Source organism: Hordeum vulgare, chromosome 1H, assembly GCF_904849725.1.
Source record: "Hordeum vulgare subsp. vulgare chromosome 1H, MorexV3_pseudomolecules_assembly, whole genome shotgun sequence".
Classification (NCBI taxonomy): Eukaryota; Viridiplantae; Streptophyta; class Magnoliopsida; order Poales; family Poaceae; genus Hordeum; species Hordeum vulgare.
The window spans coordinates 301,343,243-301,415,331 of record NC_058518.1 but is presented as its reverse complement, the minus strand read 5'-3'; positions in this window follow the sequence as shown (position 1 = coordinate 301,415,331).

The window sequence follows — 72,089 nt, the reverse complement described above, 5'->3', positions numbered from 1 at the left end:
ACCACTTCTCCTTGGGGAGATCTACATGAGTAGCAAAAGATTCACAAAATGAAGCTACTACCTCACAGTCAAGTCCATATTTAGTGCTAAAATCACGAAAAGCATCAGTGTCTATAAAGGTTTTAACACAATCAAACTTAAGGCTTATACCTGACGCATTACCTTCATCGAGTTCTCAATCTTCAGAGTTGCGTTTAATTCTCTCCAATAAGTCCCATTTGAATTCAATATCCTTCTTCATAAAGGAACCAACAAAAGAAGTGTCGAGCATGGATTGATCATTACGAGAGAGCCGAGCATAAAATTTTTGAATAATATTTTCTCTTGGGAACTCATGATTGGGTAATGAATATAACAATGAGTTAAGCCTCCCCCAAGCTTGAGAAATTCTTTCTCCTTCACGAGGCCAAAAATTATAAATATAATTCTGATGACGATGAACTACATGCATAGGATAAAACTTCTGATGAAATTCCAATTTCATTTGGTTGTAGTTCCATGATCCAATATCATCACATAGCCTATACCATGTCAATGCCTTTTCCTTCAAAGATAAAGGAAAGACCTTCTCCTTGACATCATTCTCGGGCAGACCTGCAAACATAAATCATCCACAAACTTCATCCACATAGATTAGGTGCAAATCGGGATGTAGTGTACCATCTCATGCATAAGGATTAGCTAGTAGTTTTTCTATCATACCCAAATGAATTTCATAATAAATATTTTCTGTAGGTGCAGCAGGTTCAGGAGCATCTATTTTTTCTTTTGGTCGGGGTGAAGATACCCTGAACAAGCCCCTCAAAGGGTTATTTTCCATAGTGACAAGTCACAGTAAATTTCAGCACATTATATAAAATTTTCCTTGCCAAGTTCCACTTACCAAAGGCGCTTCACTCCCCGACAACAGCGCCAGAAAAGATTCTTGATGACCCACAAGTATAGGGGGTCTATCGTAGTCCTTTTGATAAGTAAGTGTGTCGAACCCAACGAGGAGCATAAGGAAGTGACAAGCTGTTTTCAGTAAGGTATTCTCTGCAAGCACTGAAATTATCGGTAACAGATAATTTTGTGATAAGGTAATTTACTACGGGTAACAAGTAAGAATTGTAACAAAGGTACAGCAAGGTGGTCCAATCCTTTTTGTAGCAAATGACAATCCTGGACAAACTCTTATATAAAGAAAAGCGCTCCCGAGGACACATGGGAATTTATGTCAAGCTAGTTTTCATCATACTCATATGATTCGCGTTCGTTACTTTCATAATTTGATATGTGGGTGGACCGGTGCTTGGACGCTGCCCTTACTTGGACAAACATCCCACTTATGATTAACCTCTCTTGCAAGCGTCCACAACTACTAAAGAAGAATTAAGGTAAATCTAACCATAGGAAGAAACCTATGAATCCAAATCAGCCCCTTACAAAGCAACACATAAACTAGGGTTTAAGGTTCTGTCACTCTAGCAACCCATCATCTACTTATTACTTCCCAATGCCTTCCTCTAAGCCCAAATAATGGTGAAGTGTCATGTAGTCGACGTTCACATGACACCACTAGAGGAGAGACAAATATATCTTATCAAAATATCGAACGAATACCAAATTCACATGATTACGTATAACAAGACTTATCCCTTGTCCCCAGGAACAGACGTAACTACTCACAAAGCATATTCATGTTGATAATCAGAGGAGTATAAATAATCATTAAGTATCCGAACATATGATCTTCCACCAAATAAACCAACTAGAATCAACTATAAAGAGTAATCAACACTACTAGCAACCCACATGTACCAATCTGAGGTTTTGAGACAAAGATCGGATACAAGAGATGAATTAGGGTTTGGAAAGGAGATGGTGTTGATGAAGATGTTGATGGAGATTGACCCCCTCTCGATCAGAGGATCGTTGGTGATGATGATGGCTTCGATTTCACCCTCGGGGGGGGGGGGAGTTTCCTGGCGGAATAACTCCGCTGGAGCTCTAGATTCGTTCTGTCGAAGTTCCGCCTCGAGATGGCAACGCCGCATCCCAAAAACTCTGGTATGATTTTTTTATCCAGGTTAAAACCCTTAGTATAGCAGAAGATGGGCACCGGAAGACTGCGAAGGTGCCCACAAGCCTGCAGGGCGCGGCGAGGGGGTTAGGTCGCGCCCCCTAGCTTGTGAACTCCTCGTGGGTCCCCTCCGGTAGTGTAACATCCCAAATTTTCGAATGTTATAATAAATAGTTGACTAATTGTGTGATTGATTGAGTGATTTAATTTGAGTGAAAATTTGAAGCTTTTAAAACTTTTGAATCAGAGGGAATAAAACGAATTTCCCCTTTTCCTATGAATTCAAATTCATCCATTTAAAAGCAGTGAGAGAAGATAACATGACTTCTTCAACTATAAAGAATTTGAAAGGTGGATTTTAAAACTACTAAAAAATTCCTATTTGGGTTTTCATTTTTGTATTTGATCCTATTGCTATTTCAAAATTTGAAATACTTCAAAATTTTCTTGCAAAAAAAATAAATCAAAAAGTATGAGAGGAGGTAATATGACACCCCAAAGGTCAGAGGAAATCAATGCCATTTTATTTAAAAGTCAAACTTGGTTTTGGTTGATTTTGTTTTAAAAAATTAATAAAAAGTTTCCGTTTTGCATCTAGAAAAATGTTCACATTGTAGGAATTATGTTTCCGGTCGTTTTGATATATAATACCCTTTATTTATTTTGTTGTTCCGTTTATGTTTTTTCCCGTTTATGTTTGTGTGAAACAAAATGTATTAAAAAACTCTGGGCCAGGCCAGTGCACCGGCCGGCCCAGCCAGCGCACGCAGCAGCCAGCGCTCCCAGCCCAACCAGCGCATGAGGGCATCGGCCCTAGCACGCACGGGAGAAAGGCGGCTGCTACAAATCTGTCGCCTGATTTGTACAGGTTGTAATCCCCCTAGATACCCGTCCGATTGAACGAGCCCTCACCGTCAGATTAAATTTCCAACATGGACCAGAGGCCGCTGGTGCTCCAATGCAGCACCGACAGCGTCCGACGAGATTCATTGCAACTTCAGAAACTCCATTGCAGCCGTTGGAGCTCCAACAGAACACCGATGCTCCGGCGAAGCTTCATTACAACTCCGGCGGAGCTTCAACGCAGCACAGGCACGTCCGTCAAAAGCTTCATTGCAATTCCAGTGTAGCTTTAATGCAACAAGGCGTATCCGACAAAACTCCATTACAACTCCATGAGTCTTCATTGCAGCCTGGCGTTGCTCCATTGCAGCTAAGGCGATGCTCCCAATAGCTTGAAGGCAACATCACCGGAGTTGCAGCCCCCCACGTCGGCCCTCGTCGCGGTCGTCGTTGCAAAAGCCTGTCACCGGAGTGTGAGCTTGGCACCGGGTGCTGCAAAAGCCGCCCCGCGGGCTGGTCCGACGAGGGCCGGGATGATGAGGAGAGGCGAAGCATGGGGATGGAGGTAGAAGATGAAGTACAAATGAATCTGGCTGTAGGAGGGGAAGAGATAAGGTTGGGAGTAAAAAAAAGAAATAAGAGAGGCAGCATATGGGTGTCTCGCGTGGTGTGTGGACCAGGATGCGTGGCGTGCGGAAGACCCGGCTGAATTGCACAAAAATCAGCCGGTTGATTCTAAACGTTTTCCCAGGAGAAATCACTCCCACGAGCCGCCGCCTGGAGCCATGCTAACACGTGCGATCCCTCCGTCGCGTGCTTATTTCTATCTCCCTCTTTTTTTCTTTTCTCTTTTGTTTCTCTAGCACTGGGACCCATAGGATTTTCTTCTTCCCCACGTACAGAACAGAGAAACCTTCACGTACAGGCGCACGAACACGTACAGGAACCGACGTTCGTTCAAATCCTTTCCAAATCTTATCTCCGGTCAACCCCTACTCCAAGCATCATGTCCTATAAATACCTGGGGTTTTCCTCGACCGATTCCCTAAAAATCCTACGCCAAAATCATGTATACGTCTCACGCTCGTCGTTTGGATCGCGCCGCAGAAGATGCGGTTCATCGCTAGGTTCCGACGCTCGTGAGCCATCCCAGGCCTCCATCTTCTACAGATCGACTTCTTGCAATCCCTAGTTTCTGTTTGACAAGGTCTAATCTCGTATCTCCATCTACGCAGACCACCTCGAGCTCGCAACACCGCCGTAGTTCACGGAGTTCAACTCGATGCCCTGCTCGCTGTCGTCACCACCAACTTGCACCTTCAACAAAAATCGGTCGCCCTCGACGTCCCGCATATGTTGGACAACCTCCCCGACGTCGTTGATCGCCGGAGCCACCGCACCACTATGATCTTCTTCCCTGCCACCTCGAGTTTCCTCTGTGTAAGCAACGGGAGGCCCTTTGTTCGTTGTGTTTTTTTTGGTGGATCGTTTTTTTATCACAGTCTGTTAGATCGGTTTTTCTCCGGTTGGACCGAACCGACTAGCGGTTTTTTATTAGTTAGCCATCTATATCCGAAATAGTTAAGGATCGGTCGGCCAGTTTTTAGCATTGCAGCAAACACCCAACAGCCATTCACATTGCGCCCCTTGACATCTGTGTGAAACCTAACGTTTTCAAAAAAATCCCGTTTTAGATTAGATCTTAGTTTTTTTGTATCTTTAGTTTAATAACTCCGATTCAGTTGATTCTTTTTGCTACTGATTCATAAAAATCCCCTTTAACACGTGGAACCATCAAAAGATATTTTTGAACATTTAAATTTCGAGTTCAAACCGATTTGTATTAAACACTAACTTAGGTATGCATTTTATTTAAACTTTTGTTTTTGTGTAATTCTTTTTGTTGCTGATTTCTATTAATTATGTCGAAAACTATTACAAATAATTTGTGTTTTTACAAAATTTCGATCTCGACAGATTCAATATCTATTTTAATTAGCCCATAACTTTTATTTTATAAACCTTTTATTTGATTCTTTTTGTGTAGAAAACTTTAGGTAGAATACTTTCTGTTATTTATTTGTTTTATATTATTTATTTGTTTTCTATATTTTACTATTTTAGTGTTTTATTTGTTGTTAAGTTTAATTAGGACAAAACAAATATTTTTGTGTTCTTGTAGTAGAAGACTCCATAGTCTTTCTTTGAAGTTTCTTTTGGATTCTTATTTGATTTTTCCTATCAATTTATTATATCAATTTTAAGTGTTGTTTGTTATACTGATTGTTAGGATGATTGCTAGCATGATTGCTTATGTGAATACTATGTTTGATTATACAGATTTCATCGGAGAGTGATGAATAGTTCTATCAAGTTATTTTCTGTGAGCGATATTTATCTTCATCAACCTCACCGGGCAAGTTCACATTGATCATAATTTACCTATGATTTTATTGCATTACATCAACCTTCTCCATGCAAAGTAGATACTTCGAAATTGTGGGTCTTGAGTAGTATATTGTGATAGGCACCCCTAAACCCTTGTTACTTTGGCCAGGACGTTATTTTGCTATGCTTCTAGTTGACGGGGTTTGGTTGAGTGTTTACCATGAGTGTTGTGAGAACTTAATAATCAAGACCTGAAGACTTCAAGACTTTCAAGAGTTCATGATGCAATATACCTCTGGGTGAAGGACGGTTCAGATGGGTACCCTGGGGAAGCCAGTGAATGACCCGGGATGCATGGGGAAGCGCCATGACATCTTGCGGAAAGCTTCACCCAGGCATGAAGATATGGATGGATACTTCAAGACCCGAGGCTTACCTGCACAACCACAAGTCATTATGGGCTCTGGCTTTGTTGGACATTGTGGCGACTCTGGACAGGCAGTGCTAGGAGATGTAGAAGAACGGTAGGATTTGATGGGCACAAACAGTGTCTCAGAGGAACCCTTTGAAAGACCATCTTTTGATCATCCAGTTCTCAAACACCCTGAAGTGCGAGGACTTCAACAGAGGCAATCAAATCTTGTGGGGAACGTGTGCAAAACTCTGCAGAGTACTCAAACCTAATCGATTAGCCGTGTCCACGGTCATGGACAACTTGAGCCAAAGGAATTGAAACTATCAGGAATTCTCAACACAAATAATATTAATGATGCGGTTATTATTGATAATTTGGGTATGAGTAATGGTTGGTGGAACCTTCTCATTAACAACCAACAATGTAGTAATTTTTGCTTTTACCCTCTCTCTTGTTGTAGGAAAAATTTTCTTTACGCAAAACTTAAAACTACATCCCCACCTGCCATATATGCATATAGTATAGATGGTATTTTTTCACCCCTCTCTTTTGTGACTTGCCGGCATATTCAATATGATGACCTACACGGCTGCAATGTCTTATGTTGCAGATATTTTCTAAGATGAGTAAGAGTATGATTCAGGGTTACGATCTGCACTCAACCTGTCATTGGTGTTTATTGGGACTCCACTCCCTTCACTATTTGCACTGAGATTTTGAGGTATATATCAATTTTACGTTATTTACATGTGATTGCACTTTGATATATACACTGATGTACTGTGTGTGCCATCATACTGATCCAGGGATGGCACAGATACACAAAGGCTTGACTCGTTTTGAGTCGGGTCGCTACAGATATGGTATTAGAGCAGACTGTAGGACGTGACCCTAGGAAATGGCTTAGAAATAGGAATACCTTGATAGGAACAACTTTTGTTTTTCACTACTCTCATACCTCCTAATTCTTTCACTGAACATTCCCTATTTCAAAACTATAGATGGAGAGCTACACTCTGAACGAAAGAGAGCACTACGAAGATGTTCTCGGAGGCCCGTTTCTCATGGAGCTGATACATATGATGAAGTTGCCGATACCTGAGATCAAGGTGACTAAGAGGAAGTCTGGATTTTGGGGTGTCAGAACTAAAAAAATTGGACGTAAAGAAGACCCCAAGACTGAAGACATCAACTATTGCACATTGACCCATGACTGTGATATGGGCATGAACACTGCTGTTCATGATGCTATCGCACGTTTGAGCTATCGTCATCGTGTTGAGTTAGGTACCCACTACTTTGGAAGACTTGGATGGTAGAAGCCTTAGGGAGCACACATCATCCTGACAGACGAGCAGAAGGTGAAGTTTTCACTTGTAGTGGTCTATAATCAGGAACTGGAACATTATATCAAGAACCTTCAAATGGACCTTCTCTTAGAATTATTTGAGAATGACGCACTCCGTGAGAGTCTCAAGACCGAGAAATTGAAGGTAGAGAATGTGAAGAAACACGATCCCGAGATTCAGAAGCTTCGGCAAGACTTGAAGAATAGTCAAGCCATGGCACATGTTGGTGATGTTGAAATACAGAAGCTCAAGAGCCAACTCCTGGAACTACAAGGACGACATTGGAAACTCCGCGTCAATAGGGAATATCTGGTAGAAGAACTCGAGAAGATCAAGCCTAACCAGAAGAAGCCCACTGATGATGAAGATATGATATGAGCTAGCTTAGTAGTAGTAGCCCCACCATGAGAGAAACAAAGATGAACGTTATTGCATATTGTGTGATCGACCATACCAACCTTATGTGGGTGGCGATACTATATTATTGATTGAAATTTATGAATGTGTGGACTTGAGCTTTGATAGTCTTTGAGTTGTTTGTATTTTTCCTCTCTCTCTTATCCATCTCATCCCCAAAACCTTGACCAAATAGATGGTGTATGAAGCTGGACTAGTACTCTCCGGACCAATGACCCAGCTGGAGGCTGAAATATGGATTCAGAACATGGAGAACCACTTCGGGAGCAATTTGATTTCAAGGAAATATGAAGTGGCACACGCTCTTCAGTACTTTATACCCAAAGTGCTGCTATCTTGTGGAAAATGCATCATGCCATACAAGGATTTAGTGGAGCATAAACTTGGGACAAATTCAAGAAGACTTTGTTAAGATCCCATCTCATTCGAAAGTGCTGATAACCCGATGAAGAAGCCTTGTGCATGCAAGATCTGTGGAGAAATAGGACACACCCAGGAAGAACACAAGGATGGATGCCCTCATTGTGAAGAAAATCACCCAGCTGAGGAGTGCCCACGTAGTCAGGTGACTTGTTTCTTGTGTGAAGGAACCACCCACTAGCCAGCTCAGCAATACATTTACCCCAAGCTGCAACAAGTCGTCAAGCAGCAAAAAGAAGCAATGAAGGAAACCCTTGATGACCCACAAGTATAGGGGATCAATCGTAGTACTTTCGATAAGTAAGAGTGTCGAACCCAACGAGGAGCAGAAGGATCTGACAAGTGGTTTTCAGCAAGCTAAAATCTGCAGGCACTGAAATTGTCGGTAACAAGTGATTATGTGGTGAGATGATTCGTAGCAAGTAACAAAAGTAGCAATGGTGCAAGAAAGTGGCCCAATCCCTTTTGTAGAAAGGGATAAGCCTGGGCAAAGTCTTATAGGAGGACAAACGCTCCCGAGGACACACAGGAATTTCTGTCATGCTAGTTTTCATCATGTTCATATGATTCACGTTCGTTACTTTGATAGTTTGATATGTGGGTGGACCTGCGCTTCGGTACTGCCCTTACTTGGACAAGCATCCCACTTATGATTAACCCCTCTCGCAAGCATCCGCAACTATGAAAGAAGAATTAAGACAAAGTCTAACCATAGCATTAAACTAGTGGATCCAAATCAGCCCCTTACGAAGCAACGCATAAACTAGGGTTTAAGCTTGTGTCACTCTAGCAACCCATCATCTACTTACTACTTCCCAATGCCTTCCTCTAGGCCCAAATAATGGTGAAGTGTTATGTAGTAGACATTCACATAACACCACTAGAGGAAAAACAACATACAACATATGAAAATACCGAACGAATACCAAATTCACATGACTACTATTAGCATGACTTATCCCATGTCCTCAGGAACAAAAGTAACTACTCACAAAGCATAATCATATTCATGACAAGAGAGGTAATGAGTAGAATCAAGGATCTGAACATAAACTCTTCCACTAAGTAATCCAACTAGCATCAACTACAAAGAGTAATCAACACTACTAGCAACCTTACAAGTACCAATCGGAGTCGCGAGACGGAGATTGGTTACAAGTGATGAACTAGGGTTTGGAGATGAGATGGTGCTGATGAAGATGTTGAAGGTGATGAGTCCCCTCCAATGAGAGGAGTGTTGGTGATGACTATGGCGACGATTTCCCCCTCTGGGAGGGAAGTTTCCTTGGCAGGATTGTCCTGCGGGAGCTCTAGATTGGTTCTGCTCAAGTTCCGCCTCGTGGCGGTGGCGAAACCACGAAAAAGCTCCTCCCTCATTTTTTCCTGGACGAAACCCTTCATATAGCAAAACAGGGGGCAAGTGGGCCTACAGGGTGCCCACAAGCCCTCATGGCGCGGCCTGGGGGGTGGCCGCGCCGTGCAGGCTTGTGGCCACCTGCACGCCCCCTCTAGCACTTCTTCGGCCCGGTATTTTAGATAAATTAGGAAAAAATCCTCGTTCATTTTTACGGCGTTTGGAGTTGCGCATAATAGGTATCTCAAACTTGCTCCACTTTTAGGCCAAAATTCCAGTTGCCGGTATTCTACCTCTTCATGTAAACCTTGCAAAATAAGAGAGAAAAGGCATACAAATTGTACCGTGAAGTGAAATAACAGCCCAAGAAGCGATAAATATCAACATGAAAACATGATGCAAAATGGACGTATCAACCCTCAAAAAGAAGATTCAAGAAGAACCTGTGATGGCGGAAGATATAGAAGACCCTGATGGACAAGGTCTAACGAGATTTTTCTTCAATGCCTGCTACTCATGTGGAGAAGAAGGACACCTTTCACAAGATTGCACGAAGAAAAGCCAAGAGTGTATGGGAGACTTCCCGACGGAAAAAGTAGAGTTTGAAAGAAGAGAAAGTACACCAGGAAGAACTGGTCAGAATGAAGAAGTCCAGAAAGAAGAGAAAGTACACCAGGAAGAGCCAAATCCCCGCAGATAAGGACCTGAGTCATATCCCATGTTTTAAATGCAAGACTTCAGGCCACTATGCCAATATATGCCTAGCAAGAAAGCAGGAACCCCAAGGAGCAAAAACAAATACCAAGAAGCCTCGAGATAGGTCGGAAGTCATTTGTTTTCGTTGCAAGGAAGCGGGACATTATGCTACTAAATGTCCACACAGGAAGAAAGCTAAAATGAAGTAGTTAAGTGTTGACAATGGGAATAAGTGTAACATGAAGCACTCTTGTTTTCATGAGATTATGGAGTTAAATTTTGTAACGGAAGTCTCTGAGATTGTAATAACTTCATGGATCAATGGAAATTTATTATGTCCTGATTTCCTATGTTGAATTGTATGAGTTGTTTCTCTATGAACAAAGATCTCAGACCATTTTCTAGGAAATGAGAAAATATAGTCTATGTAGGCATGAGCATATTTTATTCTAAGTGTGGTAGTAATCGGTAAACCCACAGGATCCAAGGAATAGGAATGACCATGCTTACCAAGGAGCCAAATCCATTGAATACAGTTGAAGGAAATTTTGGATCATATCAAACTATGGGAGTTACAACAGTTGAATAATGTACCTTGGAATTGGAAATTTGAGGAGAGATTTAATATGAGGAACAAACACTTTGTGACAGCCCGATGCCTACGTTCCAGAAGATTCCCCCCTTCTTTCCATTTTCGTCGTGTGTCTATTTTTCTTTTGTCGCATCATCATTGCATCATGCGCATCATCTGCATTGCATCGGCATCTCCGTGCTGCCAGTTTTTCAAAAGTTGCATCCATTGTTAGTTGTCGGTTCTCGTCGTTGTTCGTTCTGAGCCCGTTCACACACGTACGCGCCCGCGGCATCGTCAAACCGTGTTTTAAAAGTGCGTTTGAAACTTTCTCCGATCGGGGTGAAACTTGGCATGCGGTCATAATTAGTTATAGCCAGGCCGCCTGTCGAATTTCGTCGCGATCGGAGACCGTCTGGTACCCGAACGGTCGACCGTAGCGGCACGTATTCGGTCTACCGTCGGACGTATGTCGATGTTTTTTAAATACGTTGTCGGGTCGCCCATTTTCCCTCTCATCTTCTCCAAGCCCCTATACACAGTGCATCGACCCTACGTGTGGCCCAGTCCGAAAACCTCCCGGAACCCGAACCGGGCGGTCGTGACCGTTGGATCCGGATCAACCCCGTTTTACCGCAAACATTCATCGGTTTGTCCATTGGACTCCCTAGCCTATTCATTCTCGACTGTCCGATTTATATCGGAGGGTCCAGTCAGCCCTATCCAAACCCACCTAATTATTTAAGCAGGCAAACCCTAGTCCAATCAGTCCCATCTGCCGCCGCCGCACACCACCTCGGCTCCATCCTCGTTTTCCTTCTCCTCCCATTCACGCACAGATCTTGTCCCTAGAACCGCCTAGTTTTCCCCGCTAGGAGCCAGCACGAGAGAGACTGCGCCGACCAGGAGTTCTGCTCCTGCCCACAGCCGCCAGGTATGGCTCGCCTTGGGGGAAGGGTGCGAGATCAGCGAGCCTCCGCGTTGACCGAGGCTGACAACCTCCCCGCGCCTGTGGATCGCGCCAGCGCCGCCCCTTCTCGTGATCTGGGGATCCAGATCGGGTCCCGCGTCCCTCCACTGCCCTGGCACCGCGTCCCTGCTGCCTCATTGAGTGCCTGCCGCTTGGTTTCTCCATCGCGTTGACCCGGCGGTCTTTCCCACGTGAGCCGCCGCCAGCCCCCGTGGACTGCAGCCGACGCCGCCGCCAGATCGAGCGGGAGCGCTCGATCCCGTCGCCCCGCTGCAGCGCTCGCCCGCGCGTGGCCAGCAGCTCCCTGGCCCAGGCGCACCGCAGCCGGCCTCACCACGCGCCCGCCTCGGCCCACCAGCAGCGCCTTCGGCCCAGCTCACGCCCTCCAGTGCCTCCTCTCCACCAACCTGGCCCATGGCCTCAGGTGAGTCCCGCAGCCCAATCTCCCGCCCTAGGCGGCGTATATTATCCTGCGCCACCCCCTGTAGCCCATTAGTAATTAGATCTCGCCCGGTAGAATATTATTCTTTAGGGATTTTCGGAATTATTTAAATTCCAGAGATATACGTATATTAAAACGCCCGTAGATTATTATCTGTAAATCGGATCGAGACGTGTAATATATGGTTTTCGGGTAGTTTTGCACGTAGAATCCGTTTATAAAACTTGCATAATTATTTCACGTAGTTTAATGTGCCAAATGTGTAGATTAGCGTGCTGTCCCAATAGGATATAGTCCGTATTTAATTTTCGCGCAAGTCCGGATTGATCGTATGCCGTAGATAAAATGCTCTTGTTTTAGGTACCATTTTCCCATGTATTTTAGTGCGGTCATTTGTATTTTTGCGTGTAGGGATTGCCGGTGGTTTATTTTCCCGTGTATAGGTTATTATCTCGCCTTTATGTGCGGCATTATTTTGTGTTGCAACCCCACATATTTTATATGTTTCCGGGGTAGAAAAATCCCATGGATTTTTCTGTGCAATTAGTTTTAGCATTAGAGCAAGTTAGTTCGCGTGATATTTTGCTATGTTGCCCTCTTGTCTTTTTCGTAGGATTTTTTCCGTGCTTCGTTTGACGGAATTGTCAACTAGAGAGTTGTTCTTGGGTGTTTAGTCTAGCCCCTGGTATTTTTGGTTGCAATAAAAATGCATGTTTAGGTGTGGTTTACTTGCTCTCAAGTTGCTAGAAATAGTGCTGATTTGGAGGTGCTGAAATATTTCTAAGTCTGGAATCTGTTATATTTTGTTGCTGTCTTGTCTTGCTTGTGTCTTTTGATTTGTACCTCTTTTGAGGTTGGTGCAATGGAGTTAGTTGTAGCCCTTGTGTTTCTCTAGCATTCTGTGAATTTTAATGTCATTTGGAGTCCTGTAGCTATAGGTTTTTCTGCTGTCAATATGGCATCAGATCGAAAACTGCACTTCCATGAAGTGTTATTTTCTCTAAGTCAGAAATAGTGTGTGGGAAGCCATTTTGTGACTTCTTTTCCTAGTGTTCCTTGCTGACATGCTAGTTGTTGTTAGTTGTTTGTAGTAGTGCTTCTTGCCCTCTTTCGTGTCATGTCATGCTTGAGTTTATCGGAGTTGTGTAGCCCGTAGTTGCGGGGTGTAGAAAATGCTATGTGGCTGATTTTGGCAGATTGTAGTGATTTCTCGTTTTGCTCGTAGATGTTGAACCGTAGCTCCATTTGGTCGTGTCCTACATGAAACTTGCTTAGAATCTCGTGTGGTTTCATTTTATCTTGCTGGTTGTGTATTTTGAAGTGCTCGTGACCGTCGGTGCACACATATTGCATTCATGCCATCATATCTTGCGGTGCTTGTATCTTTTGAACCGTAGCTCCGTTGGAGATGATCTCTATGTGTAAATTGCTTGTTTCGATGCGTAGAATCACGTGAACCTGTTTGTTTTGCTGTTTAACAGCCAATTAATTGTGTTAGTTCAGATCTGGACAGAATTGTAAATTAACATGTGAGGTCGTTTCGGAGGTGCTATATGACATTTCCGACCTCATTTAAAATGCCTAGATAGTTAGTTTAACTACGCTTCACCTCTTGCCATGTTTAACCACATTTAATATTGCCATGTACCTAATCGGGATAGAACTAAATAATTAACGTGGAGCTTCGTCAATATGCAACTCGTTGCATATTGAACTTCACTTAATGTGTAGTGTTTGATTGTGTGGATTGCCATGCCTTGACTTGCATGTTTTCAGCTGCTCATGCATCATTTGTGTTGTGCATCGTGTGGTGAATTCCGTGTGCTGATTTGTGTTTCCGGTTTGCTTCGTCTCGATAGATTCCGCAGCGTGCCAGATTGTGAGGACCCGTTCGACTACGTCGGTTCGTCTGCTTCATGGAGTCATTCTTCTTCCAAGCGGGATCTCAGGCAAGATGACCATTTCCCCAGATACCATTACTATCATTGCCATGCTAGTTTTACCGCTTCTATCGTTTATGTCTCGTAGCCTACCACATGTTAAATATCAGTCTCTCTACAATGCCATGTTAACCTTCAACCTGTTCGAGCTAGCAAACCACTGATTGGCTATGTTACTGCTTGCTTTACCCTGTTGTTAGAGTTGCTAGTTGCAGGTCCAGATGCTTCCATGTGATAACATGGATTCCTTATCATATCACCATATTAATGATATTTAATTTAATGCACCTATACACTTGGTAAAAGGTGGAAGGCTCAGCCTTTCTAGCCTGGTGTTTTGTTCCACCTTTGCCCCCTTAGTTTCGGCTACCGGTGTTATGTTCCATAATTGAGCGCTCCTAACACGATCGGGGTTGTTATGGGGACCCCCTTGATAATTCGTTTTAGATTAAAGCTGGTCTGGCAAGGCCCAACATTGGTTTTACATTTGCCCAACATAATAATTTTGTTAATACTGAAATGCATAGGGAGTTAGCGCTACCCGAGAAGTAATTCTACATAATACAGGGGGGCCAGTGCTGATGGTGTTGGTCCCAAACGGTCTGCCTACGGGGCCACTGCGAGGAAACTCGAGGTTTGGTACCTGTAGGCTTTTCCATCCGTCGGGTCCTGAGAACGAGATACGTGGCTCCTATCGGGTTCGTCGACACGTCGAGCGGCCTTGCCGGATTAGTTTTACCTTTGACGAGATATCTTGTGCATCGGGATTCCGGTGATGCTTTGGGTAATCTCAGAGTTGAGGTTTTCCACTAGGGAATCCGACGAGATCGCGAGCTTCTGATTGAGGATTTCTATGCGGCTTGTGGTAATTTGTGATGGACTAGTTGGAGCACCCCTGCAGGGTTAAATCTTTCGGAAAGCCGTGCCCGCGGTTATGTGGCAACGTGGAAACTTTGTTTAACACTGGTTCTAGATAACTTGAAGTTAACTTAACTAAAACTTGACAACTGTGTGCGTAACCGTGATTGTCTCTTTCGTGAGCCCCTGCTCCGATCAAGGACACGGTGGGGTTATGTCTGACGTAGGTAGGTGTTCAGGATCATTCATTTGATCATCAGTAGCCACGACCGATATGCGTAGATCTTCCCCCTCTTATTCTTGTACTCGTAAGTTTAGCCACCAAGTATATGCTTAGCCGCTGCTGCAACCTCACCACTTAACCTTGCCTCACCTATTAAGCTTTGCTAGTCCTGATACCTTTGGAAATGAGATTGCTGAGTCCCCTGTGGCTCACAGATTACTATAACACCAGTTGCAGGTACAGGTAAAGGTTACTTGACGCGAGCGTGTTGATTGTTCATTTGGAGTTGCTTCTTCTTCTTCTTCTTCATCGATCTAGGATGGGTTCCAGGCCGGCAGCCTGGGATAGCAAGGATGGACGTCGTTCTTCTTTTCTCGTTTGTTTTCGTCCGTAGTCGGACCCTGCTCTTCTTCATGGTGATTATGTATTGTACTGCTGCGAATCTGATGTAGCTTGTGGCGAGTGTAAGCCAATATATATATATATATATATATATATATATATATATATATCTTCTTTTCAGTACATGTACTTGTAACGATATCCATTCTTGCGACACGACGAGATGTGCTTCTATCCCTGACGAGGCCTTCATGCCAAATTAAGGATAGGGTCGCATCTTGGGCGTGACACACTTTTATTGGTAAGCAGACCAATGCAAAGGAAAAATCAGTTCAAAGATTAGAACCTATACCAAGGATGCATCTCAAAATTTTCATGAAGGTTGCCCCAAGAGCATGAAGGAATAAGCTATCACGAGTCAGCAAACATTTTCTTAGGAGCATACCAAAACCTGAGAGTTGTGAAGAAACGATAGATTGTTTGTTGAGCTTGCAGAATCAATGGATTTATCCGAACTTCGTTCGTGGACAAGAGAAATTTCTGCAACGCTTGTGAGGATGCCCAAATGTTAGGATATGAGATTCACTGAACCTTATACAAGGTAATGAATTTAGTGCGGCATGGCTTGGCCACCATGACGACTTACTCTTATCATTCTCTTGTTATTCAGAAGGGTAAATCTGAGTGACTTACCCATAGTAAAGAGGCGACGCCCTTTCAAGATTTTGTTTAAACCTTAGAATGGTATGACGGAGACCCCTTATACTTGGCAGTTGTTGCCAAACGTAGGAATTTTTCGGTGAGGATGAAACAAAGACCCTTTTCACTGTAGGATAACCACAAATGGTAGACCACCATGAGATCATCGATAAGTTAATTAGAATGGCCACGAGACTTGTCAGCTAAGAAGACCCAGTATCGGAATAAAATCTACTTGTTATGAGAACACAAGACTTTGAATGAAAACGGAAGAGCTTCACCGAAGGAGTTACTTTGAAGAATGTGAAGAGACGCATATTGCAAAAAAACAGAGGATTGTTAAATTTTTTGAGGGACTCGTAACTCTCATTTTAAGTGTGGTAGCACCCACACTTTGCAAGACAGTGGATTTGTTAGAAGACCCACAAACCCTAACCTTTTCTTCCTAGCCTCTTCGAATCTCGAGGACGAGATTCATTTTAAGTGTGATAGGTTTGTAACATCCCAAATTTTGGAATGTTATAATAAATAGTTGACTGATTGTTTGATTGATTGAGTGATTTAATTTGAGTGAAAATTTGAAACTTTCAAAACTTTTGAATGAGAAGGAATAAAATGACTTTTCCCTTTTCCTATGAATTCAAATTCCTTCATTTAAAATCAATGAGAGAAGATACTGTGACTTCTTCAAATATAAAGAATTTGAAAGGTGGATTTGAAAACTACTAAAGATTCCCTATTTGTGTTTCATTTTCGTATTTGATCCTATTGCTATTTCAAAGTTTGAAAGACTTCAAATAAAAATTGCAAAAAAAAATAAATCAAAAAGTATGAGAGGAGGTAATATGACACCCCAAAAATCACAGGAAATCAGTGCCATTTTATTTAAAAGTCAAACTTGTTTTTAGTTGATTTTATTTTTAAAAATTTAATAAAAAGTTTCTGTTTTGCTTCTAGAAAAATGTTCACATTGTGGGAATTATTTTTCCGATCTTTTTGATATATAATACCCGATATTTATTTTGTTCTTCAGTTTATGTTTTTCCCGTTTATGTTTGTGTAAAATAAAAGGTATTAAAAAACTGTGGGCCAGGCCAGTGCACCGGCCGGCCCAGCCAGCGCACGCAGCAGCCAGCCCTCCCAGCCCAGCCAGCTCACGCAGCAGCCAGCCCTCCCAGCCCAGCCAGCGCATGAGGGCAGCCGCCCTAGCACGCACGGGAGAAATCACTCCCACGAGCCGCCGCGTGGAGCCATGCTAACACATGCAATCCCTCCCTCGCGTGCCGATCTCTCTCTCTCTCTCAGTTTTTCTTCTTTTCTCTTTTACTCCGTATTTCTCTAGCACTGGGACCCACAGGATTTTCTTCTTCCGCACGTACAGAACAGAGAAACCTTCACGTACAGGCGCACGAAAACGTACAGGAACCGACATTCGTTCAAATCCTTTCCAAATCTTATCTCCGGTCAACCCCTACTCCAAGCATCATGTCCTATGAATACCTGGGGTTTTTCTCGACCGATTCCCCTAAAAATCCTACACCAAAACCATCTATACGTATCGCGCTGTCGTTTGGATCTCGCCGCAGAAGTTGCGGTTCATCGCCAGATTCCGACGCCCGTGAGCCATCCCGGGCATCCATCTTTCGCAGATCGACTTCTTTCAATCTCTAGTTTCTGTTTGACAAGGTCTAATCTCGTATCTCCATCTACACAGACCACCTCGAGCTCGCAATGCCGTCATAGTTCACGAAGTTCACCTCGACGCCCTGCTCGCTCTTGTCACCACCAACTTGCACCTTCAGCAAAAATCGGTCGCCCTCGACGTCCCGCATCTGTTGGACAACCTCCCCGACGCCGTTGATCGTCGGAGCCGCCGCACCACCATTGTCTTCTTCACTCCCACCTCGAGTTTCCTCTTTGTAAGCAACTAGAGCCCCTCTATTCGTTGTGTTTTTTTTATGGATCATTTTTTTATCAGAGTTTGTTAGATCGGTCTTCTCCGATTAGACCGAACCGACTAGCGGTTTTCTATTAGTTAGCCGTCTATATCCGAAATAGTTAAGGATTGGTTGTCTATTTTTTAGCATTGCAGCAAACACCCAATGGCCATTCACATCGCGCCACCTACATTTGTGTGAAACCTAATGTTTTCAAAAAATCCCGTTTTAGATTAGATCTCTGTTTTTTTTTGTTTATAACTCCGATTTAGTTAGTTCTTTTTGCTACTAATTCATAAAAATCATTTTTATCATGTGGAACCATCAAAAAATATTTTTGAACATTTAAATTTCGAGTTCAAACAGATTTGTATTAAACACTAACTTAGGTATAACTTTTATTTAAAATTTTGTTTTTGAGTAATTCTTTTTGCTGCTGATTTCTATTAATTATGACTTTCGAAAGAACTATTAGAAATCATTTTTGTTTTTACAAAATTTCGATCTGGCCAGATTCAACACCTATTTTAATTAGGCCATAACTTTTATTTTATGAACCTTTTATTTGATTCTTTTTGTGTAGGAAACTTTAGGTAAAATACTTTCTGCTATTTATTTGATTTATTTTTTCTATATTTTACTATTTTAGTGTTTTATTTGCTATTAAGTTTAATTAGGACAAAAAAATTATTTTTGTGTTTTTGTAGTAGAAGACTCCATAGTCTTTCTTTGAAGTTTCTTTTGGATTCTTATTTGATTTTTTATCGATTTATTGCATCAATTTTAAGTGGTGTTTGTTATACTGCTTGTTAGGATGATCGCTAGCATGATTGCTTATGTGAATACTATGTTTGATTATATAGATTTCATCGGAGAGTGACGAATAGTTCTATCAAGTTATTTTCTGTGAGCGATATTTATCTTCATCAACCTCGCCAGGCAAGTTCACATTGATCATAATTTACCTATGGGTTTATTGCATTAGATCAACCTTCTCCACCCATTTCATGCAAAGTAGGTACTTGGAAATTGTGGGTCTTGAGTAGTATAGTGTGATAGGCACCCCTAAACCCTTGTTACTTTGGTCGGGACGTTATTTTGCTATGCTTCTAGTTGACGGGGTTTGGTTGAGTGTTTATCATGAGTGTTGTGAGAACTTAATAAAAAAGACCTGAAGACTTCAAGACTTTCAACAGCTCATGATGCAATATACCTCTGGGTGAAGGACAGTTCAGATGGGTACCCTGGGGAAGCCAGTGGATGACCGAGGATGCATGGGGAAGGGCCATGACATCTCGCGGAAAGCTTCAAACATGCACGAAGAGATGGATGGATACTTCAAGACTCGAGGCTTACCTGCACAGCCACAAGTCATTATGGGCTCTGGCTTGGTTGGACATTGTGGCGACTCTGGACGGGCGGTGCTACGAGATGTAGAAAAATGGTAGGATTGGATGGGCACCGATAGTGTCTCCCAGGAACCCTTCGAAAGACCATGTTTTGATCATCCGGTTCTCAAACACCCTGAAGTGCGAAGACTTCAACGGAGGCGATCAAATCTTGTGGGGAACGTGTGCAAAACTCTGCAGAGTACTCAAACCTAATCGATTAGCCGTGTCCACGGTCATGGACAACTTGAGCCAAAGGAATTGAAACTATCAGGAATTCTCAACAAAAATAATATTAATGATGCAAGTATTATTGATAATTTGGGTATGAGTAATGGTTGGTGGAACCTTCTCATTAACAACCAACAATGTAGTAAATTTTGCTTTCACCCTCTCTCTTGTTGTAGGAAAATTTTGCTTTACACAAAACTTAAAACTACAACCCCACCTGCCATATATGCATATAGTATAGATGGTATTTTGTCACCCCTCTCTTTTGTGACTTGCCGGCATATTCAATATGCTGACCAAAACGGATGCAACGTCTTATGTTGCAGATATTTTCTAAGATGAGTAAGAGTACGATTCACGGTTACGGTCTGCGCTCAACTTGTCGTTGGTGTTTACTGGGACTGCACTCCCTTGACTGTTTCCGCTGAGATTTTGAGGTATATAACAATTTTACGTTATTTACATGTGATTGCACTTTGATATATATATTGATGTACTGTGTGTGTCAGCATACTGATCCAGGGATGGCACAGATACACAGAGGCTTGACTCGTTTTGAGTCGGGTCGCTACAGGTACTTCTTTCGCCCATTATTTTTTGTATATTCCAAAACAATTCTCCGTATCTTTTCAGGACTTTTGGAGCTGTGCAAAATAGGTCTCTCAGATTTTCTCCTTTTCCAGTCAAGAATTCCAGCTGTCGGCATTCTCCCTCTCCATGTAAATCTTGTAAAATAAGAGAGAAAATGCATAAGTAGTGTACCATAATGTGTAATAACATCCCATAATGCAATAAATATTGATATAAAAGCATGATGCAAAATGGATGTATCAGGCTGCAGCAAACGACTAAGCATTTATTTGAGTGGCTAACTTACGAGTACAATAATAAGAGAGCTATGATCTACGCATAATCGGACGGGTACTAATGATGATCAAAAGAATGATCCTGAACACCTACTTACGTCAGACATAACCCCACCGTGTCCTCGATCTGAGAAAGAGCTCACGAAAGAGACAGTCACAATTACGCACACAATTGGTATATTTTAATTAAGCTTAATTAAAAGTTATCTAGAACCGTATGTTAAACAAAGTTTCCAAGTTGCCACATAACCACGGGCATGACTTTCCGAAAGATTTAACCCTGTAGGGGTGCTCCAACCAGTTCATCACAAACTACCATACACTGCGCCGGAATAACCTCGATCAAGGAAAATCCATGATCTCCTTGGGTTCCTATTAGAAAACATCAACCTCAAGATAGCCCAAAGTATCCTAGTAACCCCACGCACAAGACGTTCGAGAAGAGTAAAACAAGTCCACCAAGACCGCCCGACGTGGCGACGACCCCGATAAAAGCCGCATATCTCATTCTCAAGACACACTGGATAAGCTATGCATACGGTGACCTGATAGAAATCTCCCGAGTTGCCCCGGGTTGGCCCCGCATGATGCTCTAGTTTGGGACAACACTCATGAGGAGCACTAGCCCGGGGGTTGATTAATTATCCACGGGGTGATCAAACCCTGTGCATATTTTATTAGTTGTTATTAAGCAAGTAGTACCAATGTTGGGCCTTGCCAGACGAGTTTTATCCCAAAACGAAAACCATGGGGGTCCCATAACACTCCCAAGCATGTTAGGAGCGCTCAATTATGGAACATAACACCGGTAGCCGAAACTAGGGGGCAAAGATGGAATAAAACACCAGGCTAGAAAGGTCGAGCCTTCCTCCTTTTACCAAGTACATAGGTGCATTAAATTAAATAGCATTAATATGGTGATATAACAAGGAACCCATGATTTCACATGAAAGCAACTACACCTGCAACTAGCAACGCTATCAAATGGTTAAGCAAGAGGTAACATAGCCAAATAGTGGTTTGCTAGATTGTGGAAAGGTTACAGGGTTTCATGGAAATGTTGGGAGGCTCACATATAACAGGTGGTAGACAGCGAGACATAAAGAAAGAAACGAGACAACTAGCATGGCATTGATAGTAATGGTATCTAGGGAAATGGTCATCTTGCATGTGATCCCGCTTGGAAGAAGATCGACTCCGTGAAGCACACGAACCGACGTAATCGAATGAGTCCTCACACTCCGAAGCGGTTCGGAACACTATCGAGAAGAAACAACCCGGAACAACAATCAACACACGATAACACCACACATATTCGAGACCTGATGTACAAAACATATGATGCATGTCCGGTTTAATTAAGCAAGGCACGACACGATAATTCACAACAATTAATACACTCCACATTCAGTGAAGCTCAATATGCAACGAGTTGTATATTGACAAAACTCCATGTTTGAATTACTTAGTTCACTCCCATTTAGGTACACGTAAATGTTAAATGTTGTTAAACATGGCAGGATGTGTAACATAATTAAACTACCTATCTAGGCATTTTAAATGAGGTCAGAAACAACATATAGCATCTCCAAAATGACCCCATACGTTAATTTAGAAATCTGTCCAGATTTCAACTAAAATATTTTATTATTTGTTAAACAGCAGAATAAAGTGGTTCACGTGATTCTACGCGTCATTCTAGTCGATTTACATATAAGGATCATGGCAAACGGAGCTACGGTTCAAAAGATATGGTCACCACAAGCTATGATTCCATGAATGCAATATGTATGAAAATGACAGCCACAAGCATTTGAAATCATGAACACACAAGATATAATGAAACTACACGAGATTATAAGCAAGTTTCATATATGACACGTTTCAAACGGAGCAACGGTTCAACAATTACAAACAAAACAAGAAATACGTTCGCGGGCTGAATCTGCTAGGCGCTGGATTTCTAAGATGCGTGCAGAGCGAGGGATAGGAGTGATCTGCTCACCTCGGGCCAATCCGAACTGGGCCGTCTCAGTGGAGACGTGGAGCTGGTCGGGGCAGGCGGGGCTGGGTAGGCTGGCTCAGGAGGAGGCCGGAGCTAGGCCGACGCTGGATCCAGCTCGCTCGACTGGAACTCGGCCAGCGCGGCGGCTCGGCAGGCCGGTGGCCCATGCTCAGTGAACGGGGCGCTCGCGATCGCGGGACCTGGATCCCGATCCACATCGAGGGGAGACCGCGGTGGCAGGCGGGCTTCAGCGGTGGCGTGCTCCGATGAGGACGACTGGCGACGGCCCGCGGGGCTGCGCATGGAGGCGGGAGGCGGCTATGGCAGCGCATCGGCCACTGAGGGCGGGAGGAGCTGCAGCGGCTATGCTCACGGGAGGAGCAGGGCGGCGCTCGAGGAGGAGCTTGGGCAGGGTGACGCGGTCGGGCCCGGGCGTGCCGGCTTTGGGCCTTGCGGGCTCCGATCGGTGGGAGGAGGGAGAGAGGAGGAGAGGCGTCTAGGGTTTGAGGGGGGACGCAGATCCCGAGGCATGGGCTGGCTGTCCAAATTAGGCAGGAAGGTTGTTTAAATGGGAATGGGGGCTAGGGTTATGAGATTTTCATCCGATTTCAACCGCATGATCGCGATGGGACGGCTCCGGTCGCGAGCTTTGGCTGGGTGGGCTTAGTGGCTGTGTAGAGGGGGTGTTGGCCTGGGATGAGAGGAAGATTTGCGAGCCGACAACGAGATTTTTAAACACTGCAAAACATCCAACGATAAACCGATGACGGTGGCGCTACAGTCGACCGTTCGGGTATCAAACGAACTCCAATTGCGACGAAATTTGGCAGGCGACCTACCTACATTAAAATATGACCGCACGCCAAGTTTCGAACCAATCCAAGAATGTTTTATATGCACTTTCAAAAACAATATTTTAATGATGTCGTTGGCGCATGCGTGTGTGGTTGGTCTCAAAACGGTCAACGAAAAAACGGAGAGAACGGGCAACTACTAACGAATGCAAGTTTTGAAAGCTGGTGGCAATGGAGTGTCGATGCAATGCAGTTGATGCGCATGATGCGATGATGAATGCGACAAATAAAATAATCACACGACGACAACTGAATAAAAGGGGAATCTTCTAGAGATCTTGGGCTGTTACAACTCTCCTACACTAACCAGAAATCTTGCCCCAAAATCTAAGAATGAAAAGGGGGAAGAGGAAGAGAAACATCAAAAAGGTAAAGCTTAGTTGCTTCTTAACAAACGAGTGAAACCAATGATCCTTTAAGGATAGCAGAGATGAAGAATGATATGAGAAACAAGCAAGAATTCAAGCAAAATTTTGGCAACACTTCCGTAGGAAAGAGGGCAAAATTTGATAAGATGGAAGATCTCGAAGATTCACAACAACTCAACTAAATTGAATAATCAAGGAGAGAACATGATCTTGACAAGAAGAGATGATTGACTCAAAAGAGCAACATCACAATGCCATCGGAGTAAAGAATAGAAACTAGATCATTGGGAAGAAAGAATGAAGAAGAGAATGACAACTATTATCACAATTGAATTTGACAAGCAGTCTTGCAAGAAGAATTGAACAAAGTTGTTGGCAAACCAACAACGAAAAGAACACGCTTGTAGTGGACTTATGAAAACCATCTTGTCGGTGTTCTGGGAATGGGGTACCAGACCTGCCTGCCTGTGGCCTAGGGTTGGCCCACTTCATCAGCCAAAAACCGACAGGCCCGGCATCACTCAAGGCAAGGCCCTCGCGAGGGGCCAAGCGTCGCGAGGAGGAACAACATCAAGACCCGCAGGGGGGCTCCTCACGACCCCTCCGGAGCAGGCGGGCAGCGGATCACAGGACGGTGCAGTTTCCCCCTTTGTGCAAAGGAGGGAAGGTCGTACGCGGGTTCCCATGGAATCTTCCAAAGGTTTTCATTCTTGTGCAACAAGGCCATCGCCGCCTGCCGGCAGGACGGACGTCATGCCTGGACCCATCCCTGCAGTGCTGGCAGCCACTTTTGCAGGCGGAGACTACTTTTGGACAGGGGAAGCACGTGTGACAGCCCGATGCCGACGCCCCAAAAGATTCCCCTTTATTTCTGTTTCCGTCATGTGGTTAGTTTTATTTGTTGCATCTTCATTTAGTTTGCATCGTCGCATCATGCATGGCATCATGTCAACTGTGTTTTGTCGGTGTTGCTTGTTGCTCCGTGTTGTTGCTTGTGAGTGTGGCGTCGTTCGTTGGCGTGACGAGAGTGGGTGCAACAGAGCCGCTTCAAACCCTCTTGCACCAAGGACGTAAACCTTCTCTCCCCTCCTCTCCTCTTTGTTTGTTTTTGTGGTTTTGCTAAAGTTCAGTTTTAACCCCGTCGAAAGATTCGTCTTCTTTTAAAAGATCCTTTTATTAAATATGGGGGCAACCCCTTGGGTTCTTCTTTTATTTCTCCTCTTGTTTTATTTTAAAACCGTCTCATTTTCTTTCTCCTTTAAAGAGCTTTTATTTTATTCTTTAAATAAAAGAGGTTTTATTTTATTCTCTTGTCAAAGGGGTTTTATTTGATTCTTGTGTAAAAGGGTTTATTTTAATTCTTCAAAAGGTTATTTTTATTCATTTTAAAAGTACCCAATCTATTTTATAGTTGGGGCATAATTTTGTTTTAAGAAGTCAAAAGCCTTTATTTTTATTTTTTTTAAACATCTTTCCTTTTGTTTAAGCTTCCTGTTTTTTTTAAAAGGGAAAAACCAAAGGGGGAGAACCGCCGGTTAGCTTGTTGCTGTAGCCTGCTGCTGCTGCCGACTGCTGTTGGGGTTGCTATGTCGCCGAGACAGTGCTGTAGCCTGCTGCCGCTGTTGCTTCGTATTGCTTGTGCCGTTGTGTCCCTGTTGCTGCAGTAGCTAGCTATTGCCTGCAGATGCTTAGTTGTTGTTTGCTGCTTGCTGCTAGCTGTAGCTGATTAGGCTAGGTTGTTAGTTCCTGTTAGTAGTTGTGTTAGTTGTTGTTGCTAGCATTGCTAGTTGTAGCTGCTGCTTGCCTTGCTAGTTAGCTAGGTGCTGCTAGCTTGCTCTTGCTTTTGCCATGCTGTAGCTTGCTTGCTGGCTGTTGCCTGCTTAGATGCAGTTTTGTTGTTGCTTGTGCCGGTGTGTGACTGATGGTTGTTGCTTGCTTGCTGCCCATGCCGGCTAGTGCTTGTTGTTAGGCTGTAGTTAGTTGCTTGCTGATGCTAGTTGCTGCTAGGTAGATTTTGCTGTTGTTGCTATTCCACCGTCACTTGCTTGTGCTGCCGTTTGCCGTCGCCGCGTGCGCCATTCCCTCCTTCATGGATCCGGCAAGACCCGAGTACCACGACGACAACTACGTCCTCGACGACCCCTAGAACGTGTTCGACTACCGACGCCGAAGACCCTGTACCAAAGACAAGAGTACGACTACCGTCGACGAGACCCGAGTTCCTCGACGACCACGACTTCCGCGACAACCGCTTCGAACCGAACCCCTCCGTTTGCATGCTTCAAAGGTATACCGATGAGACGTGGCCAAGAACCGTATTCATGTGATGTATGAGATGAATGTATGTTTGCGTCATATGTTGCCCGTTGCACGTGGACCCCTTTTGTTGTGCCCTCGACACATGGGAACCCGATAAACGGGATCACTCCATCTTTATTTAGCGTTCCCACACACGCTTCCTATACGTTGGCACGATATCTCGACGAGTTATCGGGATAGGAACGTTGTCGTGGCATCGTTTCCGTTTTGCCGCCATGTTTTCCTCTCGCTCGCCGTGACGACACATGCTTATTTTCCCTGCTTGCCGTGATGTTTGAACTTGCATGCATGACGCATTCATGGCATGATATATTGTGTTGCATGTTTCTTGTGACGTAGCTCCGATCTATGTTTCGCGTGTTACCCGTCTAGGATACCATGTAGGACCATCGCTTCACCCCTTGCCATGTTAACAACAATTTAATATTGCCGTGCAAATAATCGGGAGTGAACTAAATAATTAATCATGGAGTTTCGTCGATATGTAACTCGTTGCATATCGAGCTTCACTTAATGTGTAGAGTTTGCGTGAGGTGAATTGCCATGCCATCCCTTGCATCATTGAACTGATCATGCATCATATTAGGTTGTGCATAATGTTGTGCATCGTGTGGTGAATATTGGTGTTGATGTTTGTTTCCGGTTTGCTCCGTCTCGATAGAGTTCCGCAAGCGTGTCGGAATGTGAGGACCCGTTCGACTACGTTGGTTCGCCGACTTCTCGGAGTTGTTGTTCTTCCAAGCGGGATCTCAGGCAAGATGACCATTTCCCGAGATACCATTACTATCATTGCCATGCTAGTTTTACCGCTTCTATCGTTTATGTCTCGTTGCCTACCACATGTTAAATATCAGCCTCTCAACAATGCCATGATTACCTTCAACCTGTTCGACCTAGCAAACCAATGATTGGCTATGTTACTGCTTGCTTAACCATGTTGTTAGCGTTGCTAGTTGCACGTGTAGTTGCTTCCATGTGATAACATGGGTTCTTTGTCATATCACCATATTTATATGCTATTTAATTTAATGCACCTATATACTTGGTAAAAGGTGGAAGGCTCGGCCTTTCTAGCCTGGTGTTTTGTTCCACCTTTGCCCCCCTTAGTTTCGGCTACCGGCGTTATGTTCCATAATTGAGCGCTCCTAACATGATCGGGGTTGTTATGGGGACCCCCTTAATAATTTGTTTTAGATTAAAGCTGGTCTGGCAAGGCCCAACTTTGGTACTACATTTGCCTAATAACTAATGAACCGCATAGGGAGTAATTAACCCGAGGATAATTTAATCAACCCCCGGGCCAGTGCTCCTCATGAGTGTTGGTCCCACCTGAGCGATGTCCGGCGCCCCTCTGGTCACCCGGAGGTTTAGCGATCCCGACGTCTAGCTCATCCGGCGTGTCCTGAGAACGAGATACGCGGCTCCTATCAGGATCGTCGACACGTCGGGCGGCCTTGTTGGATTAGTTTTACCTTTGACGAAATATCTTGTGCATCGGGATTCCGGTGATGCTTTGGGTAATCTCAGAGTTGAGGTTTTCCACTAGGGAATCCGACGAGATCGCGAGTTTCGTGATTGACGATTTCTATGCGGCTTGTGGTAATTTGTGATGGACTAGTTGGAGCACCCCTGCATGATTAAATCTTTTCGGAAAGCCGTGCCCGCGGTTATGTGGCAACGTGGAAACTTTGTTTAACACTGGTTCTAGATAACTTGAAGTTAATTTAATTAAAATATGCCAACTGTGTGCGTAACCGTGACTGTCTCTTTCGTGAGTTCCTTCTCCGATCGAGGACACGGTGGGGTTATGACTGACGTAGGTAGGTGTTCAGGATCATTCATTTGATCATTCTTAGTTCACGTCCGCTATGCGTAGATCTTCCCCCTCTTATTTCTTGTACTCGTAAGTTAGCCACATCATATTATGCTTAGCCGCTGCTGCAACCTCACCACTTAACCTTACCTCACCCATTAAGCTTTGCTAGTCTTGATACCTTTGGAAATGAGATTGCTGAGTCCCCTGTGGCTCACAGATTACTACAACACCAGTTGCAAGTACAGGTAAAGGTTACTTGACGCGAGCCCGTTGATTGTTCATTTGGAGTTGCTTCTTCTTCTTCTTCTTCATCGATCTAGGATGGGTTCCAGGCCGGCAGCCTGGGATAACAAGGATGGACGTCGTTCTTCTTTTCTCGTTTGTTTTCGTCCATAGTCGGACCCTGCTCTTACTCTTGATGAATATGTAATGTACTGATGTGACTCTGATGTAGCTTGTGGCGAGTGTAAGCCAATTCTATTATATATCTCTTCTTTTCAGTAAATGTACTTGTAACGATATCCATTCTTGCGACACGACGAGATGCGCTTCTATCCCTGACGAGGCCCTCGTGCCAAATTGAGGATAGGGTCGCATCTTGGGCGTGACCGCACGTTCCCGTGTTCCCCTTTAAAATTGGATGTTGTGGAATCTCTTCTCGCTATTCATTCGTCCACTGACAACACGCAGAGGCCACCCAACCTCCAGAGGCCCTCAAACACCGTACTAGTTCATCCACCAACCTCCACGAGAGGTAATCCACCAAAGCAGGAGTAGGGTATTACGCTTCTCAGCGGTCCGAACCTGGGTAAACTGTCGTGTTCCATGTCTTCCTCACCATCAAGTGAGTTCTTTGTCATCCCCTGCGAGTAGTGATCTAGGCGAGGCGAGCCCACGAGAGATCTTCGTACACGCCCCTGAGTTTGAATCTTTAGCGTTTTGCGGAGCCCGAAATCCGACATTTAGCGCGCCAGGTAGGGGTCGTGTCAAGGTCTTCTCCGAGCTTCATCTTCCCTAAGCCACGCTGCTCCGATGGTCGGCGCCCAACGAGCCTCTTCGAGGCTCGTCGAGCTGGCTTCCAACCCTCATACCACAGCGGCCGGAAGCACGTGTACCGGCGTTATGATAACAGACGGCTCTTACCAGATCGTCAACATCGTCTCCACCGTCGCAACCACCAGCGCCACCTAGGCGCACGGCGGCTGGGAGGCGCCCCCGGCATCCACGACGTGCATCATCAACTTGGGGGACCTCAATGCGCACGACACATTGCAGATGGTGAGCGAGATGCTCTGCCAACGACCAACGCAAGGAGGCTTCAACGCATGGGCGGACCACATCACAGAGCTGATCGCCATCGCCTAGAAGGCCATCGGACCCTATTCTTCTTCAGGGCCACAAACGCCAGGCGCCAGGAGCTCGCACCTCCTGTCGGCCCTCGAGCGTGCAAGCGAGAGGGCCCCTCCGGTGTTGGATGGGCCCGAGAGAGACGTGTCATGTGCTGCCCTCCTCCACCTCCAGATTCCGGTGGTCGGCCTCGAGGCGCAGCATGCCGGCAACCACCAGGGGGCGATGAGAATGGCAGGACGCTCGATGCACACACCGGCGCACATCACCAAGACCAGGTCGGCCCCCGACAGCCCGAGACGACCAGGCAGGAGCACTCCCTCAGGCGCAGCCAGCTGCGGGCGGTGAAGGCGCCGGCGTGGGCGAACCACGGCAATGGAGACACGTCAGGGTACAAAGGGAGGAGTTCACACTGAGCAATGCCAGGACCACCCAACGGCGGCAACAGGAATAAGCAACTTCGTGCGGAGGCCCATCGCAAGAATAACTCCGAGCAACGCGACCGGGGGGACCTCCCCCCGCCGCCGAGAGGGACCGCCACCGTCGCGCTGCTGAACGGCTTTGGAGGTCGATCGAACACCTACGTGGAGCCTTACGTATCGTGTTATGTAACACCACTTGACCCCCCCCCCTCCCCGACGAGGAAGAGCCTCACGCATCCACCCCAGGCGCCAGTCCTCCTCAGGAGTGAGGAACGCACTGGTTGTCCCCCTTGAGCCGCACCCTAGGGCTCCCGATGGCAGAGCACTAGGCCCAAGGGGCGCGGGCAGGGAGGCGCCCCCAAGTCGCGGGGCACGACGCCAGTCGCCGCCCCCGCGCAGGAACTGGGAAGAATCGTATTCCCGGCCTCAAGAGAACTAGTCGGAGAAAGCAACGAGACACAAGTGGCGCGGGTCACCCAAGGCGACTACGATGCTAGTGTGGGCACCGAGGGCCGGGCCTCATGAGGCGCCCCTCGGGAGCGAAGAAGCTATGCAAGGTAATTTTTTGGTTCACTGCTCTAGGGGGTGTTTGCTGGCCGCATGAACTTCAAGTGTTCAGGCACGCCTCTGCCCATCTTATCATTTACGCATGCTTCCATAACTTCTGCACCATCCATTCGGCGATCTGACATCTTACCTTGTTTGCATCTTTGGGCGATCTACCCCCCCCCCCCCGCTCGGCGGCTCCGGCCGGTGCGCGTCGCCCCATCGCAGGACCTGGGGAGGCCCCGCGGCTCCCTAGGGCCACAATCAACAGGATGAAATGGGGGCCTCTTGAGCATCAAAAGGGGGCTCCTGAGCATCGAGCCTCAGGGGCCTTACCGATCATAAGGGCACCTGCCACCCTTAATGTCGTCCATGGACATCCGATCGTTATCAGGGGTGGCAGGGCTTGACCCCGTAGCTGTGTTCATCCATTCGGTCACAGGCAACGATGGTTGGGAAATGTGCGGGATCGGGTCTTGGCAACACAGAGCCGCTCGAACGTCAAAGGGGTCTCCTGAGCATCGCGCCTCATGAGCCTTACCAGCCACAAAGCCACTTGGCCACCTTGGTGCTGTCCATGCACATTCGGTCGGTATCAGGGGTGTCAGGGCCTTGTCCCGTGAGGCACCTCACGACGGGAGGAAAATGTGCAGGACTAGGACCTGCCGATGAAGAGCAGTAGAAAAACCCTCAACCAGTCTCAGGAGAAGGAGGAAACATCGCCGAGCCGGAGTGCCCTCGAGTTCGCCCTATGGTCCTCACGGGACCTGCATCAACCCATGGCACCTCTACATCGTCCTTCAATCCTTCCAGAACCTACTTCATCCGGTGACACTCTCACGTAATAACGAGCCGAGGATGTATACGCCCAGGGCCCCCCGAGGATGCGGAAGGGGTCCATCCCATACCGAGTGGATGACCTATGCTCTGCACTAGGTGAAGACGGAGGCAATCAACATGGTCCACCAATGACCCAAAGGAATTAGGCGCCTATGCCTCGGGGGTAGGCACACTCGCGAGGCCAAAGCGTCCTTGTGACCTCCCAGATACACCCCCACCGTGACACTCTCATGTAATAACGAGCCGAGGTTGTATACGCCCAGGGCCCCCCGAGGACGCGGAAGGGGTCCATTCGAAGCCTAGTGGCAGCCGTACGCTCCGCGTTGGGAAACGGCGGAGGCAATCAACTTAGTCCGCCAATGACTATGCTCACAACTAGGAGGAGATGGTGGCGGAGATTAGCCTAGGTGGAGGACGCGGCGTTTGCTTGCTTCTTCCTAGAGTTTGAATTATCCTCTGCTGAACTTAAATTTGCCGATTTCAGAGTCGATGTTTGGAAAACAAGATGGGGGGATTTTCTCTTGCGCTTTCTCGTTTCGCCGGCTTTGGAGCCTCCTTTTCTGGATGACATTTTATGAGGAGCTGAACACTCCACACCGCCCCTAGGAGCCAAGGAGCGTAAGCAAGGAATTGTCATTCCAGGGGCTAACATCATCAGCGTTCGACCCCCGCTCGGGGGACCCGGATCGAAGCACGATACCACCACAAAGAGTCTCGGGAGGCCTCAGGGCACCCTAGGGAGATGACCAAAGGGACGGAATGGGGAATCGTTTGAGTGTCAAGGGGGGTTCCTGAGCAACATGCCTCAAGGACCTCACTGGTCACAAAGCCACTAGGCTGCCCAGGTGTCACCCATGTCGTCACCCAGGGCGTCAAGGCTTTGCCTCGTGAGGAACAACGTTGGTAACGGGTTGCGCCTCACAGCGGCGGGGAAATGTGCGGGACCGGGACCTACAGACATAGAGTGCCGAAAAGGTCCTCCACCCCGCCCCACCGACAAAGCAGGAGCTACTCAGGAGGAGCTATAGAAGGGACCGGCGCAAACCCACGAGCTAAGTACCCTGCTATATCAGACTCGGACCATGTGGTTTCTCGTCGAACCAAGAACGAATTAAGAGCACGCGTATTAACGGGAGAATGCAGGGCCTAAGGACAAAGCTGCGGCAAAGAACGAGTCCATCGACCAAGCATGCAGCAGCACAAACGATGCCTCGGGAGGATGGGACCTCCTGAGGGCCCTGGCTGCCGTTCCCTGGAGCAAGGGTTGGGTCATCGATGGGTCCTATGCAAGGAAGCCAAGCTACAACGACTACCAGCGAGCAAGCCGTCGATTAATGAGTGAAAGGAAAAAGGGAGAGCGGCGAATGTAACATGAAAAAGGTTAACACCCAACAGAGCAGAGTTCATGGTCCACTATTACACGAACAGGAAAATAGAAGCTGGGGGACACCTAGGGGGAGAGGTCGCCGGCACCGCCCTTGGCGCCGGCAGGCTTGGCGTCGGAGCCCTCCTCCTCACTGGAGACGGGTACCCGGACGTATCGCTCCACCAAGCATCCACACGCGGGCGCACTTCGTCCCAGAGAAGACGCCGGGACTCAGCAAGCACCGGCTCAACAACGCACTGGAGATCAAGCTCCAGGACGAGGTGGCGCAGGTTGGAGAAGACGAGCGTCGAGGCAAGGCCTAAAAGCTCGCGTGCATCGTACGCATTGTCCTCCTCCACGCAGGAGACGCCGACCTCCAGCGTCTCCACCACCTTATGGAAGAAGGCGAGGTAGCCCCATCGCTGCTCACCCTTGGCAGCGTTGGGGCATCCCCCACGAATGGGTGCATCGCGCGCGCCGCCCAGATAGCGATGCCCTCGAACTGCTTGGCTCGCTAGGACTCCAGCATTCGGGCGTACGCTTCCTTGTCCTGGGCGGCCTGAGCAGCATCGGCCGCCTCCTGGACGTTCCTCTGCAGCAACGCCAACTCCGCCTTGGCATCCACTTCGCCCTGGCGGGGCGGCCTGGAGGGCATCCTCGGTGCTCTCAAGTTGAGCCCGCAACCCCTCCACCTCCTCCTAAAGCTTGCCGAGCTTGAGCTTCTTGGCTGCGGGCGCTGTGGAGAAAAGGGAAGATCAACAACCAAGAAGCATATGGGACAACAAGAAAAGGGGGCGCAAACGAGAAACTTACTCATCGGTCAGGGCCCAGCAAAGGCGGACGCGTGGCGACCCTGAGGGCCCTCCGCCACTGCTCCCGGGGGCGGACGGAGCCGTGCGTTTCCCCCTGCCAGGATCGCCTCCTCGAGACGCCATGGAAGACAAAGAAACGAAGGGGAGAAGAGGTTTTTCACGGCGGAGCAAAGGAGGCAAACAGGGAGCTCAAGATTGTAGTACCTCCCCCTTTGCCAGGGGCGGGGCACATTTATAGGTGCACCGCGGCCACCAACCATCTTGGGAGCATGAGCGTCGCGCGCCCCTTGGGGGCCGCGAGGTGGGCCGGCGGGTGCATTGACGCCCACAACGCCTCACCTGACAGTCGAGCGGTCATGTCCGTGAGGGCCGTTGGGCGTGGGCAGGTCGCACCAATGCCATTCAATGGTAGAAATGATGGCCAGCGTAGTTCTTGGAGATCGTGCCATCATGGTCTGGTGCACCCCGAATGCCTCGAGGAGAGAGAGCGTCGTCGCATGCTGGTTGGACACATGTGTCGCTTGGCCCGCTGGCATTTGGGGCCCGCGAAGCTTCAGGCCGCCCTCAAGGCTTCGCCGAGAAGCCAGCCCATGCGCGCCTTGGGCCCGGGGGCTACTGTCCGCGTTCTAGGAATCGGGGTACCCAGACCTTCCTGCGTGCAGCCTAGGGTTAACTCAAAAGCTCTTTCTGGATAGGAATTAAAAATAATTTCATGAGCGCAAAGTTTATGTCTTTTTTAGCAAGATCAAACAACCATCACCAAAACTAGTCATAAAGGTTTTGATTGGCTCAAACACAAAATGAAACACAAAAAACGCATTCATAACAGAATTATGATGGTGCGGAGACAACAAAACAGAAAGAAAAAAGCAAAGATAAATTCATTGGGTTGCCTCCCAACAAGCGCTATTGTTTAATGCCCTTAGCTAGGCATAAGGCGATAGAATCAAGTATTGTCGTGTTTGGTGCTCAAACCATAAGTAGCCCTCATCATGGATTCATAAGGCAATCTTATTTTCTTTCTAGGAAAGTGTTGCATGCCCTTCTTTAATGGAAATTGAAATCAAATATTCCCTTCCTTCATATCGATGATAGCACCAATAGTCCTAAGGAAAGGTCTACCAAGAATGATGGGACATGTCGGATTGCAATCAATATCAAGCACAATGAAATCTACGGGTACATAGTTCCTATTTGCAATAATAAGAACATCATTGATCCTTCCCATAGGTTTCTTAACAGTAGAATCCGCAAGATGCAAATTAAGAGAGCACTCATCAATCCTGTTGAAGCCTAGAACATCACATAAAGACTTTGGAATAGCGAAAATACTAGCACCCAAATCACACAAAGCATTGCATTCATAGTTTTTAATCTTGATTTTAATAGTAGGTTCCCACTCATCATGAAGTTTTCTAGGAATAGAGATCTCCAACTCAAGTTTCTCTTCAAGAGATTTCATCATAGCATCAACGATATGATCGGTAAAGGCCTTATTTTGGCTATAAGCGTGTGGAGAGTTTAGCATGGATTGCATCAAGGAAATACATTCAATCAAAGAGCAACTATCATAATTGAATTCCTTGAAATCCAAAGTAGTAATTTTATTACTACTCAAAGTTTTCATATCCTCTACTCGACTTTTAGTGCTTTTAGCATCAAGATAGATATACTCCGAATCATTGGGGCGTTTCTCAACCAAAGGGGATTCATATCAAGCCCCGTCATCATTAGGTTTGACACTAGAAAACAAGGATTCAATAGGAGTCACACCAAGCACTTTAAGATCTTCGTGATTATCATCACAAGAACACGCCTTTTTTAAGCCATTCATGTCTTGCACGAATTTGGGTGGTTCATTCTTTACTCTCATTCATGGAAACACGCATAGCTTTCAAAGTTTCATCCATATTAATCTTGGGAGGAGCACATCTCAATTTCAAAGCATCAATATCAAGAGACATTCTATCAATGGTCCTAGCCAAGTCATCAATTTTGAGTAGTTTTTCTTCTATGGACGCATTAAAAATCTTTTGCGAGTTGATAAACTCTTTAATATTACTCTCAAGATCATAGGGTAATTTATGTTAATTTCCATGAGCATTGTTGTAGGAATTGCCAAAGTTATTAGAGGGATTACTAGGAAAAGGCCTAGGAATAAAGTTACCTCTAAAAGCATTGTTGTTGCCAAAATTATTCCTACCAACAAAATTAACATCCAAGCTCTCATTGCTATTCTCAATCAAGGAATACAAGGGCATATCATTTGGATCTAAAGGAGCACCTTTACTAGCAAACAATTTCATTAACTCATCCATCTTAGCACTCAAAGAGTTAATTTCTTCTATAGCATGCACTTTTTTACTAGTAGGGGACCTTTCAGTGTGCCATTGAGAATAGTTTGTCATGATATTGTCTAGGAGTTTTGCGGATTCTCCTAATGTGATTTCCATGAAAGTTCCACCGGAGGCGGAATCCAAGACATTTCTAGAAGCAAAATTCAAACCAGCATAGAAGATTTGTATAATCATCCAAAGACTCAAGCCATGAGTTGGACAATTTCTAATCATCAATTTCATTCTCTCCCAAGATTGTGCAACATGTTCATGATCTAGTTGCTTAAAATTCATGATATCATTATGGAGAGAGATAATCTTAGCCGGTGGAAAATACTTGGATACATAAGCATCTTTACACTTGTTCCAAGAATCAATGCAATTTTTGGGTAAAGATGAAAACCAAGTTTTTGCTCGATCTCGTAATGAGAATGGAAATAGCTTCAATTTAATCACATCATTATCCACATCTTTCTTCTTTTCCATATCGCATAACTCAATGAAGGTATTAAGATGGGATGCGGCATCTTCACTAGGAAGGCCGGAAAATTGCTCTTTCATAACAAGATTCAGCAAAGCAGCATTGATTTCATATGATTCTGCACTAGTGCCGGGAGCAATGGGAGTACTAATAAAATCATTATTATTAGTATTCGAAAAGTCACACAATTTGGTGTTTTCAGTCATGGTGACTCAGCAAGCACACAAGCACACAAGCGAACAGAAAGCAAGCGAAAGAAAAGGGCGAACGGAAAAGGCAAATATTTTTGTAAATTTTTGTTTTTCAGAAGTGGGGGAGAGGAAAACGAGAGGCAAAAGGCAAAAAAGTAAATGCAAGAGATGAGTTTGCTACAGTTACTTGGATAAGCTTCACTTAAAATAGAAGGGAGACTATTCTTGACTTGATACTCCCCGGCAACGGCACCAAAAATTCTTCTTGCTACCTCTTTAGCTTGCATTGGTTTTTCCCTTGAAGAGGAAAGGGTGATGCAGCACAGTAGCAGTAAGTATTTCCCTAAGTTTGAGAACCAAGGTATCAATCCAGTAGGAGTATCAAGACAAGTTTCCAAAGTAGCTGCGCAAAAACAAGCAAACTTGCACCCAACGCTATAAAGGGGTTGTCAATCCCTTCACGATTAATTGCAAGGTGAGATCTGAAGGTGGAAAGTGCAACAAAGTAAAACTGTAGAGCTGAATATATGATGTGAAGTAGACCCGGGGGCCATAGTGTTCACTAGAGGCTTCTCTCATGATAGCAAGTATTACGGTGGTTGAACGAATTACTATCAAGCAATTGATAGAACCGCACAAAGTCATGATGATATCTAAGGCAATGATCATACATATAGGCATCACGTTCGAGACAACTAGACCGATACTTTCTGCATCTACTACTATTACTCCACACATCAACCGCTATCCAGCATGTATCTAGTGTATTAAGTTCATAACAAACGGAGTAACGCCTTAAGCAAGATGACATGATGTAGAGGGATAAATTCATGCAATAGATATAAACCCCATCTTTTTACCCTTGATGGAAACAACACGATGCGTGCCTCGCTACCCCTTCTGTCACTAGGTGAGGACACCGCAGGGTATGAACCCAAAACCAAGCACTTCTCCCATTGCAAGAATTATAGATCAAGTTGGCCAAACGAAACCCACAACTCGAAGAGAATTACAAGGATACGAAATCATGCATATAAGAGATCATAGGAAACTCAAATAATATTCATAGATAATCTGATCATAAATCCACAATTCATCAGATCTCGACAAACACACCGCAAAAGAAGATTACATCAGATAAATTTCCAAGAATATGATGGAGAACTTTGTATTGAAGATCCAAGAGAGAGAAGAAGCCATCTAGCTACTAGCTATGAACCCGAAGGTCTGTGGTGAACTACTCACGCATCATCGGAGAGGCAATGGTGTTGATGAAGAAGCCCTCCATGTCCGAATCCCCCTCCGGCAAGGCACCAGAACGGTCCCCAGATGGGATCTTGCGGAGACACAAGCTTGCGGCGGCGGAAAAGTATTTTCGTGGCTCTCTCTGGCAGTTTCAAATTTTTGGAGAATTTATAGGCGGAAGAAGTAGGGCAAAGGAGCCATGGGGGGCCCACAAGCCTGCTAGGAGCCCCCCAGGCCGTGCCTAGGGGGCTTGTGACCTCCCCCGGGGTCCTTTGCCTTGGTTCTCAAGTTCCTTGCGTATCTTCTGTTATGGAAAAAAATCATTCCGCGGGTTTTATTCCGTTTGGACTCCGTTTAATATTCTCCTGTAAAAAAGGTCAAAAACACGGAAAAAAACAGAAACTGGCACTTGGCACTGAGTTAATAGGTTAGTCCCAAAAAATATATAAAATAGCATATTCATGCATACAAAACATCCAAAGTTGACAAGATAATAGCATGGAACCATCAAAAATTATAGATACGTTGGAGACGTATCAGCGAGCAGCGGATCGCAGGACGGTGTTGTTTCCCCTTTCGTGCAAAGGAGGGAAGGACGTACGGGGTTCCCAAGGCATCTTCCAAAGGTTTCCATTCTAGTGCAACAAGGCCATCGCCGCCCGCCGACAGGACGGACGTCATGCCTAGACCCGTCCCTGCAGCGCTCGCAGCCACTTTTGCATGCGGAGACTACTGTTGGACAGGGAAGCATGTTCCCCTGTTCCCCTTTAAAATTGGTTGTTGTGGAATCCCTTCCCGCCGAAACGATAAGGAAAGAGGATCCAGGCTGCCACTATATAGAGAGGATAGGTTACTTCCTAGAGGGGGATCCGATTCATTCATTCGCCCACTGGCACCAAACAGAGGCCACCCAGCCTCCGGAGGCCCTCAAACATTGTACTAGTTCATCCACCAACCTCCACGAGAGGTAATCCACCTAGAGGTAATCCACCAAAGCAGGAGTAGGGTATTACGCTTCTCAGCGGCCCGAACCTGGATAAACTTCCGTGTTCTGTGTCTTCCTCACCATCGAGTGAGTTCTTTGCCATCCCCTGCGAGTAGTGAGCTAGGCGAGGCGAGCCCCTGAGAGATCTTCGTACACGCCCCTGAGTTCGAATCTTTAGGGTTTTGTGGAGCCCGAAATCCGACACATCTCAACAATGAGGTGACAACCAGCCACAATTGGAAAACAATTGATTCATTGGGAGCAACAAGATATGCAAACTTCTTATACCAACAGGAAACATTGAATACTTGGATCAAATATAATCACCGTAATAGCAACAATCCTTAGACAAGGCTTTAGGTGAGATCCAATGCAAGACAAGCTCAATGAAGAAACCTTGGGTTAAAATAACTCATGATCAAGGAATTAGTGGGTTTAATTATCTCATTCTTGAAACAAATTCTCTTCTGGACTCCTCCGCTAACAAGAATGCTATAACACCACCTCAAGGAAAAGGAGGAAGAATTGCACTTGAATATTCAAGACAAAGAATACTTGAGGTTCTCCAACAAGAATCTTCAAGAACTCATTGAGAATGAATGATATCTTGAAGAACCACCATGATGAACCTCCATATACAAAAGAATGATGCAAAGATATGAAGGATCAAAAGAATAGGATTCAGGCCCTGCCATGACTTAGATGAAGCTTCACGAAGATATATTTGAGAAAACTTGGAACCCTGGAAAAAGAAAAGATGAAACACTTGAGAAAAGGATTGATATCATGAGCCACTCCGGAACAAGAATTGAAATTACTATGAAACAAGAATAAGAATTATGTTATGCTTATCCTTCATCAAGTTAAATTGATGACAAGCAACGTATTTAGCATACCACTTATTATTCTTGAAAAGATTGAGAAGAGATATGAGCACAAACTAGAAGAAGTCTTGGAAGAAACACCGGTAAGAAATCACAAATGAATAATGATACCAAGAATGAATGGAGATACAAGATAGCGAGGAGATCATGATCCACCTGAGAGAAAACTTGAACAAGGCACTGGAATAACTGAGATACAAACAAAGAGACAACAATTGAGAAGAATTTGAGAGCGAAAGCTGAAAGCTGAGATTGAAGAAATCTTCCAAAATGATGGCCTTCGGAGGAACGAAAAATGATAATAACACTAAAATGCGCCGGATAGATATGGGAGGAATTTCTCATGATTCACAACAATTGAGAGGACAACACAAAACTGAAATGATAATCTTGAAAGAACAGACAAGATTTGAGAGAAACACTCATTCGATCTTCCAAGCTTATAATGATGATGAGAAACAACCATCACGAATTACTCAGATACTCCAGAATAATGAATAAGGAAAAGATGAGCCAATGATGAAAATAATTCAGATCGATCTTGAAGAAGGAATATGACTAATGAAAATCCATACTTACATCACACTTGAGAAGATTTAGAGATCTCCGGAAAAGATTAGAACAGCGAGGAAAGATCTTGGGAAAAACCTGTGGGTTATGGGCCCACTCAAAAGAAAACACCATTGAAATGATTGATTAGAAAAGAGAGATTGCACCGGTATAAATGAAGAACTTAATGAGGTTGAGAACCTCGAAATAATTGAAAGGATTGGAAACAAGAAACTTCTAAGGTATCTTCAGCACTCCGGATAGAACAGAGATGGAATAAACAAGAGAGGCTTTGATGAGAATTTCCCACACGGAAGCATTGGACAAATGAAAAGGATATGATGAACACCAAAAGCTTGAATTGAATCCACCTGAGAGAAAACAAGAATGAAGCATGATGAACTAGAAACTCCTTAGAATCTTCACAAAGAATCACCAGTTACAACACAGAAGAGAAGATAGCGGAAGCAAGAATGAAAAGAAGACACTTGAATGTTAAATGAATCACTTAAGAAAAGGTCGGGAGGACGTGGAAAACAAGGAAAACTTGGGACACATGAGATAACTCCAAAAAGAAATGAGAGATTGATCTTCCAAATATTGAAAAATATAGAATTGACTTGAAGAGAAGCACATCGGTTGAAATGAATTGATAAGACAACTTGATTGAGAAAAAGAATCAGCATTCCCATAAAAATATGAGAACACCTCTCGGAAATATATAAATTCACCACTTGACGTCGAAGCAACTCGAATTACCATACTCTAACAAAAAAAAGGACGCGACTTACGAAACAAGCCACAACAAATTCATGACAGAGATTTCGTCTGATATTTTCGTGGTAAGGTTCGCACGGGCTCTATCCTATAGTAGACATCATGTACAAGGCAGTGCACATGACATACGAAGCATCCCCGAGTCATAGCAAGCTAAAGGACTCTTTAAGACACAATGAGAACCGTTGTAAGACGACCGTGAACAAACGAATCCACTAAATGTCAAACCCCACCTCACATCATGCATCTCTTGGAAGATTGTCCTATATGTAACTACTTGAATTCCCACCTAAGAACTTATGAAATTTTATGGTCATGCAATCAGGTCCATTGATACAAGGAGTGAAAATCTATCACTCAACTCCTAGCAATAACACTATCTGTCCAGTGTATCACATCTGTCAACACACAACCAGAGATCTCGGGAACTCATCTACCTCAGATCCTCGAAAACACAACGATACTAAGTATGACAATACATCCCAACGCTCTCCGCCACTACCGGGGATGCCAAACTCCTCTCGCCGGTACTAATATTGAAGCAATTTCGAACATCCTACGTCCTGAGATACTAAGAAATCTGAATGATAACGATGTGCACAAGAATCCCCTCGAGCTCAACTTCCGGAATAAATCAATTTAGACAGGAGGCACCAAGACATAATTCTGTCACATCGACATCATATAGATTCCAAAATACCCGTGTGATCCTAAAAAAATTTGAGTGAGAAGAGGAGAAGAATTAAAATTCTTACGTCAAGATTCCTCACCAGAGCATAGAAGAGGAGTAAAAAGAATCCTACTCTCTAATAAATAACTAAACTCAAAGCAATTTTTAATAGACTCAACTCGCCCAAGTTCGATCAATCAAGGGGCTCCTAGGTCGGTACTGCTCTGAAGCCAACTTGTTACGCCCAAGATGCAATCCTATCCTTATTTTGGCACGAGGGCCTCGATAGGGATAAAAGTGCATCTCGTCATTTTGCAAGAATGGATATCGTTACAAGTACATGTACAGAATAGATAAGTATATGGAATAGGCTTAGACTCGCCACAAACTACATCAAGTTCACATCAATACAAGAATATACAGTCATCATGAAGAAGAGCAGGGTCCGACTACGGACGAAAACAAATGATAAAATAATGACGTCCATCCTTTCTATCCCAGGATGCCGCCTGGAAACCATCCTAGATCGATGATGAAGAACAAGAAACTCCAAAAGCACAATCATCGTGCCCACGTCATAATACCACTTTACATGTACCTGCAAATGGTGTTGTAGTAATATGTGAGCCACAGTGAACTCAGCAATCTGATTTCCAAAGGTATAAAGAGTAGCAAAGCTTAATGGGTGAGGTATACTTAAGTGGTGAGGCTGCAGCAAGCGACTAAGCATTTATTTGAGTGGCTAACTTACAATTACAAAAATAAGAGAGGGATGATCTATACATAATTGGATGGGAACTAATGATGATCAAAAGAATGATCCTGAACACCTACTTACGTCATACAAAACCCCACGTGTCCTCGACCGGAGAAGGAGCTCATGAAAAAGACAGTCACGATTACGCACAGTTGGCATATTTTAATTAAGCTTACTTCAAGTTATCTAGAACCGTATGTTAAACAAAGTTTCCAAGTTACCACATAACCGTGGCCACGACTTTCCGAAAGATTTAACCCTGCAGGGGTGTTCCAACTAGTCCATCACAAACTACCACACGCGACATCAGAATAACCTCGATCAGGGAAAATCCATGATCTCCTCGAGTTCCTATTGGAAAACCTCAACCTCGAGATAGCCCAAAGTATCCTAGGAATCCCACGCACAAGACGTTCGAGAAGAGTAAAACAGGTCCAGCAAGACCGCCCGACGTGGCGACGACCCCGATAAGAGCCTCGTATCTCATTCTCAGGACACGCCGGATAAGCTAAGCGTACGGTGGCCTGATAGAAATCTCCCGAGTTTCCCCGTGCTGGCCCCGCACGGTGCTCTAGTTTGGACCAACACTCATGGGGAGCACTAGCCCGGGGGTTAATTAGTTATCCATGGGGTGATCAAACCCTATGCACATTTTATTAGTTGTAATTAAGCAAGTAGTACTAATGTTGGGCCTTGCCAGACGAGTTTTATACCAAAACGAAAACCAAGGGGGTCCCCATAACAACCCCAAGCATGTTAGGAGCACTCAATTATGGAACATAACACCATTAGCCGAAACTAGGGGGCAAATGTCGAATAAAACACCAGGCTAGAAAGGCTGAGCCTTCCACCTTTTACCAAGTATATAGGTGCATTCAATTAAATAGCATTAATATGGTGATATAACAAGGAACCCATGTTTTCACGTGGAAGTAACTGCACCTGCAACTAGCAACGCTATCAAATGGTTAAGCAAGCGGTAACATAGCCAAATAGTGGTTTGCTAGGTTGTGGAAAGGTTACAGGGTTTCATGGCAATGTTGGGAGGCTGACATATAACAGGTGGTAGGCAGCGAGACATAACAAACGAAATGAGAGAACTATCATTGCATTGATAGTAATGGTATCTAGGGAAATGGTCATCTTGCATGCGATCTCACTTGGAAGAAGATCGACTCTGTGAAGCAGATGAACCGACATAGTCGAATGAATCCTCACACTCCGAAGCGGTTCGGAACACTATCGAGAAGAAACAACATGGAACAACAATCAACACACGATAACATCACACATATTCGAGACATGATGCACAACACATATGATGCATGTTCGGTTTAATTATGCAAGGCACGGCACGACAATTCACAACAATCAGAACACTACATATTAAGTGAAGCTCAATATGCAATGAGTTGCATATTGACGAAACTCCACATTGCATTACTTAGTTCACTCCCGTTTAGGTACACGTCAATATTAAATATTGTTAAACATGGAAGGATGTGTAGCATAATTAAACTACCTATCTAGGCATTTTAAATGAGGTCGGAAACAACATATAGCATCTCTGAAATGACCCCATACGTTAATTTAGAAATCTGTACATATCTGAACTAATATCTTTTAATATTTGTTAAACAGCATATTAAAGTGGTTCATGTGATTTTAACCATCATTCTAGCCGATTTACATATAAGGATCATTGCAAACGGAGCTACAGTTCAAAAGATATGGTCACCGCAATATATGATGCCATGAATGCAATATGTATGCAAATGATAGCCACAGGCATTCCAAACCATGAAGGCAACAAGATATAATGAAACTACACGATATTATAAGCAAGTTTCATATATGACACTTTCCAAACAGAGCAACGGATCAACAATTAGAAGCAAAACAAGAAATAGCTACAATCTGCCAAAAACAACAACATGGCATTTTCTACACCCAAAAACAACAAGCTACATAATTCCAAAATGCTCAAACAAGACATGTGGCAGTAGTGGAAAAGATGCACGACAACACCCTACTAAATACAACTAGCATGAAAGCATGGATCACTAGGAAAAGAACTCACAAAATGGCAAGTTGCACATAGTTTCAGACTTGGTGAAAATACAGTTTTGACAGCGCAGTTTTTAACCAGATGGCATATTGGCGGCAGTAAAAGTATAATCTACAGGGAATCAAATGTCATGAATTTAATAGCATGCTAGACAATCTTAATCACTACAACTAACTCCATTGAACCAACCCTAAAGGGGATATAGATCACTAGAAAATCCCATGGCAAGACAACAACAAAATATTACAGATTACCGAATCTGCTGGGCGCTGGATTGCTATGATGCGCCCAGCGCAAGGGATAGGAGCAGTCACCTCACCTCGGGCCCATCTAAACTGGGTCGGCTCGGTGGAGAGGTGGAGCAGGCCGGGGCAGGCGGGCCTGGGCAGGACGGCTCGGGAGGAGGCCGGAGTTGGGCCGACGTTGGATCCAGGTGGCTAGGCTAGAACTGGGCCGGCGGGGCGGCTCGGCAGGTAGGCACCCCATGCGACGGTCAACGGGGTGCTGGCGATCGCGGGATCTGGATTCCTATCGAGATCATGGGGAGACCACGGCGGCAGGCGGGCTTCGGCGGTGGCGGGCTCCAGCGAGGACGGCTGGCGGCGGCTCATGGGGTTGCGCCTGGAGGTGGGATGCGGCTATAGCGGCGCACCCACCGGTGATGGCGGGAAGAGCTACAGCAACTGCGCTCTCGGGAGGAGCAGGGCGACGCTCGGGGAGGAGCTCGGGCAAGGCGATGCGATCGGGCCCGGGCGGGCAGGCTTGTGGCCTGGCGGGCCCCGGTCGGTGGGAGAAGGGAGAGAGGAGGAGAGTCGGCTAGTGTTTGAGGGGGGGCGGTTCCCGAGGCAGGGGGTTGGGTGTCCAAATTAGGCAGGGATGTTGTTTAAATAGGAATGATGTCGGGACCCCGATCCTAAGCCATAGGAATCTAGCCTGTAACACATAGCATCCCTTTGCGGTCTCACGCACGGTTAACTCCTCGGCAGCAGCCTTACCTTAGCCGGGACCGTTTGCGTCTTTTGACTCACGTATGCAATAGTGTCGCTAGCATTCCAATGTCAAAGAACCCGGATCGACATGTCTAGTCATAAACCAAAGCGGCAGTACCGCACAAGGACAGGCATACATGACCCAACAAAGCAGGTGTCGGTCACCAGCGAGTGTAGACGAGTCGTAGCAGGCTACAAGGACTCCATTACATCGCGTGACATTTCCCCAAAGGGGATAGACACAGCAGCTAAGAAGGACACATGCCGGTCAACCAATGTGTCCGGAGCAGTAGCGAACTACCAAGGCTCGTTGGATCACAAAGGGGCATTTCCTTGTAAGGAATGCTACTAAAGCTCACGACTAGGTAATCGAACCCCATACATATCAAGTACGACACACGTACGCATGGCATACCGATATGTATAGATACATCGATGGCATCACAACATAACCATAAACATACAAGCTTTATTTAAGAGGCTCGGAAGAGCCACACACATAATATTACACATTAAGGGTCTCACGACCCATAATAGCAGTCATTTAGTTACAAGCCAGCGGAAGAGTTATAAACTGTCTGAGTACAGACAGGGCAACTAGAAGGCACATGGCCTGACTATACTACAGATTCAACGTAGGGCCAGATCGTAGCTGGGACACCAGCTACTCGTCGTCGTCGATGTCTACGAAGAACCCTCCATTAGGGTCATTAGCAACCTCTGCAACATGTATTAAGCAAACATGAGTACGAAGGTACTCAGCAAGACTTTAGGATATCTAACTACTCATGCAAGGTATCAAAAAGGTATTGTGGGGTTTCATGCGGAAAGCCAGCATTTGACTCGTGGCTAGACAACTTGCATTTTTAAAATAATTTTGACAACTTGATTTCTCGCAGTGAGTCCACTAACACCACAACAATACACTATCGTGGAATCATTCTCTCCGTACGGAAATGCCGTCCACGACACTCACGCTTATCTTGGCAATTTTATGAGTAGCCATTGAAGTTATCTATGAACAACATATGTCTCCAAGTAGTCCATATCCGCGGACGCGGCTATTCGAATAGATCATAACCCTGCAGGGGTGTACTTCGTCACACACGCTCTCGCCACTTATCGCCATGTGCACGTCATGCACCTCGGCAACCTTCAAGCGGAAGCCCAGCGAGGGAGTCGGCCACGACCGTTAACCACACTAGTACCTAGTCCAGGTTTATCGCCTATCTGAGAGTAACCCGTACGGAAGTCCGGCCGAGGTTTCCGCCATGGCCTCAAACGATGTGCGCAGGGTTCCCAAGCCCACCATACGGGTGCCTCTTGGTACACCATGCCACTGCCTACAGCATCACGGTCCACCTCTCAGGTCAGCACCATGCACGGCCTCCAGCATTACTATAAACACCAGAAACTACTTGCAACTCCTGGACCGAGTACTACGCGATTAATAGGCCGAGCGGGGTCATATTTCAGGGCCCAGCATGTGGTAGTATCTAGTCTTGGATTACATACACGGAACTCAGTTCCTAAGGACGGTTCCAATGAAACAACCCCCATGTACTCCTACACAGCCTTTCACCGGTAACTTTACCAAATCAAGTTCAACACACAACCTTTGCTCACCGAACACATTCCACAATTCTGTTCATCTCCCAGATGACAGACCATACACAACTCTAAGCATAGCATGCATAGCAGGATAAGGCATATCATAGCTCAGACAACTACCAGGTATGCTAGGTTGCAAGGTTCGGCTATTTACTGTGACAAGGTTAGGTCATGCAAAGGAAGTGGGTTCAACTATCGTGGCAAAAGTTGTTGAAGCATTTGATCTTAATGCAATAAATAGGTGCAGGAGCAAGAACATGGGATTTATCGGGATGATCAAAAGGGTTGCTTGCCTTGTTGCTCAGAGGAGGAACGATATCCGTCAGACAGATATTCGGTGGAATCTGGGGGTGCGGAGCCTACCGAAATAAATGGCAACATTCAATAACAATCATATGCAATCAAAATTATGCATGAGCATGGCATGAGAATGCAAGGTGATAAGTTATTATAATCAACATGTATTAGGTTTAGAGTTGATTTGAATCACATTCGAATATCAATTCAAACGGGGGTATTCTCGGATACCGTTTTAATTGATTCGACATGATGCTCAGATCAACTTGATATTAGCATGCATGAAATGTCATGTTATGGTACTGATTTGTAATTAGGACAGTGTGTGATCATGGCATTCATAATGAAATTTTAATATTTTCCAAATTCCATTTATAAAGTAATTATAAGAGTTGAATTATTCCTTATTCTACATGTTAGGGTTCTGTAACTTTTTCAAACATAGTTCAAAATAGCATAATCAGAATCCTTGAATTTTTCTGATACTTTTTCATATATAAATTATTTTCATTGGAGTTACAGATTAATTTCTATGAATTTCGGAAGTTTTAAACATTTTTGGAATTATTTTTATACTGGAAAATACTTTTATTGCATCACCATGACATCAGCAAGTCCATCTGGCCATTGAAAGTCAAACCTGACCAGTGGGACCCACTGGTTAGTCTCTCTGGTCAATTTTAGATTAAGTTTAAACTTAATTAACTGATTAACCTTGCTGGACCCACATGTCAGTGACTGATTAACTTATTTGATTTATTTTTATTAACTTTAAACTTGCCAGAGGCTGGCCCCACCAGTCAGTGGCTCAGGCCAACCAAGATCCACCGACGGCGAGGTCGCCCTCGCCGGCGGGGAGCCTCCGGCGACCACCAGCACGGCGGAGGGGCTCGGAAACGGCGCACAGGGGGCCAAATGCTGCGCGGAGAGCACCAGAAGAACTGCACATCTCCCGCAGCTCCATTTCTGCACTTAGCCGGGGCTGATCTGGCCGGAGATGACGCCGGTGACGAGCTTGGCGGCGGCCAAGGCTCGGGCGTCATCGGGGTCTTTGATTCAGAGGGAACTACGCTCGGTTCTTAGCTCCTATAGCATCTACGCGTCGACCTGAAGCTGCTGGTGCCCTCGGAAGGACGAGCTGATCACCGGAGGGCTACCGGCGACGAGCTGTAGCGGCGGATCTTGTCGGGCTCCGGTGAAACTAGAGCTAGAGGAGGGGATCGACGGGAAAAACATAGGGGAAATGACCGCATGCTCACGGGGAGTGCAGTGGTGGCGTTAGACTGCTCGGGGACGGCCTGGAGAGGGAGAATGTCGGCGGCGATCTTCGGTGACCCGAGGAAGAAGACGACGGCTGCGCGTTGATTCACTGCATCTGGGCGTCGGGCTCGTGGCTAGGAAGCTTCAGGGGGTTGCGGCGGAGCTAACGCGCGGCTCAGAAGGAAGGGAGGTCGTCTAGAACGACGACGAGCTCGAGCTCTGCTCGGGCTCCAATGGCGGCAGAAGGGGGAGGAGAGATCCGAGAGGACGGAGAGAGCTGACGCTGGGAATGGATAGAGGAGGCCTCGGGGAGCTTATCCCCGGCCTTGCCAGCGCGAGGCGGCAACCAGGCAGGCGCACAGGTGCGTGGCCGCGCCGGGGAACGCGGCGGCCACCTCCTGCTGCCTACTGGCGGGAGGAAGACGACAGGGCTTAGATGGGCTGGGCCAGGCTATAGGCGACAGGTAACTCTTTTCCCTTTTTTCAGTTTTTGTTTCTGTTTTAATTTCTGACATTGATTTGCTATTTATTTCAGCTCCAAAAAAAAGTTGTAAAAACTATTTTAAACACACCTGAATATTTGTTATAATATTCCCAACCATTTCCAAAGTTTTCAACATTTTTTGAAATTTTATAGTTTCTGATTTCAAATTTAAAACTTGAAACCAGTAGCTTTTTGCATTTATTTAAAATGCTTAAAGTGTCAAGAAAATAGTTTTCTCCAATGCTCATTTACTTTCATTTATTTAAAGTAGTGGCTAGGGTTTTAAGTTTTTCCTTTGCCACTTTCTTGTTCTTGTTGAAACTTCTTAGATGCAAAATGCAAAGAAGACATGAGCACAAGACTAACTTGCTTAAGGTGTCAGGGATGTGACAAATGAGGGCTAGGGTTAGGGGATTTTCATCCGATTTCGACCGCACAATCGCGATCGGACGGCTCCGGTCGCGAGCTTAGGCTAGATGGGCTTAGTGCCTGTGTAGAGGGGGTGTTGGGATGAGATGAGACGGATATTTACGGCCCGGCTACGAGATTTTCAAACACCGCAAAATATGCCCTAAAGGCAATAATAAATTGGTTATTATTATATTTCCTTGTTCATAATAATCGTTTATTATCCATGCTAGAATTGTATTGATTGGAAACTCAAATACATGTGCAGATACATAGACAACACACTGTCCCTAGTGAGCCTCTAGTTGACTAGCTCGTTGATCAAAGATGGTCAAGGTTTCCTGGCCATAGACAAGTGTTGTCACTTGATAATGGGATCACATCATTAGGAGAATGATGTGATGGACAAGACCCAAACTATAAACGTAGCATATGATTGTGTCAGTTTATTGCTACTATTTTCTGCATGTCAATGTATATGTTCCTATGACCATGAGATCATGCAACTCCCGGACATCGGAGGAATACCTTGTGTGTATCAAATGTCGCAACGTTACTGGGTGACTATAAAGGTGCTCTACATGTATCTCCAAAGGTGTTTGTTGGGTTGGCATGGATCAAGACTGGGAAAGCGAGAAGGAGGCCATCGAGGTGAAGGCAAGTCATGAGAGCGTGCTCGCTGAGGCGGGGGAGGCCGCCAAGCGCTGTGAAGAAGTGGAAGCCAGCTTGAAGGCACTTCAGGATAAATGGGCCCCGCAGGCACATCAACTCAGTTGTAGGAAGATGACCACAAGGCCCACGAGGTGAAGCTCGTGGCTCGCGACTCCGAGTTGGCGAAGGTGGCGGCCGAACAGGCTACGGAGCGCAGGCATCTGGGGATGATGCAGCGTGGGGTGACTGAGGCACAAGAATCTTACGCCAAGCATGTCTCCAAATCTAGTGCTAAGCTCGACGCGAGGGAGAAGAAGATTCAGGCCAATACCGACGCGAAGGTGGCGACGGACACCACCGTGTTATCTTCTCTCGAGCTCAGGGACTGCAAGGTCGTCAGTTCTATATGTAGGGAGAGCTTCGAGGCTCCTCTTGAATCCACGACGCCGGCTATGCTGAGCTTTCCTCCAAGCTCGTGGAGGGGCTCGAGGACACGGCCCGGAAGGTGGATGGCATCCTGGAGGAAGAATGTCATGACCTCTTCTCCCTGGCAGCGACTCGCGTCTTCATCCACCTGCTTCATCGTGATCCTGGATTCAGCTTCGGCGAGGTGATAGGCCTCGTCCCCGAAGAATCTCGCAACGACCTGCCGAAAGCTGTGGAAATCCACGTAAGCGCGCTACATGGGAAGTTCTCTAGCAATGGTGGCGAGGATCCTGGTGATACCGCGGTGGGCAACGACAATGGCAATGGTGACCATTTTTCTGGAAGCTTCCTTTTATCATCCTCCAGTAGATTGGTTCTGCCTCGTGAACGCGTAAGACGACGGTTCAATTTGTGGAAAACTCAAAGTTTGTAATAACTGTTTGTGGTCCGCGGGTTTCCTTTCCATGCTTGGTTTCTCTCTTTCTTGCCTTCATGCTCTATGTCGGTAGGGCCCAGCCCCATGCATACCTCAGCCGTTGTTGTAATGCCAGGTCGCGGTGCCTGGACAAAGCAAGGACGTGAGGGCTCCGAGAACTAGTGAAGTCTCGTGAGGCGCGATGCTGAGGACTCCCCTCTTGACATGCAAGTTGTCCGTGTGAGGGAAAACGTTGGCAATGGTGAGGCTGCCCCCTCCCCCTCCCCCGAGGGGGGGTCTCATACTTAGTCTGCAACACCAATAGTTTGTCACTTGCGGGGCACACCTTGGGAGACCCCTCGAGTGACCCATCCCGAGGAAAAATCCTGCCCACAAAAGCTTCATTTCGAACGACACACGCTCGCTAGCTTGCACTTGTGTGTCACGTGAGGAGACCAGACACCAAGGGCCTTGGTGGGGTGACATGCGCGGGAGAAGGCCCACGAGCCAGAGCCTAGTCCCTTGTGTTTTTCAGCACTGCTTGAACTAACCCAAGCACATGCACCGTTTCGAGCCCCCGAGGCTCAAGGGGAAGCTGGCGAGCGCGTGTTGTAGAAGAAGGCCATCGGTTGCCGTCTCACACACGATTTACCTTGTGGTCGGTGTGGCTCGTGGGCGCTCTCAGTTGACTATACACTAGCATGGAGCATGGGGCTTCCACTTGGGCATGGGCATGATCATAGTTTGATCGTTCTGCTAGTGCATGGTATGGGGCTTCCATTGGGGCATGGGCATGGTCGTAGTTCGATCATTCTGCCAGCACTGAGCATGGGGCTTCCATTGGGGCGTGGGCAGGAGCTCTGTTCCAGAGTCTTTGGGCCGTGTATAGCACCATTTAGTTTGTACACATGGCAGGCATGGCAGAACTAGTGGAGGTATCGGATACTCCATGCACAGGGCTCGGGAGCGCCTTCCTCGGTCCTCAGGCGGTATGCACCTAGCTCTTGAAGCAACTGTGTGCTCATGTAACCTGTGAAATGGGGGTGACGCGCATCGGACGGCCGTCCCGAGGCCACTTCATCAAGAGGTCGAACACCAAGGACCCAAACAAGGTGACGTGTGTGGGTATGTCCCACCAAACGGAGGTCAGTCACTCGGGTTAAGCAACCCTGCACGGACAGAACCGAGCATAGACGATGTGGCGAGTTCCTCCATGAAATGATCAAGGGAAAGTAGTCGGACGCATGGCTCCGGAGGTGGCGAAACACCAAACTAGCAGTCATAGAAATTGGGTCGTACGCTTACTCACTTACTCGTGATGGTTCCATGAGAGGATGAGACACCAAGGACCTATATGAGGTGAGGTGCGCACGAGCAGGCCCGCGAGCGAGATCTCGATCGCTTGGATATATGAACGATGCAGGGACAAACCCAAGCACAGACGCCACCTGGACTATTGTTGTTTTCAGCAGAATTACCTTGTTGTTATTTTTGTGCACAAATAAAAGTTCTTGAAATTGTATGTAACTTTATGTGAATTATGTCTGGAATTTTTAATGATTTATGGAGCAAAGACCTACCGGAGAAACGCTGCCACGGGGCCACAAGCCAACAGGGCTTGCCCCCCTCGCTGCGCCCTGATGGCTTGTGGGGCCCACATGGCTCCTTTGACCCTAATTCTAGTCCTATAAAAGCACATCTTCGGAGAAAAAAATCAGAGAGAAGTGTTCATCGCGTTTCACTAGACGGAGCCGCCACCACCTCCTCTTCTTCCTCTGGAGGGCGGATCTCAGGTCTGTTTGGGGCTCCGGAGTGGGTGATTCGTCGCCGTCGTCATCACCAACCCTTTTACATCAACACCGCCATGATGCTCACCATCAGGAGTGAGTAATTCCTTTGTAGGATTGCTTGATGGTGGTGGAATTCGATGATATTGATCATGTAATCGAGTTAAATTCGATAGGGCTTGATCCCTAGCATCCATTATGTTCTGAGATTGATGTTCTTATGACTTTGCTATGCTTAATGCTTGTCACTAGGGTCCGAGTGCCATGATTTTAGATCTGAACCTATTATGTTTTCATGAATATGAGAGTGATTTGGATCCTATCTTGCAACTTGTAGTTACCAATTACGTTCTTCATCCCCATACCCCAAGGTTACAATAATTGGGATTCTTTCTGGTGATTGTCGTAGTTTGAGGAGTTTATGTATTCACCATGTGTTAATGATTTGTTTCGGTTCTCTGTTAAAAGGAGGCCTTAATATTCCTTGGTATACAAAAGGACCCCGCTACCACGGGAGAGTAGGACAAAAGATGCCATGCAAGTTCTCATCGCAAGCACGTATGACTATATACGAATTACATGCCCACGTTATATTGATGAATTGGAGCTAGTTCTACGTTGCCCTAGTGTGTAACTATGACATGATCAATGTCAGCTAAATCATTATCCATCACCGATCCATGTGCCAACAATTTACATATACTGAATCATGCTAAGTTACTACTGTTGATGCTGATGTCACACCTGCCACTCAATTGCTACTCTTACTAATGTTACCAAAATTGCTGCTATCACTGTTACTGTTACTACTATCATTTGTTGTGCTACTAAATCCTTGTTGCAGAGAGATATCCCAGGTGTGGTTGAACTGACAACTCAACTGTTACGGCTAATAAATATTCTTTGGCTCCCCTTGTGTCGAATAAATAAATTAGAGTGAAATACTACTCGTGAAGACCCGATGGTTACTACCAGTGGTGATTACCAAGCTAGGCAAAATCCTAAGCTTGGGGTAGTACATATGTCTCACCGACATTACATTCATGTTCACACACTTCATATAAATTGTCGTTGTTCATCCTCTTTCATTGTATATCGATTTTAAATTTATTTTTTTGCTTTCTTATTGTGTGGTTGAAAAAACTTTGGAAAATACAAAAATATTTCTCTCTTCTTATCGGTTTTTCTTTCTCATTGTAGCATTGAAAGAAAACCCAAAAAGATTTCCTACTTCTCACGAGCTTTCCCATGTAAATAGTTCTTCTCATTCTTGTTTTCCCTTAGTTTATTTTGCTTGCTTAAGAAAAACGAAAACTCTAAAAATATTTCAGTGTATTTCTCTGAACTTATTTTCCTTTTGTTTAGTTATGAAAAGGGAAGACCACGATAAAATGATGAGTGGCTCTCATATGCTTTGTTATTTATCTAACAAAGAGTGAATATTGCCATCTCTTCTCTTTTGTTTAAAACTACCCTGCATATTCCAGCTTATTCTGCAGCACCACTTCACTTTTATTATTATCACGTCATTTGGTCATGCAAGTGAAAGGAAATAATGAAGATAATTGATGAAGTGATCCTGTCAAAGGAAACGGGTATGAACTCTTCTTGTTTTTCGTTTTTGTAAATATGTTGGCTCATTCGATCTTGATTTAGTATATCATGAGTGAATGTGTTTGTGATGACAATTATAGATCATAGATTTTCATGTCATGCTTAAATAGCTAGGAGTTGATAATTATTTTCCTTGTGTGTCAACATGCATCAAAATGGTTATGATGCGATATGGTAGTATGGTATTTTTCTCCGAGTGACTCGAGTGGTTTGACTTGGCGCATGTGCAAACATGTAGTTGATTCAAAACCAATGCAGCCTTCATGATATTTAAATTCAGAGTGTTTATGTCCTACTTATGCTTTGTCCAAAGTTGATTATTTTCAGTTCGCTTCCCAAGCTTTTGCTAGCATCTACATGTACTAAGCGGGTATGCTGCTTGTGCATCCAATATTCTTAAAACCAAGTTATTCGACAAGAGTACACCATACCTATCTATATGGGGTATTACCCTGCCGATCCAAGTAAATTTGCATGTGCCACCTCTAAATATTCAAACAAACATCTGTTGTGTGCACTCGTACCACTCATGGAGTGATGGGGCAATCGGTATCTTCAATGCTAAGTAAGTTACTCTCACGATGGGTGTTCATTCGTCATCATTGCACGAGAGAGGTTGGTAACAAGGATGCCAAGTCCTTCTTAATCAAAATTAAATTAAAACAAAACTCCTTGGGGAAGTTGATATGTTGGAGGGCACCCCTGAAATCGGCTAGCCATGGTTGTGTATGGATGGTGGATAGGAGTAAAAACCTTACAATTCTGCTTGGGAACCACCAATAATGAGTTAAGCATGGAAGATACTGAAATTTTTTGTCGTAACGTTGATAGTGAAGAACACCACTCAAATTTATTTTTTTGAATCTTGCTTTAAAAACTTGAGCTCTCGCACCTCTACAAACTAATGCTTCCCTCTGCGAAGGTCCTATCTATTTACTTTTATGTTGAGTCCTCACCCTCTTACTTACATCACCAAACTGGAAAGAACTATTGTCATTTTTATACATTGAGTCTAGCCAATGTTGGATATGAGTATGACTAGGATATTTTCTATTCTGAATTATAATATTTACTTAGTGCTTGAATTTGATAGGCACTCTGCATTTATGTTTTGTTGTCTCAGAAAGGGCTAGCGAGATACCATGTCACCATATTATATTGTGATTGTTTTGACAAATTGTTGGCATGTAAGATATCTTATTATTGCTTGCTAGTTGGTTATGTATTGCCGTGATTGGATATGATGCTTAAATTATTATCATGGATGTGTTTATTTACGATTTATGCTGAAAACTTGAATACTAGCTAAGCATATGTATAACGACAAGAAAAAAAGAGTTTGTAAAAGTTTTCTTTATCACTTTCAGTTTATCAAATGAACTGCGTGAGGACAAGCAATAACTTAAGCTTGGGGGAGTTGATACGTCCCCAACGTATCTACTTTTCCAAACACTTTTTCTCTGGTTTTGACCTCTTATTTGCATGAATTGAATGAAAGTAACCCGGACTACCATTGTTTTCAGCAGAATTACATTGGTGTTATTTTTCTGCAGAAATATAAGTTCTCAGAATAGGACGAAACTTTTTGTGAATTATTTTTGGAATTTTTAAGGATTTATGGAGCAAAGACCTGTCAGAGAAACGCTGCCAGGGGCCACAAGCCAACACAGGTGTCCCCGTGGCCGCACCCTGATGGCTTGTGGGGCCCACATGACTCCTCTCATCCTAATTCCAGTCCTATAAAATCACATCTTCGGAGAAAAAATTAGAGTGAGGTTTTCATCGCGTTTCACTAGATGAAGCCGCCTCCACCTCCTGTTCTTCCTCCGGAGGGCTGATCTGGAGTCCGTTTGGTGCTCCAGAGGGGGGGTTCATCGTCGTCGTCATTACCAACCCTTCTCCGTCAACACCACCATGATGCTAACCACCGGGAGTGAGTAATTCCTTTGTAGGCTTGTTGGACGGTGGTGGTATTGGATGAGATTGCTCATGTAATCGAGTTAACTTTGATAGGGCTTGATCCCTAGTATCCACTATGTTCTCATATTAATGTTTCTATGACTCTGTTATGCTTAATGCTTGTCACTAGGGCCCAAGTGCCATGATTTCAGATCTGAACCTATTACGTTTTCATGAATATGAGAGTGATTTGGAGCCTATCTTGCAAGTTGTAGTTACCTATTACGTGTCTTGATCTGCATTCCCCAAGTTGACAATAATTGGGATTCTTTCCGGTGATTGTCGTAGTTTGAGGACTTCATGTGTTCGCCTCGTGTTAATGCTTTGTTCTAGTTCTCTATTAAAAGTAGGCCTTAATATCCCTTATTTTCCAATAGTACTCCGCTGCCACAGGAGGGTAGGACAAAAGATTTCACGCAAGATCTTATGGCAAGCACGTATGACTATATACGGAAATATGGAATACATGCCTACATTATATTGATGAATTGGAACTAGTTATGTGTCGCCCTAGTGTGTAACTATTATATGATCATTGTCATCTAAATTAGTATCCATCACCGATCCACGTGCCTATATATACTGAATCTTGCTAAGTTACTATTGTTGCTGCTGCTGTTACACCAGCACTCAATTGCTACTATTACTACCATTATCAAAATTGCTGCTATCACTATTACAGTTACTACTATCATTTGTTGTGCTACTAAATCCTTGTTGGAGAGAGATATCCCAGGTGAAGTTGACTAACAACTCAACTGTTACGGCCAATAATTATTCTTTGGCTCCCCTTATGTCAAGTCAATAAATTAGGGTGAAATACTACCCGTGAAGCCTCTCACGGTCCCCTATACTTGTGGGTTATCACTACACAACCAAAAACTGAGGATGTTGCAGGGACGGACCCTTACTAGCTTGAGCATAATGCAGCCCGATGGGCGCCCTCAATTTGAACAAACCAAAAAGTCACATCCCAATCATACTGTTGCGAAAGCATCGGGGTGCTTGGCAAAATGTGTTGTGGAGGTTCACTTCTCAGGGATAGGTTGGTCCCTGAGGTCGTGAGGGACCCTGAGGTCCCACGTCTTGCGAGGCGCCATCCCAAGTTGCCCTTGCCTTTGGAAAGTGGCGCCGATGTTCTCCAATCCAAAGGGCATGCAAACGTAGTTGGTGGTGACGCGCTGCTACTTCTCAAACAACAGTGCCAGAATTGACACGTCGACGGAGACTGGGCATGTGTTAGTTTTTTTCCTTGAAGAGGAAAGGGTGATGCAGCACAGGAGCAGTAAGTATTTCCCTTAGTTTTAGAACCAAGGTATCGATCCACAAGTAGGGTCTCGTCAAGTCCAGAGTACCTGCGCAAACACAAACAAGCTTGCACCCAACGCTTCAAAGGGGTTGTCAATCCCTTCAAGATTGTTTGCAAAGTGAGATCTGAAGGCGGAAAGTGCAATGAAGTAAAAAGTGTACGGCTGAAAATATGGTGTGGAGTAGACCCTGGGGCCATAGTGTTCACTAGAGGCTTCTCTCAAAATAGCAAATATCACGGTGGGTGAACAAATTACTGTCGAGCAATTGATAGAACCGCGCAAAGTCATGACGATATCTAAGGCAATAGCAAATATAGGCATCACGTCCGAGACAAGTAGACCGATACTTTCTGCATCTACTACTATTACTCCACACATCGACCGCTATCCAGCATGCATCTAGTGTATTGAGTTCATGACGAATAGAGTAACGCTTTAAGCAAGGTGACATGATGTAGAGGGATAATCTCAAACCAATCATGAAAACCCCATCTTTTTACCCTTGATGGCAACAACACGATACGTGCCTCGCTACCCCTTCTGTCACTGGGTGAGTTCACCGCACGGTATGAACCCAAATCCAAGCACTTCTCCCATTGCAAGAATCATAGATCTAGTTGGACAAACAAAACCCACAACTCGAAGAGAATTACAAGGATATGAAACCATGCATAAGAGAGATCAGAAGAAACTCAAATAAGATTCATAGATAATCTGATCATAAATCCACAATTCATCGGATCTCGACAAACACACCGCAAAAGAAGATTACAACGGATAGATCTCCATGAAGATCATGGAGAACTTTGTATTGAAGATCCAAGAGAGAGAAGAATCCATCTAGTTACTAGCTATGGACCCGTAGGTCTATGGTGAACTACTCACGCATCATGGGAGAGGTCATGGTGTTGATGAAGAAGCCCTCCATGTCCGAATCTCCCCTCCGGCAGGGCACCAGGACGTGCCCCAGATGGGATCTCGCGGAGACAGAAGCTTGCGGCGGCGGAAAAGTAATTACGATCGTCTCTTGATTTTTTTGGGAATATTTGGGAATTTATAGGCGCAAGATCTAGGTCAGGGGACCTCCAGGGGGGGGGCACAAGCCTGGATGGCGCGGCCCCCCTGGCCGCGGGGTGGGGGCTTGTGGGGCCCTGGTGCTCCTCTGGCTTGGCCCCCAAGTCTTCCGATCTTCTTCCGTTCCAAAAAAAATCTTTTCGGGGATTTTCTTCCGTTTGGACTCCGTTTCAAAATCTCCTCTGAAAGGGGTCAAAAACATGGAAAAAACAGGAACTGGCACTTGGCACTGAGTTAATAAGTTAGTCATAGAAAATAAATAAAAAACATGCAAAACATCCAAAGTTTGACAAGATAATAGCATGAAACCATCAAAAATTATAGATACGTTGGAGACGTATCACGCGCCTAGTTAGGCTAACGCGCGATGGCCAAAAGGGTCCTTGGAGCCGGCCCTGTTTAGGCCTGGGATGTCAACGCGCACGCGCACCTTGCTATTTTGCTCAGGGGTGGCAGCCGAGTTGATGGGACGTCCCGAGCGACGCTCGCACGCATGGCCCGAGCCTCTTGATACGTCTCCAATGTATCTATAATTGTTGATTGTTCGATGTTGTTATATTATCATTCTTGGATGTTTTATGATCATTTTATAGCAATGTTATATCATTTTTCGTGACTAACCTATTGACACAGTGCCCAATGTCAGTTGTTGTTTTTTGCTATTTTTTTCCTCGCAGAAAATCAATAGCAGATGAAGTCCAACTGCCATGAAACTTCTTGGAGATTTTTTTGGACTAGAAGGAAAGTTGACGACCAATGATGACCACTAGAGGAGGCCTAGACGACCCACTAGGCACCAGGGCGCACCGAGGGCCCCCGGCTAGGCCTGGTAGGTAGTGGGGGCCTCAGACACCTCCTCCATCGCCGTTGATCTCTATAAATACTCCAATATTCTAGAAGCCCTAAAGGAGTCGACGAAAAATCATTTCAGCCGCCGCAAGTTCCAGAAGCAACGGAATCCAATCTAGAGCCCGTTTCGGAGAGGAGCAGGATCATGGAGGGGTTCATCATCCTCATTGGTGCTCCTCCGATGATGCGTGAATAGTTCATATCACACCTACGGGTCCGTGGCAGTAGCTAGCTGGCTCTCTCTCTCTCTCTCTCTCTCTCATTTTTCTTCCCAATACAATGGTCTCTTGGAGATCTATTTGATGTAACTCATTCTTTTGCGGTGTGTTTGTTGGGATCCGATGAATTGTGAGTTTATGATCAGATCTATGAAATTATATCCATTCTTGATTATTATAGCCTAGTATTTCTTCTCCGATATTTTGGTTTTATTTGCAATCGGAAGAGGTGCTTTTTGATGTGTTCGATCTTGCGGTGCGCAATCTCAATGACAGAAAGAGACATGACACGCATGTATCGTTTCTATTAAGGATAAAACGATGGTGTCTATTCCTACATGAATAGTTCTTGTCTATATCATGTCATCGTTCTTAAAGCATTACTTCATTTCTCAATGAACTTAATACACTAGATGCATGCTGGATAGCGGTCGATGTGTAGAGTAATAGAAGTAGATGCAGGCAGAAGTCGGTCTACTTGTCTTGGACATGATGCCTATATACATGATCATTGTCTTGGACATCGTTATAATTATTGTCTCTTCTATCAATTGCCCAACAGTAATTTGTCTACCCACCATTTGCTATTTTCTCGAGAGAAGCCACTAGTGAAACCTACGACCCCCGGATCTATTTCACATCATCTATTTGCAATATCTATTTTGCTATTCGCGTTTCCATTTTATTTGCTCTTTTATTTTTAGATCTATATTATCAAAAGCCAAAATACCCTGCTGCGTTTTATTTTCTATCACTTTATTTGCATCTATCAATCTATACATTTACTTTACCCACAAGGGATTGACAACCCCTACACACGCTGGGTTGCGGGGATTTGTTATTTGTGTGCACGTACCACTTACATAGTCTTGTGGATCTTCCTACTAGATTGATACCTTGGTTTCATAACTGAGGGAAATACTTGTCGTCGCTATACTACATCACCCTTTAAGCTTGGAGGGAAACCAACGCAAATCAGCGGGGAGTCACCTCTCACAGCTTGTCAATCTCTTGGGTGATGAACTCTTGTGCCCCTAGCGCGTGGCGCCGTATTCCTTGCTTGTGGGGGCGCGCGTCGAAGCACGCCTCCAAGTGGTGCCCGAGCACCTCCCTCACCACACTGGTCAGGTCAGACGCTTTCTAGGTGAGAGCCCCCGAGCCTGGCCTGAGGGAGATGCTGGGGGAGACATGCACCGGCAGTGGGCACGAGGCTCACGACGCTCGCGTCGGGTGCTGCATTCTTTGCCTTGGCGGATCCTTGGACACGCAACAACTGCTTCTTTCTCAGGGGCGCGGCCTCGCAAGGCCGAGAACCTCCCTCGTCATCTGAGTGCTCAGCCGCGACAACTTTGTAGGCACGCTCGAGGGAACAAACTGCATCCTTCTTGTCGAACGCGATGATGATGACGCTGATGTAGCCAAACATCTCGGGGATGCAGGGGCATGGGCTCCGCCAAGGGTTGATGACCCACAAGTATAGGGGATCAGTCGTAGTACTTTTGATAAGTAAGAGTGTCGAACCCAACGAGGAGCAGAAGGCTCTGATAAACGGATTTCAGCAAGGTAATTACTGCAAGCACTGAAAGTAGCGGTAACAAGTGATTGTGTAGCGAGGTGAAACGTAGCAAGCAAAGAGTAACAAGTAACAAGTAGTAGCAACGGTGCAGCAAGTGGCCCAATCCCTTTTGTAGCAAGGGACAAGCCTTAACAAAGTCTTATAGGAGGAAAAACGCTCCCGAGGATACACGGGAATTTCTGTCATGCTAGTTTCATCATGTTCATATGATTCGCGTTCGTTACTTTGATAGTTTGATATGTGGGTGGACCGGCGCTTGGGTACTGCCCTTACTTGGACAAGCATCCCACTTATGATTAACCTCTCTCGCAAGCATCCGCAACTACAAAAGAAGAATTAGTACAAAGTCTAACCATAGCATTAAACTAGTGGATCCAAATAAGCCCCTCACGAAGCAACGCATAGACTGGGGTTTAAGCTTCTGTCACTCCAGCAACCCATCATCTACTTACTACTTCCCAATGCCTTTCTCTAGGCCCAAATATGGTGAAGTGTTATGTAGTCGACGTTCACATAACACCACTAGAGGAAAAACAACATACATCATATCAAAATACCGAACGAATATCAAATTCACATGACTATTATTAACATGACTTATCCCATGTCCTCAGGAACAAAAGTAACTACTCACAAGACATGATCATAATCATGACCAGAGGTGTAATGAATAGCATCAAGGATCTGAACATAAACTCTTCCACCAAATAATCCAACTAGCATCAACTACAAAGAGTAATCAACACTACTAGCAACCTTACAAGTACCAATCGGAGTTGCGAGACGAAGATTGGTTACAAGAGATGAACTAGGGATTGGAGAGGAGATGGTGCTGATGAAGATGTTGATGAAGATGCCTCCCCTCCGACGACAGGAGTGTTGGTGATGACGATGGCGACGATTTCCCCCTCCGGGAGGGAAATTTTCCCAGCAGGATCCTCCTGCCGGAGTCCTAGATTGGATCTGCTCAAGTTTCGCCTCGTGGCAGCGGCGAAACCACGAAAAAGCTCCCGATTGATTTTTTCCAGACCAGGACGCTTCATATAGCAAAAGAGGGGGGCTAGTGGGCCTTCAGGCAGCCCACAAGCCTGCCCTGCGCCACCAGGGGGGTGGTAGCGGTGGGCAAGCTTGTGGGGCTCTGGTGGCCCCCTCCGGTAGTTCTTTCGCCCAGTATTTTTAATATATTCCAGGAAAAATCCACGTAAATTTTCAGGACATTTGGAGATGTGCAGAATAGTGGACTAGGATTTGCTCCTTTTCTAGTCCAGAATTCCAGCTGCCTGAATTCTCCCTCTTCAAATAATCCTTGCAAAATAAGAGAGAAAAGGCATAAATATGGTACCACAAGTAATATAACAACCCAAAAAGCAATAAATATCAACATCAAAGCATGATGCAAAATGGACGTATCAACTCCCCCAAGCTTAGATCTCGCTTGTCCTCAAGCAAAAAACCAAGTTCCATAAACATGTCCACATGTTGAGGGACGAAGGTGTCGATAAAACATAATACGGACATGAGGTCATCATGTTGACACATAGAACAGCAATACATCATAAAGATTCTTATGGGAAAGTAACAATTCCTTCAAAAAGCAAAGCATGAAGCAAAAACCTTACCGAGAAGTAACCAACAATAGTCCATAGTCATTGAAGCAGTTGCAATTTATCACAGCATCAGAAAGAGTCAAATAAGAGCTTGTAAGGCAAACCCACATACTCAATCATCTCTTTTGTTTTCCACAATTGTTACAACTCATGTGGTACTCATGGTGTCAAAGATTCAGCTGGACACAAAGGAAGATAGGGGCTTATAGTTTTCCTCCCAACCATTTACCTCAAGGGTAAAGTCAACAACAATAAAGCATAAGTACTCAACTCCAAGTTGATATATGAATATAGATCTTTCCCAAGCATGTGACGGTAGCCAAGACAAAGGCAAAAAGGGAATTGGTGATGATCACCATGACTCTTACAAGGGTAAAAAGTAAAGGTACAAGATAGACCCTTCGCAGAGGGAAGCAGAGGTTGTTATGCGCTTTTGAGGTTTGAATGTGTGTCCTCTTAGTGCGGAGGAACGTCACTTTATATTGCCTCCTGTGACAAAGAACTTTATTATGCAGTCTGTCGCTTTTATGTCTTCCTCATCACAGGTTCGTACAAAGCTTATTTTCCACACACTAATAGATCATACATATTAGAGAGCAATTTTTATTGCTTGCACCGATGACAACTTACTTGAAGGATCTTATTCAATCCATAGGTAGGTATGGTGGACTCTCATGGCAAAACTGGGTTGAAGGTTTATGGATGCACAAGTAGTATCTCTACTTGGTGCGGGAGTTTTGGCTAATATGAGGTGGAAGCAATCATCACATGCTAAGGGATCTCTAATCATATAACATTGTTTGGAACCAAGCAAGCACAATTCATTATGTTGTCTTCCTTGTCCAACATCTACTCCTAGGCATGTAATAGTTTGGTGAGTACTCACAATTGTAAAAAGTGTCGAAGATGATATATTTATATGTGAACCTCTCTTTCCTTATTACTTCTTATTAATTGCAACAATGACTGAGGTCTATGTTGATTTATTCTCAACAAGTTTCAATCGTCATACTTGTCATAAGTGAAGTTATCACTTTCCATAAGATCGTCTCATGATCTTTCATGCTATCGTTCTTTTCATACTTTTGATCATGGCACAAAGCAAAGCCCTTAACTAAGAAACTCTTTATTATATAGCTCGTAAGCTCGAATACATCGGGGGAGAGACAAAAGCAAAAGACTCAAACTAAAAAACAAAGACTTATTCCCCTAAAAGAAGAAATAAAAACTGAAAAGGAAAGAACTAAAACAAAGGTAAAAGCAAAAGATATAAAGGTGATATGATACCAGGGCAACTCCCCCAACCTTGGCAGAAGCCAAGGGGATTTCCCATACCAATGCTTAGTTGTCTTCCTTTGGTGGTGATGGTGGTGTTGTTGTCGCCTTTGATTCCAAGAGAGCTATCAATCTTTGATTTATACCTTTGAGATCTGTGACATGGTTTTCCAGCAAAACAACTTCACGAGAAGAGAAATATTGCGAGCATGAGTTGTTCCGCAAAACCTCAAGAGTTCAATCAAGGATGGAGACAGCACGTGGAGGAAGGGTTGTAGAAAATCTACTCCTTCAACGTCTTCAATGTTGAACATAGGTTGTGTTGGGGAACATCGCATGGGAAACAAAAAATTTCCTACGCGCACGAAGACCTATCATGGTGATGTCCATCTACGAGAGGGGATGAGTGATCTACGTACCCTTGTAGATCGTACAGCAGAAGCGTTAGAGAACGCGGTTGATGTAGTGGAACGTCCTCACGTCCCTCGATCCGCCCCGCGAACAATCCCGCGATCAGTCCTACGATCTAGTACCGAACAAACGGCACCTACGCGTTCAGCACACGTACAGCTCGACGATGATCTCGGCCTTCTTGATCCAGCAAGAGAGACGGAGAGGTAGAAGAGTTCTCCGGCAGCGTGACGGTGCTCCGGAGGTTGGTGATGATCTCGTCTCAGCAGGGCTCCGCCCGAGCTCCGCAGAAACGCGATCTAGAGGAAAAACTATGCAGGTATGTGGTCGGGCAGCCGTGAGAAAGTCGTCTCAAATCTGCCCTAAAATCCCCATATATATAGGAGGAGGGAGGGGGACCTTGCCTTGGGGTCCAAGGGACTCCCCCCCCCCAAACCGAGTTGGACTTGGTTTGGTGGGAGGAGTCCCCCTCCCTTCCCACTTGTTCCCTCTTTTTTTTCTTTTCCTTTGATTTCCTTCTCTTGGCGCATAGGCCCCCTTGGGGCTGTCCCACCAGCCCACTAAGGGCTGGTGTGTCTCCCCAAAGCCTATGGGCTTCCCCGGGGTGGGTTGCCCCCCCCCCCCCCGGTGAACTCCCGGAACCCATTCGTCATTCCCGGTACATTCCCGGTAACTCCGAAAACCTTCCGGTAATCAAATGAGGTCATCCTATATATCAATCTTCGTTTCCAGACCATTCCGGAAAACCTCGTGACGTCTGTGATCTCATCCGGGACTCCGAACAACATTCGGTAACCAACCATATAACTCAAATACGCATAAAACAATGTCGAACCTTAAGTGTGCAGACCCTGCGGGTTCGAGAACTATGTAGACATGACCCGAGAGACTCCTCGGTCAATATCCAATAGCGGGACCTGGATGCCCATATTGGATCCTACATATTCTACGAAGATCTTATCGTTTGAACCTCAGTGCCAAGGATTCGTATAATCCCGTATGTCATTCCCTTTGTCCTTCGGTATGTTACTTGCCCGAGATTCGATCGTCAGTATCCGCATACCTATTTCAATCTCGTTTACCGGCAAGTCTCTTTACTCGTTCCGTAACACAAGATCCCGCAACTTACACTAAGTTACATTGCTTGCAAGGCTTGTGTGTGATGTTGTATTACCGAGTGGGCCCCGAGATACCTCTCCGTCACACGGAGTGACAAATCCCAGTCTTGATCCATACTAACTCAACTAACACCTTCGGAGATACCTGTAGAGCATCTTTATAGTCACCCAGTTACGTTGCGACGTTTGATACACACAAAGCATTCCTCCGGTGTCAGTGAGTTATATGATCTCATGGTCATAGGAATAAATACTTGACACGCAGAAAACAGTAGCAACAAAATGACACGATCAACATGCTACGTCTATTAGTTTGGGTCTAGTCCATCACGTGATTCTCCCAATGACGTGATCAAGTTATCAAGCAACAACACCTTGTTCATAATCAGAAGACACTGACTATCATCGATCAACTGGCTAGCCAACTAGAGGCATGCTAGGGACGGTGTTTTGTCTATGTATCCACACATGTAAATGAGTCTTCATTCAATACAATTATAGCATGGATAATAAACTATTATCTTGATACAGGAATTATAATAATAACTATACATTTATCATTGCCTCTAGGGCATAATTCCAACAGGTTGAACTTCCTCCCTAGCTTGGGTTTTCTCCTTAGCTTGGTCCCGGGCTTCTGTAACTTCTACTCTTTTCAGATCAGCATCTACTTCCTCATGAACTTGATGAAGATCATTCTCCCCAACAGATTCCTGAGACACTTTGCTCTAAATCTGCGGCAGACAACAAGCTCGAAACGACAACAGAGGAAAACTACGCGATACGGAGATCAAAACCTTCGGGCGACTATATATTGATTTTTTTCTGGGCTAGAAGGAGTCCTCCGGAAGAAAACGGAGTCCGGGAGGCACACGAGGTGCCCACAAGCTTGCCCACCACCACCAGGGGGGTGGTGGCGGGGTGGGCCCTTGTGGCTTCCTCGTTTGCTCTCCGGACTGCTTTTTATTTTTCTAATTTTCCAAAAAATCCAAAACTGAGGAAATTTCCTATTGGAAAAGTATCGGAGTCCAATTTCTTACCGAAACAGATACATCTTCGTTTTCAAGGTGTGAAACAGGCTGATAAACATCCCTTATGTACTCCTCTGGAGTTATGACATTGATGATATCGGTCTCAACATTTATGGGAGTACAAGAGATGTAATGCTTGATTCTTTGCCCATTTACCACTCTAGGAAAATTTCCTTCTGTGTTATTGATTTTGATGGCACCGGAACGATATACTTCCTCGACAACATAGGGACCTTCCCATTTAGAGAGAAGCTTGCATGCAAAGAATCTCAAACGATAATTGTATAGCAAGACATAATCACCTACATTGAACTCTTGTTTCTATATTCGTTTGTCGTGCCATCTCTTAACCTTTTCCTTGAACAATCTGGCATTCTCTTATGCCTGGGCTCTCCATTCATCTAACGAGCTGATATCAAACAATCGCTTCTCACCGGCAAGTTTGAAATCAAAGTTGAGCTATTTGATTGCCCAATAAGCTTTGTGTTCCAGCTCAAGAGGTAAATGACAGGCCTTACCGTAAACCATTTTATACGGTGACATGCCCATGGGATTCTTATAAGCAGTCCTATAAGCCCATAGTGCATCGTCAAGTTTGCTAGACCAGTTCTTTCGAGATCTATTGACGGTCTTTTGTAGGATCAACTTGATCTCCCTATTACTCAACTCCACTTGACCACTAGACTGAGGATGATAAGGAGATGCAACTCTATGGTTGACATCATACTTAGCTAGCATCTTGCGGAAAACACCATGAATGAAGTGTGAACCGCCATCAGTCATCAAGTATCTAGGGACTCCAAATCTTGGGAATATAACTTCTTTAAGCATCTTAATAGAGGTGTGGTGATCAACATTTTTAGTGGGGATAGCTTCTACCCACTTAGTAACATAACCCACAGCAACTAAGATGTGAGTGTACCCATTGGAACTCGGGAAGGATCCCATATAATCAAAGCCCCAGACATCAAATGGTTCAATGACAAGTGAATTGTTCATAGGCATCTCTTGACGCTTACTGATGTTCCCTATCCTTTGGCATTCGTCACAAGACAAGACAAACTTACGGACATCCTTGAAGAGAGTGGGCCAATAGAAACCTGATTGCAATACCTTATGGGCAGTTCTATCACCAGCATGGTGTCCTCCGTAGGCTTCGGAATGACACTTCTGCAGGATCTGTCCCTGTTCATGTTCAGGCACACAATGTCTAATAACACCATCTACTCCTTCCTTATAAAGGTGAGGATCATCCCAAAAGTAGTGTCTCAAATCAAAGAAGAATTTCTTCTTTTGTTGATAGGTGAAACTGGGTGGTATGTATTTGGCTACGATATAGTTTGCATAATCTGCATACCACGGTGCACTAAGTGTTGTGCAGATGACATTTAATTGCTCATCAGGAAAGTTGTCATCAATAGGTAGTGGGTCATCAAGGACATTCTCCAGCCTAGACAAGTTATCTGCTGCAGGGTTGTTAGCACCCTTTCGGTCAACGACGCGCAAATCAAATTCCTGTAGCAGGAGAACCCATCTGATCAGCCTAGGCTTAGCGTCCTTCTTCTCCATGAGGTACTTAATAGAAGCATGATCAGAGTGAATAGTGACTTTGGAGTCAACTATGTAAGATCTGAACTTTTCACATGCAAACACGACTGCTAAAAATTCCTTCACCGTAGTGGCATAGTTTCTTTGGGCACTGTCTAGAGTTTTACTAGCGTAGTGAATGACATTCAACTTCTTGTCAACTCTTTGTCCTAGAACAGCACCAACAGCGTAATCACTAGCATCACACATGATTTCAAAGGGCAAGTCCCAGTCAGGTGGTTGAACAATAGGTGCAGTTATCAAAGCCTTCTTAAGTATTTCGAAAGCTTCCTCACAATCCTCATCAAAAACAAAAGGAACATCCTTCTGCAAGAGGTTGGTAAGAGGCCTAGAAATCTTAGAGAAGTCTTTAATGAACCTTCTATAGAAACCAGCATGACCTAAGAAACTTCGTATACCTCTGATATCTGTGGGGCAAGGCATTTTCTCAATTGCATCAACCTTAGCCTTATCAACTTCAATGCCTCTCTCAGAAATTTTGTGTCCTAAGACGATACCTTCATTAACCATAAAGTGGAACTTCTTCCAATTCAAGACGAGGTTGGTTTCTTCGCATCTCTGTAAGACTCGATCAAGGTTGTTGAGGCAATCATCAAAGGAAGACCCGTAAATGGAGAAGTCATCCATGAAAACCTCGACAATCTTTTCACAGAAGTCAGAGAATATAGCCATCATACATCTTTGGAAGGTGGCAGGTGCATTACATAAGCCAAAAGGCATACGTTTATAGGCAAAGGTACCGAAAGGGCAGGTGAAAGTGGTTTTCTCTTGATCAGATTGTGCAACAGGTATTTGCGAGAAACCTGAATAACCTTCTAGAAATCAGAAGTGTGTGTGCTTTGATAGCCTTTCTAGCATTTGGTCGATGAACGGCAAAGGATAATGGTCTTTCCTGGTTGCCTTGTTCAGTTTCCGGAAGTCTATCACCATTCTATAGCTGGTAATAACCCTTTGTGGGATTAGTTCATCCTTATCATTAGGAACGACGGTGATACCTCCCTTCTTAGGTACGCAATGTACTGGACTTACCCAATCACTATGAGCAACAGGATAAATGAATCCTGCTTCCAGAAGCGTTAGTATTTCTTTTCTAACGACCTCTTTCATCTTAGGATTTAATCTCCTTTGATGATCAGCAACTGGTTTAAAGTCAGGATCGGTTTTAATCTTGTGCTGATATAGAGTAGGACTAATACCCTTAAGATCATCAAGAGTATATCCAATAGCAGCGTGGTGCTTCCTCAGAGTTTTTAGTAACTTCTTCTCTTTGCGCTCTGAGAGGAGAGCACTAATAATGACAGGATATATCTCCTTCTCATCAATATAGGCATACTTAAGAGTATCAGGCAACTGTTTAAGCTTGAACACAGGATCACCCTTTGGTGGGGGAGGATCCCCAAGCAGTTCAACAGGCAGGTTATTCTTGAGAATAGGATGTTGTTATAAGACAATTCTATCTATCTCATCTCTCTCCTCCATATGCATATCATTTTCATGCTCAAGCAGATATTGCTCTAAAGGATCCGTAGGAGGTACGGCAATAGAGGCAAGAGCAATGATTTCATCCCTACCAGACGACTCTCTTTCATGGGGTTGTCTTCAAAACTTGGAGAAGTTAAATTCATGAGACACACCCTCGAAACTTACTGTGACAGTCTGCTTAATGCAATCAATGTGAGCATTGACAGTGTTAAGAAAGGGTCTACCGAATATGATGGGACAAAAGCTATCTTGTGCAGTACCGAGGACGAGGAAATCAGTAGGATACTTCGTCTTACCACACAGGACTTCTACGTCTCTCACAATTCCCAGAGGGCAGATAGTGTCTCTATTAGCTAGCGTAATAGTGACATCAATGGGTTCTAACTCAGCAGGTGCAATCTCATCTTTGATTTCATCATAGAGAGAACGGGGTATTGCACTAACACTAGCTCCCATATCACATAAACCATGGTAACAGTGATATCCTATCTTAACAGAGACAACGGGCAGGCCAACTACAGGTCCATGCTTGTCTTTCACGTGAGTTTTAGCAATTCTAGCGGAGTCCTCACAGAATTTGATAACATGCCCATCTATGTCTTCGGCTAAGAGATCTTTGATAATAGCAACACTAGGTTCAACTCTAATCTCCTCAGGGGGTGCAAGTGGTCTAATGTAACCCCTACGTATCACAGTTGGAGCTTTAGAATAATCCTTCATCCTAGCAGGGTATGGTGGTTTCTCAGTGTAAGCACAAGAAACAACAGGATCACTAAAAGCTATGATTTTCTCCTCAACTAGATTGGTTTTGGCTATGTTGCTTTCTACAGGAGGATGATATTTAAACCACTTCTCTTTGGGAAGATCAACATGATCAGCAAAAGATTCACATAGAGAAGCTACTATCTCAGAGTCAAGTCCATACTTAGCGCTAAAATCTCTAGAAGTGTTTGTCTCCAGAAAAGATTTAACGCAATCAAACTGGAAATTCATAGCTGAGTCCTTACCTTCCTCCAGCTCCCAATCTTCAGAGTTGCGTTTGATTCTCTCCAATAAATTCCACTTGTGATCAATATCCTTCTTCATAAAAGAACCGGCACAAGAAGTGTCAAGCATGGTACGATCTTCATGAGAAAGCCGAGCATAAAAGTTTTGAGTGATGATTTCTCTCGAAAGCTCATGATTGGGGCATGAATATAGCATTGATTTAAGCCTCCCCCAAGCTTGAGCTATGTTTTCCCTGTCACGAGGCCAAAGGTTATAAATAAAGTTCCGATCACGATGTACTAAATGCATAGGATAGAACTTTTGATGAAATTCCAATTTCAACCGATTGTAGCCCCATGATCCAGCATCATCACATAGCCTATACCATGTCAACGCCTTATCCTTCAAAGATAAAGGAAAGGCTTTATTCTTTACCTCATCCTCGTACAAACCTGCAAGCTTAAATAAACCACAAACTTCATCTACATAGATTAGATGAAAGTCTGGATGTGAAGATCCATCTCCTGTAAAAGGTACCTCATATTGAGGAGAAACTCCTTGTGCTTCCATTCGTGGTGAAAATACCCCAAACAAACTCCTCAAGGGAAGAGTTTCCATAGTGACAAGTGACAACAAATTTCAGCACAGTATATAAATGTTTCCTTACCAATTTCCACTTACCAAAGGCGCTTCACTCCCCGGCAACGGCGCCAGAAAAGAGTCTTGATGACCCACAAGTATAGGGGATCAATCGTAGTCCTTTCGATAAGTAAGAGTGTCGAACCCAACGAGGAGCAGAAGGCTCTGATAAACGGATTTCAACAAGGTAATAACTGCAAGCACTGAAAGTAGCGGTAACAAGTGATTCTGTAGCGAGGTGAAATGTAGCAAGCAAAGAGTAACAAGTAACAAGTAGTAGCAACGGTGCAGCAAGTGGCCCAATCCCTTTTGTAGCAAGGGACAAGCCTGAACAAAGTCTTATAGGAGGAAAAACGCTCCCGAGGACACACGGGAATTTCTGTCATGCTAGTTTCATCATGTTCATATGATTCGCGTTCGTTACTTTGATAGTTTGATATGTGGATGGACCGGCGCTTGGGTACTGCCCTTACTTGGGAAAGCATCCCACTTATGATTAACCTCTCTCGCAAGCATCCACAACTACAAAAGAAGAATTAAGACAAAGTCTAACCATAGCATTAAAATAGTGGATCCAAATCAGCCCCTCACGAAGCAACGCATAGACTCGGGTTTAAGCTTCTGTCACTCCAGCAACCCATCATCTACTTACTACTTCCCAATGCCTTCCTCTAGGCCCAAATATGGTGAAGTGTTATGTAGTCGACGTTCACATAACACCACTAGAGGAAAAACAACATACATCATATCAAAATACCGAACGAATATCAAATTCACATGACTATTATTAACATGACTTATCCCATGTCCTCAGGAACAAAAGTAACTACTCACAAGACATGATCATAATCATGACCAGAGGTGTAATGAATAGCATCAAGGATCTGAACATAAACTCTTCCACCAAATAATCCAACTAGCATCAACTACAAAGAGTAATCAACACTACTAGCA